Source organism: Tasmannia lanceolata, unplaced genomic scaffold (assembly GCF_043159265.1).
Source record: "Tasmannia lanceolata isolate RefF3 unplaced genomic scaffold, GAP_Taslan_0.1 ptg000005l, whole genome shotgun sequence".
Classification (NCBI taxonomy): Eukaryota; Viridiplantae; Streptophyta; class Magnoliopsida; order Canellales; family Winteraceae; genus Tasmannia; species Tasmannia lanceolata.
Genome location: NW_027518682.1, coordinates 11,146,156 through 11,218,244, shown reverse-complemented (window position 1 = coordinate 11,218,244; position 72,089 = coordinate 11,146,156). Strand labels below are relative to the sequence as shown.

The 72,089-nt window shown below is 38.1% G+C and overlaps 3 protein-coding genes across 4 annotated transcripts in view; all 3 read left to right on the top strand.

Moving 5' to 3' along the window:
- The window catches only part of LOC143877476 (protein TRANSPARENT TESTA 9-like), a 30,791-nt gene extending 12,594 nt beyond the window's left edge, over positions 1-18,197 (top strand). Inside the window, exons 11-20 of one of the 2 annotated variants that reach the window (XM_077379523.1) lie at positions 3,253-3,341; positions 3,429-3,502; positions 6,252-6,314; positions 6,479-6,619; positions 10,812-10,917; positions 11,018-11,092; positions 11,233-11,282; positions 11,993-12,149; positions 12,245-12,411; positions 17,808-18,197. In XM_077379523.1, coding sequence (XP_077235638.1) covers positions 3,253-3,341; positions 3,429-3,502; positions 6,252-6,314; positions 6,479-6,619; positions 10,812-10,917; positions 11,018-11,092; positions 11,233-11,282; positions 11,993-12,149; positions 12,245-12,411; positions 17,808-18,089 — 1,204 coding nt within the window. In that variant the 3' untranslated portion in view covers positions 18,090-18,197. The remainder of the gene's footprint in view (positions 1-3,252; positions 3,342-3,428; positions 3,503-6,251; positions 6,315-6,478; positions 6,620-10,811; positions 10,918-11,017; positions 11,093-11,232; positions 11,283-11,992; positions 12,150-12,244; positions 12,412-17,807) is intronic. The other variant, XM_077379525.1, reaches the window with a different exon arrangement.
- An 8,523-nt stretch (positions 18,198-26,720) lies between these two features.
- On the top strand, positions 26,721-30,339 carry LOC143876622 (Double Clp-N motif-containing P-loop nucleoside triphosphate hydrolases superfamily protein). The gene is made up of 3 exons (XM_077378314.1): positions 26,721-28,097; positions 28,593-28,827; positions 29,078-30,339. Exons 1-3 carry the CDS (start codon positions 26,893-26,895, stop codon positions 30,209-30,211), a joined length of 2,574 nt encoding a protein of 857 aa, XP_077234429.1. The 5' UTR covers positions 26,721-26,892; the 3' UTR covers positions 30,212-30,339.
- Positions 30,340-54,651: 24,312 nt separating this feature from the next.
- On the top strand, positions 54,652-55,215 carry LOC143876352 (uncharacterized). The gene has a single exon (XM_077378068.1). It carries the CDS (start codon positions 54,652-54,654, stop codon positions 55,213-55,215), a length of 564 nt encoding a protein of 187 aa, XP_077234183.1.
- Positions 55,216-72,089: the final 16,874 nt, after the last annotated feature.

The following is a 72,089-nucleotide window of genomic DNA, read 5'->3' as shown; positions in this document are numbered from 1 at the left end:
ATCATCCTAACCCATCCAAAAGTGGAGTTGAAAATGGATAGACATTGTTTGTCGACAAATCTGCCCATTTTTGTCCTCCACTTTTGGAGGGGTTAGGATGATCCTATGGACCTGATTTTTGGTACACCCTATCTATGACGGGGCCTTGCAAATGAATGGTTTGGATCACCAAAGAAAATGTGGGACCCATGTGTTTGGGCACTCAAGCTCATATAAGCTTATATGAGCTTAAGCTCACGAACAATTTTCCCATATATATAATATGAGGCCTATGTATAGGCAATTGAAAAGCTAATAATCTCTAATACATGAGGCCTATATATATATATATATATATATATATTTATATGAGGCATATATATTGGCAATTGAAATAAAATTCCATGGGAAATAAATAAATGCCCTAACTATAAATAACATGGAAAATAAAGGCCCTAAAACTAAATATCATGGAAATAAAAATCCTAAAAACTAAATAATACGGAAATAAATCCCCATAAATCCTAATTGACAAATATGCCTCTTGTTGGGCCTACAATCTGCATCAGAATGTGGAAAAGGGGAAAGGGGAAGGTGAAATGGAATGTGGAAAATGGTAGGGGTTGAGGGGGAAAGGTAATAGGCGAAGGGAGCAGCCAGCAAGAGCGTTCATGGGTTGCAGTTTTTATACCAAAGAAGAAAAAAGAAAGTAGAGGGAGAAGTAATGTAAAGTGGATACTTTTTTTTTTCAAATGGTAACGTAAAGAGGATACTAACCTAGAATCACTCCAGACTTTCCAAGCATCACACTTGGGAGCAAGAAGGCATCACACCAACTCAAAGGAAAAAAACAAAGCCAATTTTATTCATCTTCCATTATGAGAAATAAGGTCATAGGCCATACATATGTGTATAATACACACACACAACTAAGCCTTTCTCCCAAACTATATATATATATATATATATATATATATATATATATATATATATATATATATATAGTTTGGGAGCGACAAGGTCCTCACGAAATTCAAGATTAGGGTAGAATTAGGAATCCTAAAACTCACCCAAATCAAATAGTAAATCTTAATTTCTATCCTACCTAGGACTCCTATGAACTTAAGACTCCTTCCATGGACCTTCCTTCTTAAAATAGACCTCCTAAACCTACTAAACTCACAAACAACAGAAGACTCCTAAATAAATAAATAAACTAACCTAGTTCAAGTCTCACAAACACAAGGACTCGTATATTGTAATGTGGGCCATAGTAAATCACTTAAGTGACATGATGTTTTTTTGAATGATCACTTAAGTGACATGATGTCACCTTGTGTCATGTGAGGCCTTGATGGGGACATCAATGAAGGAGGAGTATTTAAAGTTTACAAGCGAAGAAAGAATCGTGGGAAGGAGAATGACTGATTTTTGCATGAGAGATGGACGTTCACACATGCTACATGGCGTCCACTCTTTGTTGACATTTTTTCTTTTAGTTGTTTTTTTATTATTTACTTTCTATTTTCGTCATTTTATTTGCAATATTTTTTTAGGGCATCAAATCTTGTTCTTTTGGGCTGATTTTGGCATTTTTACAAAGGTTTTTTGATTACCTATCTAAAGAGCCCAAGGTTACGCGATTTGGCTAAGTTATAGGCAGTTTTAGAATATGGTAAGGGTATATTACGGGATTTACTATTTTAGGTAAGTTTTAGTCAAGGTTTTATTTATGTTATTTTAGATGGACGTCTATGATTTGTTGCTTGGGTATTAAGTTAGTTTTTAGGATTTCTTTTCTTATAAATATATGTTATGTAAGCATTGTAATGAACTTTTGACTATTGAATAAGGAATTAAAGTTTTTTGCAAAAGAAGCTATTGAAGCTTGGAACTTTTTCTCTTCTCTCTTCTTGGTGGCTTGGAGCTATTCTTCTCAATCCCCTCTCATCTTCTCACTTTTATTCTCCTCTCAAATCATCCATAAACAAGTAAGTCATTAGTTCTTCAATTTTTGTGTGTTCTTAAACCCTAAAATACAAAAACTCAAAACCCAAATATCTCCTACATCATTTAAGATCTCATCTTGAAACTTTGAAGGACTTATTTTGGGATTAAACCTTCGCCTTAGCCATAGCAATCAAAATTCATAGTTTTACAACCCCTTTCGAGGCCAATCAAATTTTCACACCTTTCAAGCCCCAAAACTTGCTTTTGGAGATTGAAAGCGTAATCGGCCAATGTAGCAGCCCCCTCAACCTGAAAATCTGATTTCTTTCATTATTTAAACCTATTATCTTTCAACTCACAGCAGTTTACTCAGAATTTCCGGATCTGTCCAAATTACCAAAATACCCTTTTGGCCTTAATTGGACCGATTTGACCCTGTTTTGTTGCTGCAGAAATTTTTTACTGTTTTTTCATTGGATTATTGCTGATTTCTCATCAAAATAAGGTTTAATTCATAGTTTTTGTTACTGTTTTAATTATTCTACTTGGTCGCACGTTTAAAACCCCGTTTTAGCCTAATTTTGCCCTTAACTAGTTACCCGAAGGACCCTTTAACCGTTGACTAATTTGTTTAAGGTTTATTTCATGCTAATTGTGTTCTTTCTCATTATTTAATGCAAATTTAAGCCTTAATATTGCTGCTGTTCATTCTGCCTTAAATCAACCCTAGTTAACCAGTAGGTGTCTTTAGCCTCTTAAGAGTTAGCCTTAAACTTTCCTAGAACCCATTATCCCATTAGAAGTGTAGGATTTTCCCTCGTTTAGGTATTGTCCTGCATCAGGCTTTGTGGTCACTTAAAACTTTAGTGAAATAACAAGATGAATTGACTTAGTGCCTTCTTTTCTTGAATGGCAACTGAAGTGCCCTTGTCACTTAATATTATTCTAATACACTTGTGGGCCCATTATTTAATCATGCTATTGGCAGTCTGATTTTACTCTTCTCAGAACAGATAAAGGAAAAACTTCAGCTCTTTTTTTTTGAATGATACTATGATAGGAAAAACTTCATCTTAACTCTGTGGTTGAAATCCTTCGCCTTGTCACTACTTCATGAAATAATCCAAGACTAGACTCCCATTTGGAGCCCATTATTTTACCACATTGAAAGAGACCAGCATTTCCGAATGCATTTTAATGATAAGATAGAATGCAACATTAAATTGATATGTTCTTCTGCATTCTAAATTTTGTTGTTGATAAGATAAATGGTAAGAAGTACTATTTGTTTATTTTCTTAGGGAAGGCTCCCTTATTGTGCAGTGATGGAATACTTGCATTGATTCTCTCTGGAAACCACACGCTATTGCTTGCATTTTTGATGTTCTTGCTTGTTCTATCAGAAAGTAAAGGTATTTTTTATGCAAATTTACTTCCATGACCTTCCATGTAGACTTGCTTGTTCTTTATTTCCTTCTTTCTTGCTTGTATATTCACAGATCTTGAAGATTCACTATCTTTAATGATGGGAATTGCTCAAAATAAAATTGGGGAGGACAAGGTTATGGAACAGGTTTGTTATGCATTTATTCTCCAACTGCCATATTATATTATTTATTATTTTCAGTATCTTTTAAGCACCAGTGATTTTATATTACATTTATTCATTCAAAATATTAGTTCTTCCTCCATACGCTAATCCCACCGTTGCAAGCAAACTAGGCACATAATCAAGTCATGATAGGTCATCAGGATGTGAAGGATACTTCCTATGCATTCTTTCATCATCTGAATTTGTTGTTGATAAAAATGTCTGTTTATTTGTCCACAAGTATTTTAGGTTGCTCGTTGTTAAGAAAAATGACTGTTTATTTGTCCAGAAGTATTTTAGGCTGTCCAAATATTTATTTCCCATCTTCTGTTTCAGTTTTCTTTTGAGTTCTACTTCCTATGACTATAATATCATTATCTTGTAAAAGTATAACAACCATACCTAAATCAACATTTTCCAAGCCGGGGACCATCCACTTGATCGTGAATGAATGTTTCTAGTATCATTGGCTTGAAGAAACTACGAAACTATGCACGTGGTTGTTTCCAACTGCTGATGGTCTTTTATCAAAGAATTCATGTTGTGTTCTACGAATCTTTTGTCTATGACCTTGAGGATGCTCAGTTTGCTCTTTCAAGTTTTCAACTCCACATGTAAGGAGACATTCTTCATATCCATTCGATTAAGATAGCAACTTTCGAAGGATAAAACTGTACCATCTGCTGCCATTTTACAACCTTGAGGCTGTTCTATGCCTGATCAACTGTTGGACATCTTTACATGTTTGCAACCCTATGCCTCTAGTCTTCCCTTGTATCCATGTATTTTGCTATCTATGTCACCTTATAGATTCATTTACGCTCAACAATATTTTTGTCCATCTTTGTGTTCTACTTGATATTCTTAATTCGTTTTAGGAGACTACTTCCTCATCCATTACTCATATCCCCATTTTTGCACACACACCTTGGTCAAGCATCTCACGTGTGAATCCTGAGATGGAGAGTTTCATAGGGACATATCAAACTTTGGTCTGCCTTTACAATATAAGTGAACTACTAGGGATCTACCAATAGAAGAAACCTTGCTAGAGAATTGAACAGTCACACAAGCTCATGAATAGAATTGTGCAAAAAAGAACTATACTGAAGAATCACACAAGCACATGAATATAATTGTGCTTAAAAAATAGAACGATAAAACAACAATGCATTTGATTATAACATGATCACATTAGTTTGTAAATCTGATTTGCTTGATTGATTTATATTGAGATCTGTTTTCCTTGCTTAGTTGATTTCCTTTTGATTGGAACACATTGTTGGAACATTTACTTGGACAAATTGAATTTTATTGATGAATTTAAAGCCTTGGATTTTTATGAATTTTTTTTTAACCGGAAGAAAAATTTGGTTTTGATTAGTATGAAAAATGTGATTTTTCTGAAATTTCTAGCTTCCTTGACTATCATGTGCTGTTTATGTCGAATTTGGGATTGTAAGTTGCTATTAATTTGAATTACAAACCATTCTTATGCCTATGTTTTCACCAAAATTTCAGCCCTTATATCATCGACCTAAATAAATTTTAATTTCTACTTTAGAGCAGCCCAAAGAAAGATATAAAGTATATTCCATGTTGCTGCCCAGGAATACCCAGAAAACCAATTGTTAAAACCATAAAAGATAAGGTTCTTACAGGGGGCTACTTGCTGAATGATCCAAATCATTTATTTCCTAGGCCTTGCTGGGAATGGGCCATGGAGCAAAATCCACCTCCATTGGACGATTCTAACTCTCCAATTTTTGGCCACTAAATGGATGGTAAGAAAATTAAAAAAATCAATGGTCTGTATTCATCAAGAAAACCTCTTCAAATTGTAGGGTTAGAATCGTCAAATGGGGATGGATATTGCTCAATGGCCCATCCATAGGAAGGCTAAGGAAATAAACAGGTTGAAGCATTGAACAAGTGGCCTTCACTAATTCATCATATAAGATTTTGAGAAGATAATAGTTCTAAAATTGGACTTCCTGCGTGCTAAATTTAATTAAGGACTCCTTCCTCTATTACAAGTTATTCTCAGCCCAAAAGTACAGCTTTTTCAACTTGAAACTTCAAATTGGAAAGCTTCCAAGTTTTGACCTAAAAATACTATTTTGTTTTTCCTTTCACAGGGCCCTCAAAAGACTACTTAAGTCAAATAAAAATGAGTAAAAATCATCATAAAGCATAGGACCCAGCTTTCCAGTTGTCGTGATAATCAGGGCTTTATCTGACCCACTACTGACGTTAGCATGATGTTGTGGTCTCTTTGGAGCCTTCTTTTGCCTCTTCCTCTGAATCATCTTTGCTGAATTATGCACTTGTTCAGGAATGTTGCTCACATTACAAGGATATCTAATGTATACATGATATTGAGCTCAAAGTGGTAGTGTACTGATAAGGAGAAATATCTCTGATTACAGCTTGTCTGTTTATGGTGTCTGCAAAGCTAGGCATGTTTGAAGAGTTGTCTTTATGGGTTTACCCTGTACTCGAGTCTCACATGTTTGAAGAACCTTGTTTGACATTTATCTTCTTTTTCCTGTCATTTAGCAATTAAATTATTTTCAAATTGAAAAATATGATGTTAACTTCACATATTTCTAGTTTTGAAGTGTTTTAGTTGTTGGTTCCTTTTATGTGCCTGAATATATGGTGGGCTTCCTAAAATTTTTAACCTGTCAGAATATTGCGTTTTTTCTTGAATTGACAGCATTTTCTGCAGGCTTCTCACATTCCACCTTCACATGCAGTGGGTGCAAGTATCTTCGCGAGACACATGCCTCAGGTATATGCAAACTTTTTAGTGTGTCCTATATTATCTTATGAAGTCTTTCTCTTTCTGTCGATTGCTCTGCTGGTGTTGGAGCTATTAACACAGTACTAGGATTTCAAGTCTGCCATCTATACTATAAGTTTAACTTTGTATACTCTTTCTGTTTCATTTGGCAGATCTTAACTGCATTGTTAAAGATTTTAGTGAGCCAACCACAACTTTCGATACTAACACTATGGAATACTGGTTGGATTCTACGAAAATTACTAGTTTTCCAAGAAAAGAAGCTCACTGATCAAGATTTTGATCTCTTGAATGTAAGAACTCAGTTGGTTTGGCTTATTATTCCTGATTCACGTTCCATACTTTGAAATTTGAATGGACTGTTTCAATTTTATCAGTTCACATGCTTTTCATCCTAATATTTATGAGAATCTTTTCTTTAAAAGACCTTCATGCCCCCCTCACCCTGCCAAAAAAGGCCTTGTTTTTCATAATTTCTGATTGATACAATAAGCTGTACATCAGTAATATTGATGTTGGTCTTGCCTAAAAAAAGAGTAGAGAATTGCTAGCATCCATCGATAAAGGCATTTCGCGGCTGGTCTGTCCCATGTCAGACCAGACACCTCGTGAATGGAGACAAAAGCTGTTGTCTTCATTCACGAGGTGGTTGGCCTGACATGCGACAGACCATCTGCGAAATGCCTTTTGCGATTGACCGTAGCAAATCCCAAAAGAGTACAATATTTGTCCCCAACATGGCGAAGATTCACTGAACTCATTTGGAAGAAGTATACTTTAATAGGGATGGACTTTCAATGATGATGAATTTTTGAAGGTGAGGAAGATCCAATGATAATGAATTTTGAAATGAGACACATGGTCAGCACTCAGCAACATGGGTGTCATAAAGGCTATGCCCTTGTACTGTTTTTTCATTGCAATAAATGTAGAAAAATAAGCTTTCTATATCATTTATATAGACCATTAAGTGGTGGATATAACCCATAGAGTAGGGCCTCTTTTTCTTTTTTTCTACTTATATATGCGTAGATGTATACAATTTGTTAGTTGGATTGTCTTTTATGCCCTTGGCTCATGTACACTGTGTAGGGGCTTCAATGTAAATAGATTTTAACTGCGCTCCTTTATTATAGAAAGGAGAGGAGACAAGTCGTGAAGTGTATTTGAAGTCCTCGTTCCCTCCAATTTGTGAATTAGGTTTTACCCTATTTTCTCCTCTCTCTCTTTTGCACTCCTCAAGTAAGCTAAGTTCAACATTGTATCAGAGCAAGTTTAATCAAGATTCAGAAGAGGCACTGTGGTGCGGGCCATAAAGGATGCTTATATGGAGGAACATGGCCTTCATAAACAACCTTGGAGGAGCAAGAGGCTGCAAGGACATTTTTTTACATTGAGGGTCCTACAACGCACAAAACTATTTTGGCCATAACTTTCGATCCGATTGTCGGATCATTGGATATCTTATATTGATTTGGGGTTACTCGAGAGGACACATCCAGCCATTACCACGTTGCCGTCATGCGTACTTGCTTGTAATCTGATTTAGGAAACTTTTTGATATTTTGGTTATGAAGTATTTGTGGACCATTAGCCCACGGCTTATGGATTTCTCGTTTTGTTTTCTTTGGCTTCTCGTAACCCTTAATCGATTATAGATCGTTTTGACCGTCCATAGTCAGATTCTTCCATACTCAACACTATTTTGCGATCTATCGTGCATCAGATTGGTAACAGAGCGAAGATTGCGGCCTCAAGCTATTGCTGCCTCAAGCACACTATGTCACTTAGAAGGAGGGTTCATACAACTATGGTGGAAGAACTGGGTCAGAAGGAAGAAGTAGCAGAACATCATCAACAAATTGAAGCCCTATTTAAGCAGTTAGTCGTTTTGGAAAATCTGATTCATGAAGTGACGACGATTTCGATGAATATTTTTAGAATCCATTCCATGAAGGAGGTGCCAAGATGACCAACACGAGAAAGATCAACTGAGAGATTCTAGGTAATCGGAGAACAAGATTGAGTTCCCAGAGTTTTTTTGCGGTTTATCGGTAGAAGTTTTTTTTTCGATTAGATCTACATGGTGGAAGAAACACTGAATTTTATGGAAATGCTGGATTGAATTAAAGTGTGTTTGGTAAGAGCTTCTTTGAGTGAAAGTGGTGGCCCTATGGAAACAGATCAAGGTTACGCGAGAAAGGAATGAAAAGGGAAAATAGTTGATTGGGTGACGATGAATGACAAATTTCTTCCCCACAACTATGGCTTCTTGTTGTTCCAATGATTGCGAAATCTCTAACAACGGAAGCATAATGTTGATGCCTATACATAGCAGCTTTATCAGTTGGCAACAATTTGTTAGAGATCGACAAGCAGTTGGTGGCAGGCTACGTGGGTGGCCTATGACCGAAAATACAGGATGTCGTTAACTTGTTCAATGTATTTTCTATGTCAGGAGCACTCACACCAGCGAACCCTAACCTTAGAGAAACACCATTCAAAGAGACAAGCCACTAGCCAGGATTCTAAGATGGGATGGCGAGGATGCCCTACTTCCAAGCCTATCCCTACGCAAGCTAGTGGCATATTATTGGATACAATGCCGATTCAGACACAACATTCGAAGAGGGGAGCGATTGGACCCAAGTGTTACAAGTTTGGGGACTCAGGGCATAGGTCTGCATATTGCAAGAAAAATTTCAGCCAGTTCGGGAAGCAGGTGTTCGAGGAGGAAGAATGTGATAATTCCGGCAAGGTTGACCTTCATGATAGACCCATTTTTTATAGTTTTGAGAGAGTGTTTCGTATCCGAGGAAATCGAGGGAGACGCATGGCTTCAAAACGTGTTTCAGAAGTCCTGCATGATTTGGCAGAAGGTATGACAAGTGATGATCAATTTAGGGAGTTGCAAAAACGTAGAAAAGTTATCAATGTTGATGCCATCATTATCTTAGGAGATGATTTGGTAGGCATTGATCAATTTGAAATTCTTTCTTCAGTCTACATTCAGGATGAAAGACTTGGGGCCATTAATGTACTTCCTTGAATTAGAGATTTTGTGCTTGGGTAGAGGTATATTAGTCAGTTTGACTAAGTATACCAAAGATTTGATCTCCCTTGTACATCTTATTATAGATGACAATACAATCACTCCACTTAAGCTCAATGTGAAGTAACAACAGTCTGATGGTACAGCTCTTGATGATCTGACTATATATCAACAACTTTTGGGGATTGATTTGATGATGATGAGATTTGACATTCCTTTTTCTGTTCAGATCATTAGTTAGTTTGTTTCTGGTCATACGTCTCATCTCACAACGATACGTTATATAATCAATAGTTTCAAAACTCTCCCACGTCATGGTTGTCTCACCCGAGTCAACAATATAATTATGTACTTACGAAGGACTGTAGCTCCATTTTCCATGACCATCATCTTCTTCATTTGATTTGGTTTCGTATGCTTCCGACACTCATTGATGCATACTGAATGGTGTATGTTCTTAGGAGATTCTTTGATATCATGGAAGTGCGATAAACAAGACATAGTTTCTAAGTTGTCAGCACAAGGCAGAAGCAGAAAATCGATCTATGTCCGCAACATGCAATGAAATTGTCTGGGTTCATGCAATCCTTTTAGAATTGGTATTCCCATTTCTTCGTCCAAACCACTTTATGGAGATAACACGTGTTATCTAGATTTCCACTGGTCCCATCTCCCATGAGATGACAAAGCATATTGAGGTGGACTGTCATTACATACGTTAGTGTTACTCAAGAAGGTGGAGCTCACTACCATGTGTACTCTTCGCATTAGTTAGCTGACTTCTTCATAAAGGCCATGACATAAGATCAATATGATTTTTTGGTTTGCAAATTAATGCTTCATGGCTTCGTGCATCAATTTGAGGGGGAGTGTGCAAAAAGAAGCTTGTATATCACTTATATACATCATTAAATGGTGTATGTAAGTTGTGGAGTAGCACCTTTTTATATATGCTTTTATATAAATATGTGAGTTTTTAGTTGGATTTTCCATTTATGCCCTTCGGTTCATGTACAATACTCAGGGGCCTTTATTTAAATTGATTTGACTTTATTTAAAGGAGAGGAGATAGGGACCTGAACTCCGTATTCTTCCAAATAAAGTCTAATCAATTGACAATCCTTAACACGCTGCGGAACTCTGGTTGCAGTGGTCTACCTTGAAATAGTAACATAAGAAAATGCAAAGGCAAATGTAGACAACTCTGCAATTTATCCTTTTGATCAACTGTGCATTTGTAGAAACTAGAACAAAGTACACATAATTCCAACATAATCTTGTCATTGAAAGTATTGAAAATTAAGCCTACAGACCTCAAGCAAACGCATGCATATTCCCGACATGATCCTGTCATTATAAGCATATAAAAAAAATTAAGCATACTGTCCTTAAGCTGTTTTAGATTTTATCCTTACCTAATTTTAAATTGACAGCTGTCATGCAAGGACTCTTGCGACATGCTTCTTAAAGAGGTTAATAGGAGCTGGTTTGATTATATCCCAGTTACTTTGAAGAGTGAATGGGAAAACTGTAAGACAGGTATTCAATATTTTTCTTTAGACTTTCTTGTTACAAAGCAATACAATATCAGATGTTGTTTATGATACTGATGATGTTTGTTTGGGTGCAATTTTGTAAGCTCTTGAGGAATCATCACAATCCAAAGATCCTTTCTTTTTCCTTGAACCTGCTTTAGACAGACACATACCTGATGGTAAGCAAAGCTTCTTTTCCAACATTTGGTTTCGTCTGGTGTTTCTTTGACTCATTTCTATGCCCACATTTTTCTTTGGGAATAACATATGCGACCCCATTCTTCTTAGAAGACTAAATTATTTCATTCAAATACTGCAGGTGATATCCCTTCTTCTCTTGCTTGGAAAAGGATGGTCGGTGTGGTTAAGGTTGGTTTAATTTGTTTGTGTTGGACAGTGTCTGATTTGCATTTTGCATTCCTGCCTTGAATTCTGATTAGGATAATGAAAATGGCTCAATGTGGTCCTTCTTGGTCTATCTCTAGGGTGGGTCTTGATTGCAATAGCTTTTTCTGCATTATCTGTACACTATCACATGCTGTCTGACTTTTTTTTTTTGTGCTGGTAAAAGTTTAGAAGTTCATTATATGTTTTTTTTTCTCTCCTAGAAACATTAGGCAGTGTTTGTAAACAATTTTTCGGAGTGATTCCTCACTTCTATTGCTCGAGAGAATGGAAAGCGGCAGAGAATGGAATTTGGTGTTTTAGTTTTATCATTCAAAATAGGAGAATGACATTTGGTAAATATACGAGGCCCTGAAATTCCGTTCCTTGATCAAGTTTTTAGGCGGAATATTGCGAAGCGACAAAGAGTTGTGTCCGCGATTCCTGCTCAACCTTCTTTCTATCGTATTGAGAATGGTTTCCAAATGCGACCTTAGCTTCCATCTTCTTGAGAATTCGTTCTTTCTTTTCATATTTTTTCCTCTTTTGAGTGGTTTCTTGAGAGTGATACACATATTCATCTGGTTCAGTGATGTATTCTGTTGACTATTTGGGAATAACTTGCACTTTTGACATTAAGAAGATATTGGTTTATTGTGATTTAGGACACCTTCTCATAATCATTAAATTTTCAGGCTTTTGTTCTCCATCATCTGGTTAAGGATTTTATTTTAAAAGGAGATTTCCCGGAAAACCCATTGTTACACTTGAGAACCAGTTCTATGAAGAGTTCAGGAAGAACACCCAGGGTGGATGTTGTTTCTGCAAATTTTGGAACCGAGTTGAGCTTAGGTTGGATATGTTTTTCTTTTGAGGTTTAATTAGTTGTTAGTACTTTAACCAAGCTGAAGTTGCAATTCCCTTTCACTCTTTCAAAAATTTCTCAGGCCAAGGACTTCCTTGCAAAATTGCAATTTCCAAAAGCAAGGAGAGGGATATTTACTTGATACCAGTGGCAAAGGGAATCTCAGGCAAGTTGCTTCTTACAGAAAAACTTCCCTTCCATACGCATCGGGGAGTTGTAATTGCTGTTGCCCCACTAGCTGGGTTAAATGTAAGTCCATATTCGAGCACCTAATCTCTTATCTATGTATATGAAATTGTTGTGAGAAATATGAAACTTTCTGAAAAATGTATTGAAAATGGCATCAGTAGTTGGGTATATTGTTTCAAGAACAAAGAATTTACATATAATTTCAGTTCTGGGCCTCTGGCCTTTATTTTTTTTGGTTTCAAAAAGATGTTTTTAGTTTTGTGGAAGTAGAAGTTCCTTACTATTGCATTTGAGTTGAATATCATTCATGAGCATACAGTTCATGTAATAATTAATAAAAAACTGCATTTATTGAACACACAGTACTGTGATTTTGTATAGTAAAAATGAAAACCAGTTGCTATGAATATCCCCAAAGCTTCAAAAATTATTTCCGTCGTATTCTTGCACATAAATGGATGCATCGAAATTCTATAGGATCCAATGTATTAGAATACTTGTTTGATTTCATTGTAAATAATAGTTGTAATTCTTCTATGTATATTGAGGAGGAATGATAGAATGAAGGGCGTTTTGCAGAAACCAGCTTCAAGGGCACCCCCATTGGTCAATTTCAGCAAAGTGCGTTTATGATGGCACTGAAAAAAGTGGATGGCGCTGATAAAAGTGGAAACGGCTTTGACTTTGCTGAAATTGACCAATGGGGGCGCCCTTGAAGCTGTTTTTTGCAAGGGTGCCCTTCATTCTATCATTGCTCGTATATTTAGTTACATGATTGCAAAGGCATACATAAACTATGATGCCCTTATGATGCAATTTAAAAAAATAAACGTTGCCTAGTCTCCTGGTTGTGTTGAGTCAGAGAAATGAGTTTTTAATCGGCCAATCCTGGTTTTCAAATTTGAAGGAAGTTCTTTTGGTAATCCGGGCCCAGCTGGTTTTAGATGTGTTTTCAAATCATTAAATCATTTACTGGTCCAATCAGAAGAGTAGATTATAGCGAAGTGGAATTGTGGGTTCTTCTCACCGGATTGCCCATTTTTGACCAAGGTTTTAAATTTCGATTTCAGTTTTGGTTTCGGTCGCCACATAAATGGAAATATTTCGGGTTTGATTGAAAATTTCGGTGGAAATCCTGTAAAATCATGGAAACATTTGGAGACATGCAAATGATAGAATTTTAAGATGAAACTTTGGTAAATGTTGGAATTAGCACAAATACACAATTAGGAACCATCACTTAAGCAAGATAGTCATCCATAATGGTCTAATAACATCGAACGCCCAGTGACATGTACTGTCTCGCATGTCTGATAATTCGGTACATGTACATTTCACATGTAATTTATATAAATATTTATAAATAATACATATACTACATTTCACATGCAATTCATATAAATGTAATTATGTAACACATGCTGTGATATAGTATAACATATGCTACATTTTCTAGCGGAACTACTAGAAAATTGGGAATTGACTCTGTGGAAGGGAAAATGAAAGCTTCTATGGAAGGTAGCATTTCTTGCTACTTTATGGGTTTTATGGAAGGAGAGAAATGGACGGGTTTTCAAAGGAGTATCAAAGAGACCACTCTTCCTATTCAATAAGATGATTGCAATCACAATATCTTGGGTGGGAACTATCCATAGCTTTGCATTTGTGTCTGCATATGATCTATGGTATGGTTGGAGAGTGATTTGGAATGGAGCTAGGGAAGAGCCCAAAGTAGATCAAGTGTGGGAGCCACCCGCCCAAGGACTATTGAAACTTAATTTTGATGGCTCCAGTGTGGAAAATCCGGGTCTATCCGGAATAGGGAGAGTATTTAGAGATGACCAAGGAAATGTCATTTGGGTCTATACGGGCCCAATAGGTATCTCAGATGCAAATGAGGCGGAAGTGCGCGTCATACACCATGGAATTAAACTTCTAAGCAATGTTGAATTGGAAAAGGTGGAGATAGAAGGAGACTCAAAGAATGTAATTAGGTGGTTTAATACTTTAATGGACCTCACTCATTTCCTTGGAGATTTGCAGCTCTTTTTGATGAAATTCAAGATAATATTGGAGGTTCACAAATAGTCGCTTATCATGTCAACCGAAGCGCAAATGGGGTAGCGGATAAGCTAGCTAAAGATGGGGTATCTAGAGAAAGATTGGAGCAATTTGATTATCTCCCCCCTTGATATTTTCTTTTGTTCCTTATTCGATCTTGTATTATCTGTATTGACCATCTCGGTCTACTTTTGCTATTATTAATACTATTATCATTAATGCGCTTACAATTTTGATTTCTCTATGCATTGCGATTTCGGTATGCGTTTCGGTGAGGATTGAAACGAAAACATTTCGGTTGTTTCATTTATGCTTCTGTGGAAATTTAAAACCATGATTTTGGTGAGCTTTGGTAGATTGATTGTTGAAGGGGGATTTAAGATATGTGATTGCTTTGGATTTGACATTGTCGCTCGGTTTGTTGTGATTAGCGAGGATTGTAATGGAAGTTTGGGATTTTTTCGCACTCAATGTATGTCTTTCTCCGATTAAGCATGTTATGAGCAGTTTTGTTCTCATTTCTACTTGTTCACGAGATATCTCAACGGTCATGTAATCGCCGTTTTCTACCACCTCGATTTTTCCATCCTCAAGCCATACCGGGCATGTAACATCCACCGACCGGTATGTGCTCTAGTTCTTGCCCTTGACGTAGCCGTTTTTTGTTTCTTGAAGCATCTCCTACATTCAATCCTTCTTTTGAAGTTGTTGTAGTCACATCCGTTGCAGATCCAGTCTCTTGGAAGAACCAGCGCTTTGTTTCTCGCCCTTATGAGTCTCCCGATCTCCGAATCCATTTTCTCGCCTCATTCTCCCAATCTCCAGCTTTTCCCGACACCCCGAATTGAACCCTGAAAACACATCCAGATGATTGCCGCCTATGAATGTCAAAACACCAATCATGGGAAACATTTACGAACGCACTGGAAACACTGAAAAGAGCATCCTCTGTGCAAGCTTTTATGTTGCATAAAAACACAAGTCCAACATTATTTTCATTATTTCTTCTATATTTAAAGGATTCTTGAGGGATTTTGGTTCCTATGAAGTACATCGACCAAAATCTACAAGAATCTACCATGAAAAACACAAATTTGAAGTCTGAATCGATGGATCAAAGTCGAGTTAAAAAAATTAGGGTAGTTTTTTGTACAAGAGAAAATCCCCATTTTTTCTCATTTTCTTTTGATGGATTTACTTATAATGCGTAAAAAGCGTGCATGATTCATTGAATATGCATTTTTACTGGATTTGAGGAGAGTTGGATGGTATTTATGTGGTTTTCCCTTTTCTAGTGTTTTTGCAATATTGCTTTTTCTTTTTAAATTTTATACTTGGTTGTTTAATTCATTGTTTGATGTTTTTGTACACCTATTAGGTTGATCTACCAAGTTATGCATGTATTTAGTTTTTTTTCCTTCATTTGAATATTTTTGAGTGGCAGATTTGAATTATTTTCAAATCATTTGAGTTATTTTCTTTTTTGTAATTTTAAATTTCCATTTACTTAGCGTTTGCCTTTTTTTTACAGCTAGATCTATATGCTTTGAGGTAAATAACTAATGTCTATATTATACAATAGTCCTTTGAAATTTAAATCTGCATGTTCAATTCATGTATTACCATATACAGTAAAGATTCTACTATTATTGCTATGTCACTTGTGTTGTGTTCTTGTAGGGGTGGCCAACCGGTTCGGTTCTCAGTCCTTGGTTACTTTTTTTTTTTCGGTTCTCGGTTCCCGGTTCCCGGTTCCATGAACCGTAAGAACCGAACCGAACCGTAGTACATAGTAGGACCGAACCGAACCGGACCGAACATAATCGGTTCGGTCTGGTCCGGTCCGGTTCTCCGGTTCTAATGGCTAATTACTAATTACTAATTATAATTTATAAAAACTTTTAATTAAAGTTATAATATAAGTTACTTTCTTATTACAAGAATAGTATTAACTATTACTTATTAATATTATAAGTAATTTATATTAATAAGTATATGTATAATAGAAATATAAAAAATATTATATATATTCAAAAGTTCAGTTCTTCGGTTCCAGAACCGAACCAAGAACATTAGACCCGGAACCGAACCGAATAAGTTTGGTTCTTCATCAGTGGAACCGAACCAGACCCAAAGTATTTTTAAACAGTTCGGGTCCGGTTCGGTTCTTCGGGTCTGGTTCGGTTCTGGCCACCCCTATGTTCTTGTACGCGCTGGGACTTGTAAGTACTTAAATTATTTTTGCAGTCATGGTAGTTGCAATTTTGTGTTTTTCGGCCTACACCCTTTATCTCAAGTTTGGATCTAATGAATCCATTGACACAAATAGTGCATGGGTGAAAATCGAGTTATTTGGGTATCTTGTAGTGTTTTTTCGATCATTTCTTTTAGTTAAAATGCTTGTTTCTACACTTTTGCATTAAGTAGGAACAAAAATTGACATACATGCAACTGCCTCTCCAACTGATCTCCAATTCTTCTCACTGGATGAAAGAAAGAGGTTTCATTTTATGTTCCAGCTCGATGGGAGCGTAGAGAGTAGGTAACATAACTGGTGCACATATTCTATAGAATTAGTTTAGTCTATATTTACTATTTACTTTCTATTTTACTATTGGTGAGTAGCAGACTCATTTTTATCTATTATTGCTAATGAAAAGTGTGTGAGGGATTTATGGTAAGAAACTGTCTGTGTCTCCTTCTATTCCCTTTTTCTTTTCTTCTGTCTCTCCAAAACCCAAATGAACACAACTCTTTGCATACCATAAAGGCTCTTACGGTCCCTTTGAATTACCTAGCATTATGTATAAAAAAGAATAATTCTGTTTGAATTAAAATAGGCATTTGTATGTTACCTCGTATTTTATTTTTTATAGGATTTTTTTTGCTACCATTGTGCATGTAACATATTTTCTTGATGCATAATGGTGCTTATTTTTCTCCTACTGCATTCTAGACCTCAGGTTGTCTTGGTCTATATTCACAGAATCTTTGATGCAGTTATACCCATGATGTTGTCATTTGCAAGTCATCCATATTCAGATATGCTGATCATTTTCTTCAATATTTAGAAATGGGAAATGATATCAGCACAACCATGCTTTAATAATTGCACAACTGCTACCTGTCTTTTCCTTTTTAATTGGTTTGTAAGAGCATTTTAGGAACTGTAATAACTCTTCGCTGCTCTTTAAATTATAGAAGACAAGATGATTTAGTGCAATTATCAAAACATGGTTGTGCTGATATCATTTCCATTATAAATTTATATAAATTTTAATCAGTGCATCAAAGAGGAAACGTCAGTGTAGTGATATGCTGCTAACTGTTCTCTTTGACCCATAAATCTAGTAAGAGCCATGGTTTAGTTAACCCATTTGTGCTACTTGGAACAGCCGATGATAGACGAAAACCATCCAACATGGTTGCATCTGCGAGTGAGAGAGTATGATCCAATGCTCGAAGTGAATAAAACTGGTAGGTATCAGTCTGTTGATAAGGATCGTACGGTCGACCGAAAATGGACACTTGGTTTCCCGAATGATGGGGCATGTGAAGCTGCCCGATCATTGATTTTGAAGGAAATAAGTATGCAGAGATTGTCCGTGGAAAGCTTATTAGCGCCTCTGCTTCACAGCTCTGCCAAAAGTTCATCTCCAGATTGCCGTGGTGAGTGAAGTGTTGCTTGTGAATGGTTTCAATAGTTTCCTGTATTTTGCAGTTTATAGTAAATGTCAAGAAGATTCTTGGTGCATGAGATAAATATAATCATGGAAGTTACTATTTTTCGTTCTTTTGTGCCCTGTTCGATTTACATTTTGAGTCCAAAACTGATTATTCGATTAAAAAAAATGCAACTCTGGGTCCAATAATCAGTTTTGGACTCAAAATCGATTCTCAAAATCTAAATTGAACAGGACTTTAGTCGACCTGGTTTTGGGACCTGGTTTTGGGCCTTGAATTACAAAAATGCTGGTATTGAATTAGAAAATAACTCTAGTGTCCCAACATTTTTCAAATGTGAATCTCCAGTTTGTCATGAGATAGAAAATATCAGAAGCTTTGAGGATGACTGTAGTCCCCACAAAAAATATTGGGAAAGTATGCTTTTGGTTTGAACTTTAAAGATACGAAACCTGATTTTCCTAATGAAAATGCTTTGAGAAGCTTCCAGCTACAGCTACTTTGTATATGTTGCAACTTTGTGTTCACACGTTGGGTCCATGGACTATTCACACAAAGAAAATGGCCATATTCATTTAAATAAAGTTGACCACTCATAATGAGCTGCTGTTAACCTTTCGGCACCCCACTGATCAAAGGATATTATTCTTTTTTCTGATGGGGCTGTTTGGTAAGTCTAAATCTTACATTAATTGACTTTTTTTTGACCTTTTTATGTAGCCAAGATGTCATCAATTAATATGCATTATCTTGGTAGTAGAACTATGAGATCCCGCTCAATCTGCATCTGTATGATTTTCACATTCGTATACTCGTTCTCCAGATACAAATTTCTACTTCGGATGCAAAACCTGATTTACCTAATGAAAATGCATTGAGCATGAAGCTGACTAGTGAAAAACCACTAAAAGCTCAATTGTAGGGATGGATGAGTTGTCTAAGTTGAAGGTGGCATAAGAGGGTCTCAAGCCTCCATGACTCCGGAATGGTGTTTCACTATGGTTGAAGAGTTTAATAGATTTAGGGAAATGATATTCCCCCCTCCCCCCTCGTTATCTCGGTTCAATCCTACATGAGGAAGGAGAGATTGACGAGGATGTTAACTACAGAATAAGAGCAGGTTGGTTGAAGTGGAAGCATGCTTAAGGAGTTTTGTACGATTATAAAATAATTACCAAGTTGAAGGGAAAGTAATATGACAGTTGTGAGGCTAGCCATGCTATACAGCTCAGAATGTTGGGCCACCAAGAAGCAGCATGTGCGTAAGATGTGTAGCAAATATACGAATGCTTAGATGGATGTGTGGCCCCGCATAAGGTTAGATCGAATTAAAAATGAAGACATCTGTAAAAAGGTGGGGGTGGCACCAATTGAGGAGAAGATGAGAGAGCACCACTTAAGATGGTTTGAGCATATCCAACGTAGGCCTTTGGATGCTCCAGTTAGAAGAAGTGACACGTGCCAAGTTGATGGAGTAAAAAGAGGTAGCGGGAAAATAACTTGGGTATAAATAATGAGTAAACACTTGAGGGCGAGGAACATAACAGAGAACATGACCTTGGTTAGGATAGAATGAAAGAAAATGATCCATGTAGACGAACCCAACCAGTGTCAGGAGTAGATTTAGTCAATTTTGAGCGGATAGATCCTTTCACCTTTTTCATGAAAATTTTCTAAAGGATTCATTAGCCGACTCCAACTAGTTTGGGACACAGGCTTAGTTGAGTTATATTCCCCTAGATTTATTAGAAACATCATGTGGCAGGTCGTTCCGTTTAATTCACAAAAAAATTGGTTGGATGTAAATGGGTCTTCTAGGTAAAGCAACAAGTTAATGTCGTCATTCAACGGTATGAAGGCCGTCCAGTTGCAAAGGGTTTCACCAAGAAAGAGGTGCTCAATTATAAGGAAACTTTTAGTCCTGTCGTGAAACTAACACAATCGGAATTGTATTCTCCATAGCTCTCTCGCAATGATAGCCCATTCTTTGGCAATTTCTATGAATGCCCTTTAGCTTTGTAGGGTCACGTACATGCACCTATGTTTTCATCTATAGGAAACTAGGAGTGGTGATCCTATTCTTTAGTCAACAATGATTATACATCACAAACAATCAGGTTGTTTTGTCAAAATCTACTTGATCGTTTATGTAGTGAAAATGCTTCCTTGGTAGTGAGGTTCACCCTGTTCCTGATTGACTCTTGCTTTCACAATGCATGAATATTGTTGAGATCTTCACGCGCAAATATGGATCGGGCAAAACCTTGTTTCACGCCAGTAGCTTACACACTCGTTATCTCATATCTCAAGGAGTATTACAGTACCGTTGGGGCCATACAGTACCTGTGACTCATGCTAACTAATTGTTACTTTGTAATGAACTAAGTATGTCAATTTCTACATCACCCAGTACTTATCATTGCACGGCTTTCAAACATGTCTTAAACTACTTGAAAGGTGCAATTACATTGAGTATTCTTCTTCAACGGTCATATAACCTTGCCAATCTGCCTATTTTGATGCATATTACGCCAGTGTGTTCTGAACTTCTGATGATAAAAAATAATCTACTAGTGGGTATCACATTTTTCTTTGCCTTAAATATAGTCTTGTGGAGTTCAAGAAAGCAACCCACAATTGTGCGATCAAATACTGAGTCTGAATACAAAGGCCTCATCAACACTGCAACCAAAACCGCATGGATACAAGTCCTTCGCAACTTCTGGTACTTGGGATGGTCCCTAGCAAATCCCCTGGTACTTTGGTTCAATAACATTGGCGTCATCTATATGACTCTCACTGCAAATCCAATCTTTTTTTTTTTTGATGGGTAAGCTGGGGTTTAACGGGACCCCTACCGATTTATTAGATAAAGAAAAAGATAGAATAGTAAGATCACAAACTAGCCCTAACTCGGAACAAGCGAGAAGGGGGAGCCAAGGCTCTACAAATAAGAGCGACAAGCACTAAGCCTAAGGCTCTGTTTGGTTGCAAAAAGTAGGGAAGACGGCTGAGCATTTTCTAGGAAAATGAAATACCAAATGTTGTTTGGTTGTCATTTTTTAGCTCAAATCCCATTGGACTACTAGACATGGAAGAGACATCATTATTAGCTTTTTCCTTAGGTGGCGCCTATGTGGCGGGATTGTCCCCTCCCCTACTTTTCCAATGCCAAACCTTGTTTTTGGTAAATTTTAGAGGGGAGAAGAGTAGAATATGATATGCCATGTTTAATCATTACTTTTCTCTCTCTTTCTCTCTCTTCTACTATTTATTTTGTTAATGACACCCTCCATTCTCCCACATGCTTTGAAATCTAACCAAACACACTACCAAAATTCCCTCTAATCTTCTCTAGACAAGTCTACACATATCCCACCCTTGTCACCTCCTTGTTGACTACTACTTCCAATAAAATCTCATCTAACCAAAGAGAACAAAATGATCAATACTTTTGAATTACATAATCATCTAATTTTGAGGGGGTGAGATGGGCTCTTTGTGAGCGCTTTGGCCAGGTTCTCTTGGGAACTTCCTGCCAATTTGATTGTCCAAGTTCCGGATCTCCTCTTCACCGTTACCCTCATGTTCGGCTTGAATTAGGTGAACTTCATTGAGTTCTTCCGCCCAGGATACATTCTTTTTTGGAGAGACTCCAGGGCTTTTTATGCTTGTTTGAAGTGAGGGAGTCTCTTCAGGTTCCTCTGATCCAGAGTCGTCTTCACACTCTTCTTCTTCCGACTCTTCATCTTCACACTCTTCTTCTTCCGTCTCTTCGCCTTCACCCTCTTCGTCTGAACTAGGGTATTCGTTAAAGCTTTTGGGTTGGCCCTCTTCTTCTTCATGCTCTTCTAGCAAGTTGAAACTATTGTGGGTCTGAATGCTATTCTTTGTAATCCCTTTTGCTTTGACTGCTCCTTTTAATGATGAAGAAGATTCTCCCACAAGGACAATCTCTAGACAAGGGGCCAATACTGGTTCTTCATTCAAGTCTTTTTCATCAGAATTCTTCACGGCTCAATGGGCTTTTTTTTCCATTCCTGTTTTGGTTTTTTTTATAGCTGAGAGTTACTTTTTGGACAGTTTGCATTTGTATGGCTGAAATCTCTACAGCACAAACAAGCTGAAGGGGAATCCAATCTTTTATGTTCGTACTAAACACGTTAAAATGGACTTTCACTTTATATGTGACAAAGTATCTTACAAGGACCATGATGCCCAATTCCTTTGGAGCTGAGATCAGTCTCACTAAATCATTGAGCCCGGACCACTTCATTCTAGTAAGGGACAAGCTCGTGATGGGGTCTTAATTAGCCGTCTGCCTTAGTAAGGATAAACTTGACACCAAGTCAAACACAATCATAGATTGTAACCCAATCCACACAACTACGTGCATATTTTCATTGAGCATGGAGCACTTCTCACCGTTAGAATATTGCTCGGGTTATAGATTAGGTAGTTTGTTTAGATTAGGTACCTTGATTAGATTAGGATATTTTGAACAGATTAGGATTATCTCGTCCTAATCTTTTCTCCATCATTTTCATTATTTATCCCTTTTGAGTGTTGATCTATATAATCAATTAAGATTAGTAAATTCTCTTCCTTTACAAGGAAGATTACCGAAATCAGATAACTGTTCCTTTTACAAACAGTATACTTAGGTGGATGTTGTATTATTTATAGCTTAATTATATGACACAAAAAATCCATTTCAGCGGGCCAGCACTCTTTATCAGGCCCTAACACTATTTGTACCTTACAAACATGAATCATTCACAAGATCTAAGGGCCTCAGTCAAACTAGGAACAGTGACGAGCTTGACCCAAATCCGTATTTGTAATTACATGGCTCTTTATTCTCGATTCAAATATGAATAATTTACCATGTATCATCGGTTTTCACCACCTTGTCATCTTTCTTTCCTGTGTTCCTTTTCTAAACATATATAAATAGAAGAAAGAAAAATTTGTTTATGAAAAAAAGTTACAAGCTTTTAGAGAAAGGAGTGCGTCGTACGTAATTCCATCAACTTTACATTAACAAGGCTGTCATTTTAAAGTTAGGGCTTTTGTTTAAAGTTAAGATAGCCAAACACAAGTAGAGTATTCTCCTGATGTTGTTGTCAAGGATATTGCTTTAGCCCACATGGCCACGCAATAAAAACACAAAGATGCTTATTGAAGCTAGCATTAAATGAGGCTCACTTTCGAGCAGATAATGCCATATTTTACTTTTAATGTTTGCTTTATGAGTGCTTTGCTTTAAAAGAGATGAGGCTTGTCATTTGGATCTATGCAAAGTTGCCCATGAAATGAAAGGCATAATAGACAAAATATAAATGTGTGAGAAAGAGGGCATTAGAATTTTCACTTTAACACGCATTCTATGGTACTCCAAAGTTCCAAATAGTATGTAACTGCTAGAGCTGAGAAAAGGGTAAGAGGGGTTTTGCACTGTGTAACTGTATTTCTTCAGTCAACCACTTTCTTCATTCAAGCTCTCCTTTTCTAGCATTGCAGTGAACTTTTCCTTTCAAATTATTTGGTGTCCTCTGGCTTTTAGACCAATGGAGATCTAAGCTTTTGACTGAGACTATGACTCAGAAAGAAACACCTAGAGTTTTGCACCATATTCGTTAGTGGCTAGCACAAACTTACACACAGAAGCACAAACTTGGAAAAGAACACTGATGTTTTGAACCATTTCTCATTGGTAAAAGGTTGTTAATAGCATGAATAGTCGGATTGATGGGCATGAATACCAAGGGATGTATGCTGATTATCAGCTCCCAAACAATATAATTAAAATTGCTTCTACTGATATGAAATGTTGTGTACAGAAAGAGGGTCCACGATTCACAAAATGGAAGACAAAATCTTTATCCATATTGACGTTTGAATGGACTTTCTAAATGATGGGATTGAAAACATTCTCATGTATGACAAACCCTAGGTCACGTCATGACAAGGGAATATCTCCTTGGGTCATCATGTACCATCTCTATTGTTCTCTGGATAGTTAAATTAGAACCTCTTCTTCCAAGGAAAACCCATGAAGTGTTTCTTATTTTTGTCTTAATTTATTAGAACCTCTCCTTGAGTTTCATATCTCTAAGGTTTATTTTTAAAAAAGATTTTTCTTTGTGGGGCATTGAGAAAGAGAATACTTGGGAGTGCAATACTATTTGTCGTGGGGACTGGTGACATGAAACTGTAAATAACAAGTCGAAGATGATTGAGGAATGAAGAGGAAATCTCTCGTGAGTTGTGTAAGGAATTGTATTGGGCTTTTCACCACCAGGGTGGTGGAGCTCTCCTTTCTATGCAAAGGCACGCTAAGGAGGACTAGTCACGAACATGGACCCTAGCAAATTACTGCCGAGAGAAAAAATATTTTAACCCGAAAGAAGAAAAAGCACTCGTAAACTGACCAAAACTAGATAAACCTTTTTAAAGTTTCATTTGATTTCTAGTTTTAAGTGAAAGCTTGTTTATTTCATAATCTCTTTTTCTTTATACTGAATTTAATTAATGTACACTTGCATTTTATTACATGAATAATATTACAAGAGGAATGCTAAACTGAAGGGTGCCCTTGAGAAAACCCTGCCGCAAGGGGCGCCCATTGGATCCACATCACTCAACCACATATATAACCCCTTCAATGTTGCATTTTTTAGTGCCATTATAAATGCAGTTGTGTGACATGGGTCTAATGGGGTGGCCTTCCAGCTGGGCCCTTCACTTTATCATTCATCGCATTACAATTAATTAATTTGTATGATAAAAAATTTATTTCATATCATAAGAGAAAGGAAATAATTCTGAGACAACAGAGGTCCAATTCAAGAAGGGTTTCCTTGGCCAAACATAAATGTGGCGGTGGTCGGGAGTAATTTTTTGAGGGGCACCGATAGTTTTGTCCATATCCCTTCTAGTCCACATGATCAGATGATCCAAATCCCTTCATCACAAGGCATTGCTCACTAGCCGTGGTTTTGGGGCTTCCAAGGAAAAAAAAAAAAAAAGTTTTCCCTTTAAATTTCATTTTGAAGCTTTGATCAGCAAGGGGCAATCTCCGCCTAGCATCGGGCCCGCCAAGATCCATGTTGCTACATCCTGGTGGCCTAATGGACCAATAACCTTGATCTTGATCGATGAATGTTGTCAAGGCTTTGGTGAAGGCTCATCAGGCCTACATATTGTAATAGTAAGGAGGCCTCAAAATATACGTGAGATAGACTCGGCAACGTACACATAACATGTGTAGTGTGGGAAGAGTAGCCCCAAAAGATCAAAGACCATTGTGGGCCCCGTAGTAAAAATCAGATAAAAACTTATAAACTTTGTCTTACTAGCATGATGCCCATTTATTTTGATCATATGCTCAATGTGACACCTCTTGGATGGGCTTTCACATTTATCTTAATCATCCCATCAACCACTTGCATTTGGACAGTCTTTAAAAGTTAAGGGCAGCCCACAAAAATCTCCATCAATTAGACATTTAGCTTGATTCGTTTGTTGAAATTTTGGGATATGGCCCATTCACTGAATCTTTGGGACTAAGGGGATATATGCAGATCGAAAGCTTCGGTCTCTCTCTCTCTCTCCCCTATTTAGATAGAATTTATTTTTTCACTTCCTGTCACATTGGAAGCTACTTAAGTTTATTCTGTCATTTGGTATTTAATTTTTTTATGTTATTTGGTAAAAGTACGTAGTGTTAAAAGGCTAACTTTATGAAAATAAGAGAGAGGGAGAGAGGGAGAGAGATCCTTAATATAATACAGTCTACGCTTTATTCCTTATGTTTGAGTCGAGAAGAGAACGTACACAGTTCCCGATTCTTTCACAGACCGCGCCTCTTTTCAGGTCCTCGAATTACATGAGGGAGGGATGCTCTCTCTCTCTCTCTAAGTTTGGGTTTATTTTATCTCCTGAGACCGATAAATACATGTATAGGTAGGGGTTGCATGGCAAAAGAACTTAGATTATGCGAATGAAAGGTTCTCTGTATTACTTTATGTACAGTTGTACACAATATATATCTGTGACTGTGTGTACGAAATTGCATTAACACCCGCAGATTTAGGTATTCTGTACAAATCAATTTTTTATTTTATTTGCTTTTACTTTTTTACATAAAGGACGAGCAGACATGGGTGTCATTCCCAATTCTAAGTGTGTCTATACCAGCCCCATATATTATATTATGAGAAATTAGTGTAGTAGCAGTAGTACACATCCAGGATAAAGTCTATGCTTGTATTCTTAATAATTACTATTTACTAGTTGCCATAAAAAGGATGAGAGAGAGAGAGAGAGTATTCTTAATACTTACTATTTACTAGTTGCCATAAAAAGGATGAGAGAGAGAGAGAGAGAGAGAGAGAGAGAGAGAGAGAGAGAGAGCTTAGCTGCCTTCGATCCTGCTGCATTTGCCACATGCATTCCACTTTCCACTACAAAATCATCTTTTAGACCCCAATTTACCCTCCTCTGCAAGAAAAGCATGAAATTTTCACTGCCCCACAAAGAAACTAAAAAAGCAGATAACAACTTTCATACACATACATAACTATCCATAGATTGAGAACTCTACCTTCATAGATCTCAATAAAAAAACTCCCTCACTTTCACATCCCCCCTCTCTCCCTCTCAACTCAACCCTTTTCTCTCCACCTTTTCTCCTCCAATTCAAATGAAAACCAAAACCCACTCCTGATCTTGTTTCTTCTAAAACCTCTAGTATTACAAAGTAGAGAATATACAACCAACAAGACGGAGAAAATGAGAGCAGGTGGTTATACAGTCCAACAAGCTCTAACTGTAGAGGCAGCAACCATAGTAAAGCAAGCTGTAAGTCTAGCTAGGCGCCGGGGCCACGCCCAAGTGACCCCTCTCCATGTAGCCAACACCATGTTATCTTCCTCCACATGCCTTCTAAGAACAGCTTGCCTTCAATCTCACTCCCACCCTCTTCAATGCAAAGCCCTAGAACTCTGCTTCAACGTTGCGCTAAACCGTCTACCAGCCTCCACTTCAAGCCCCATGTTAGGAGGTGGGCCTCACCACCCTTCCCTCTCCAACGCCCTTGTGGCCGCTTTCAAGCGGGCCCAAGCCCACCAGCGCCGCGGCTCCATTGAAAACCAACAACAACCCCTCTTAGCAGTTAAAGTAGAGATAGAACAACTCATCATTTCAATCCTAGATGACCCAAGTGTGAGTAGAGTTATGAGGGAGGCTGGTTTCTCAAGTACCCAAGTCAAAAACAATGTTGAACAAGCTGTTTCTTTGGAAATATGTGCACCAAATCCTAGTAAACAAAAGGAGGTAGGTAATCTTTTGGTGCTTGGGAGTAATAATCGTTCTCCCTCTCCTTCTTCTTCTCATTTGGGTCTTTTTGGAGTCAATATTAGTAAAGTTAAGCCTTTGGATCAAGTTAGGAGTGAGGATGTGATGAGTGTTGTGGAGAATTTGATGAATAGGAGGAGGAGGAGTAGTGTGATTGTAGGAGAGTGCTTGGCTAGTACTGAAGGTGTGGTTAGAGGGGTCATGGATAAGGTGGACAAGGGGGAAGTTCCTGAGCCCTTGAGAAATGTTCAGTTTATAAGCCTTCCTCTATTCTCATTTGGGCATCTCTCTAAGGAGCAGGTTGAGCAGAAGTTAGGGGAGATTAGGTGTCTTGTGAAGAGCTGTGTGGGGAGAGGGGCTGTTTTGTATTTGGGAGATCTCAAGTGGACTGCTGAGTTTAGGGGTAGTTTTAGTGACCAAGGGAGGACTAGTTACTACTGCCCAGTGGAGCATATGATCATGGAACTTGGAAGGTTAGTGTGTGGAATTGGAGAGAGTGGGAGGTTGTGGCTATTGGGAATTGCCACATATCAGACATACATGAAGTGTAGAATAGGCCATCCTTCATTGGAAACAGTTTGGGGTCTCCATCCACTTACAATACCTGCAGGCAGCTTGGGTTTGAGTCTCAGTCCTGACAGGTAAAAATTTATTTTCATTACTGTGCTTCTCTCTATCCTTTATCAAGTTCAATCTATTTGTTTTTCTTCTTTTCCTGAACCAATGGAATAAAAGTTGGAATTTAAAAAAAAGTAGGATTTCTAGGTGTTTAATGCTGGTGTGTATCTTGCTCAATCACTTAGACCAAATCAGAATCCATGGCTTTATAAGAAGCTTTATTATGACTTTTTTTTTGTTGCTGAATGAATCACTTTGAAAAAGTTAAGGTAAATTTTCAATTTGGGTCATGTGTTGAACCCCAAATACAAGTTGGAATTCAGATTGTTTATTCAGAAGAGCTTGAATTCCAGTTGTTTGCGCGCAAATGTCTTTATCAGATAGCTTAGACAAAAATGAAATTCAAATTAGTTACATTTGATTAGTTTGCCAAGAGAAATTAATTGGATTCAGAGTGGCTTACAGTGTAACTGTTTGGTCACTATTCTTATTGTTTTGTTTTTTTAATTTTTGTTTAGTTATTTGCAAGGCCAATTAAGAAGCAAGAAAAGTGGAGATGGATCTGGGTGGCTTCTGCTTCAAGATGGAGTAGAGAAGCAACTCACTTGCTGTGCTGATTGCATGACGAAGTTTGAGAAGGAAGCTCAAGGCCTAAGAAACAATAACCATGAAGCCACCACCATCACCTCAAGCCTGCCCTCATGGCTCCAGCAGTACAAGGAAGAAAACAAAAGACTGAACACTAATGACCAGGTAGATATTTTATGTGACCCTTTTATTTTTTTCTGAATGGTATAGAATTGGATTAATAAAAATGCAAAAGTACGAGATAAAGCTCATAAGGAGGGAGAAAATCAAACACTTCCAATGCCACTCGGGTGGCTCCCTCCTCCACTAGCCTTCTTATCTGACCTTGTTGCAAGTTGCACAACTAAAACAAAGAGTTCAACATCTTAAATGTTTATTCTTATTCTAATTTTCTTTGTTTTTCATTTCCTGACAGGAATATCTCAATGTCAGAGATCTATGCAAGAAATGGAATTCCATATGCAATTCAGTCCACAAAGAGCACCACCCAACTGAGAAAACCCTAGACTTCTCTTGTATTTCTTCACCTTCTGCTTCCATTTCTTCATACAATCAACACTGCCCCAATACCCACCAGACCCACAAAGCTTGGCCAGTTGTCCTAAATGCCAAACACCCATGGAGGGAACATCATTTCTGGATCTCCGACGATGAAGGCTTTGAACCCAATTTGGGAATGACCTTTCCAGAGCACAGGGAGCCTAAACGAGCGCTCTTAGCCAAATTAAACCCTAACCCTTACCCAAATTCAGTTTCTTCTAGTGATACAATGGAAATGGAATATGTTCATAGGTTCAAGGAGCTCAATGCCGAGAACCTAAAGACACTGTGCAACGCATTGGAGCTAAAGGTTTCATGGCAAAAGCACATAATTCCAGAAATTGCAAGCACTATCCTTCAGTGTAGGTCTGGGATGATAAGAAGAAAATCAGAGTTGAAATCCAGTGAGACCAAAGAAGACACTTGGTTGTTCTTCCAAGGTGGTGATACTGAAGGCAAAGAGAAAGTTGCCATGGAATTAGCTAGTCTTATTTTTTGCTCTGAAAGCAACGTTGTTACAGTGGGATTGAGCTGCTACTCATCAACAAAGTCTGATTCCACTGAAGATTTCAGAAACAAGCGGTCGAGAGCTGAATCGAGTTGCAGTTATCTCGAAAGATTCGCCGATGAGGTGGGCAACAATCCGCACCGAGTCTTTTTTATGGAAGACATAGAGCAGGTGGAATATTATTCTCAATTGGGTATCAAAAGCACAATTGAAAAAGGAAGGATAAGAAATTCGAATGGCGATGAGGTACTTCTAAGTGATGCCATTATCATTTTGAGTTGCGAAAGCTTCGACTCGAGATCAAGAGCTTCTTCTCCCATTAAACAGAAATTGGACACTGAAGAAGGAAAAGGCGTGGACTGTGAGATGGAAACTAGTCCATGTGTTTCTTTGGATTTGAATCTCTCTTTTGAAGACAATGACGATCCATCCTTCGATGACGTAGGGCTTCTCGAAGCAGTGGATAGAAGATTCATTTTCAAATCGCAAGAAGACTTGTAAAATGAGTAGCCAAATCATCTTTGTTGTTTGTCTTAGGTAGTTTTCTTTTCTTTTTACAGATATTTGTTTCTTGGTTTGCCATGGTGATTCTTGGTTATTTCCTGGATTAGAGGGCTGGTTCTTCTCAACCATGTTGTAAGGATAATGTAATGCGGGTTATAGCCAAGGTTTTAAATTTCGGTTTCGGACCCAATTTCGGTCTGGGCCGAAATCCGAAATTTCGGGCCGAAATCCCGTAATAATTAAAAATATATTATTTAATTCATTTCGAGATTTTGGACCGAAATTCCGAAATTTTGGAATCTTTCTTTTTTTTTAAAGAAAAAAAATACATTTTCTCGCCAAATTTCGGTTTCGGTCTCCACCGAAATTTAAAACCATGGTTATGGCAAATGATTATATATGGAGGATTGTTGATGCAAAATAAAATTCGGAGGATCCCGTTCTGCAGCAGCTGAGGCAAATAGATAAACTAAACAATAAAAGGGGTCCTTTTCCATCACCATCGTAGCAATAGAATACTTCGATCACCGTCAAAGGAGATGAGATTCAAGTTGATCCTGGTGAAGTTGAGTTTCTGATAGTGAAACTAGAAAATACTCAAAAGTTCTCAAAGAACTCAAAAGCCTAAAGGCAAATTTCATTCAATAATTCAAAGAAGTCCATTAAAATACTTTGATAATATCTATTTATGAGAATAAGAAATCCTAAAAGCTAACTTATGACCTAAGCAACTAATTTGAATCATCCATCTAAAGTAACTTAAATAAAAGTTAAAAACTTGACTAAAATAACCCTAGAATAGAAATCCAATAATAAACATGTAATACATCAGTAAATCTCTTATAACTTCCTCAAATTACGTACCAAAATTGTGTGGTCTAGCGCTCGTAGGATATGTAATTGAAAAATCTTTCTAATGACACCAAAATCAATCCAACTGAACAAGATGCCTAAAAAGTAGACTACATTAAAATGACAAACATACAACTTGAATAAAATGAGACTTGTTCAACGCTTTGCAGTCACAGACAAGCCATTTGTTCTTGATGGTTTTCGCCTCCATTAATTGTGACCTTCAAAAACAATATCGGAGGAGCAAGAGATTGCAAGGATAACTCCGCGTATTTTAAGTGCCTACACATACATATAGAAATATTTGTGTGGCCATAGGATGAATATTAATAAATTTGGGGCTACTAGAGATGAGATATCTATCCATTAAAATAATGCTATTCTCCCTGCAGGAGAGAACAATCACCTCATAGTATATTTTATCTGATTCGTTTGAAATGGCTTTCCTCGATTGCACAGCAAACCCCTTATTAGTAATAGTATTAATGTTGTTGGTGTTGTTATCTCACTAGTCCAACTCTATGTGGGCTCTTCCTCCTTTGTACTCCGATGCCATTGCTCCTTGTTTCAAAAACTTTAAACAAGTCTTTTCTCACATATATTTGGAGCATTATATTGGTCATGTTACCTAAGTAAGGATGTAAAAATTAACAAAGATGGCTACATATGTATTAAACTTTATGCATCAACTTTTCTGTTGCTTAGAGGGAATAAAACTTTATTAAAAAAATAGATAAAGTTTGGTTTTGAGTCTTTGTATATATGTTTGCAGATCATCTTTTTTAACTATTAAATAATGGGTTGTTTTATTTATAAAGAAGTAATTGGATTCCTTCTCAATATACAATCATTCTTTCAGTTCATATGAATATATAGGAATAAAAATGTGTTTTATGGTCTATGATTTATTTCCCAGATGCATATAAAAACAGAAGGGGATACAGGAAAACATGTACACTTTCATGATGTTTTGGCGGAGTAGATTGATAATCATCCTCTTTTTTATTTCAGCTCCTATAAGAACACTAATTTGTTGTAGACACCTCATTTTCTTTACTTTTAATGTGATGATACGCCTTTACTTACCCAAAATAATAAAAGCAGTACAGCTAAAAGGATCACTATGCTTACGTGAGGGAGCCTAATCACTTAAATCAATTATATTATGTATTAATAGACAACCCATCAAAACGCGTTTTCTTCTCGGGCTGCTTAGGTTTTCTTGGAAGAAGGGCTTACTTGATGACCAAACGTGCATCTAAGTAAGAGACAGAAGGATTGCCATTGATGACACAGTTGTACTTTCATTGGATCCATGAAAGGAATTCACACGTTAATGATTGCCCTATGAATAATGAGAACTTTAAAAGTGAATAGTATCATAAGTTTCAAAGTATCTAAATACATATTCAACCAATGATATGAGGATTGCCATTGATGACACAGTTGTACTTCCATTGGATCCATGAAAGGAATTCACACGTTAAGGATTGCCCTATGATTAATGAGAACTTTAAAAGTGGATGGTAACGTAAGTTTGAAAGTATCTAAATACATATTCAACCAATGATATGAGATTGTTGTGAACATGTGTTCACCACTGACTCTCAAGAGTCCTTATTTGTTTTTGTTTTTGCAAATAGCTATTAGGAAGTTTTTTTAAAATTATCTATAGCTGCAAAAAGATTAGATGGAAGAGTTCGGTTGGTAGTCTAGTGGAGTGCTTATTTAGGACTTCTTTTAGATAAGATTAAAAGAGTTTTTGTTTATCTTTTAACTTGGCTGTAGTTATCAGAGTCAAGTATACTTCTTTCATGTACATATGCAATATTTTTATGTGAAAAAAGAATAGAGTGTCATTCACGTTCTTTTGCAGAGAGAGAGCTTTAACGTCTTTTTTTTTTAGGCTGTTTGCAAGGCTTTATATTTCAAGGCTTATTCATCTCTCTTATTAAAATCCAATAGTGTATTTCTTCTTAGAATACCAAAGAAAGTTCACAATTGGAACCATTTCTTGTAAGCCCATCTGTGAGAAGGCGTTACTTAATCTTTTATAACACAAAATATCACAGTGATTATCTCAAACCCTTGCAACTTACTAGGGAAGGAAGCCCCATAATGTTGTATAATAGAAGTTTTAAAGGTAAAGAAATGTAAGGAAATGCAGAAAGTAAGATTAAGTATGATTCATAACGTAAGAGGTGTGCAAAGGAGAGATCACTTTAGAAAGGAAAAGCAAAATCTTCCTTAAGAAATAGCAAAAGGGCTCTACTTTTCATGCCTGGTGATGCGTTTTGAAAAAGAATCACTTTTCCTTCTTTTGATTTCATAACCCACCATTCTCATCCTTTGGAAAGTAGTGGGTGGTAAAAAGATTAATACAAAATATAGATAGGGCATCTTGTCTTTAAACCTTAAAGATGTTTGCTTTAGAATCAGAAAAATATATCCTTAAGGCTTACAACACTTCAAATTTAAACCCCTTGGTGTAAGTAGGGAATTTGTCGTTTTTTGGGGTTTGAAAGGACTTAGGGTTTCTCGAAATTTAATGCGTATTGGAGGCACAAAGGGATGGGTTATCTGTCACATGCCTATCCTTTCTTTCAACCTCCCAAAGTTATTAATTTATTCTCCCTCACTTTTGGGTTTACCTCTTTCATCCCTTTTTTCCATTCTCAAAAGGGAGAAGCCTCTCATCTAGACTGCTTTACTCTTTTTCTTTTTTCTTTTTTTTTTCTTCCTTTGAATAAATGAAGATGCTCTCTCTCTCTCTCTCTCTCTCTCTCTCTCTCTCTCTCTCTCTCTCTCTCATCACGTGGAAGAGACAGTGCTTGTTTCATGAGCTGCATACTTGCATGCCAAAGTAGAAGTGAAATAACGAATGTAAGATGACAAAAAGGATGCCACGTTGGTTCATGCATGCAAAATTTAATTTATAGGTTTCTGGCTTTAAAGAAAACTAATTAATATTAGGAGAAGGGGTTACTATAAGAATAGCATGAAAAGCCTAAGCCCCATCTACATGACGTAAGCATGATCGTAATCATTCATCTGGCTGGGGCCCATTATGAAGTTGATATATCTTGGAGATCACTCCCTTTCAATTTTCTTTCTCGTTCAATTTGAGGACTTTTTTTTTTTTTGTTAAAGATAAAGAATTGGATTAACGTGAAGAAAGAAGCGGGGGATTAACACGGGGATCGAGATGATCAATCTGCAAACCCGAATAATAACAACAAAAACAAAAAAGTACGACACATCACATATCAAGGGGGAAGGAAATCAAACATTTTCAATGCCGCCCTCGATGTTCCTTCCCTCTCTAGCCCATCCACCTCACTTTTTGCCGATCTTCTTACGTGATGGAAAAAAGGAATAAAGGTTCCCTCTACTCAATCTAGACTCTCACCAATTGTAAAAATTCTGTAATTTTCTATTAATCTCATATGTGTTACAATAAACTCCTAAACCGTGCTTATATAAAGCACTTAGGGGATAAGAAGGAGACATAAAGATAAGGATAAGGATAAGATTTTCCTAAGCCAAGCTATCTAATCTTAACTAACCTAATCTATCAAATCAAGCTAACTAACCTCACGGCAAGATCTTATCACAAATGATCCCACAAATCTTAACATGCCCCCTCAAACATATATTGATTGAAAATCTATATACGTTTGATTACACTAAAAATATCCCCAATTAATTACAATAAAAGGTCCCCAGCACACTTAGCGATCTTCAAATCTTCTGGCTGATGATGAAGCTCCAATGAAATTAATTGATGTTTCTTGCCAATTGCCAAATGTCCTCTGGTGTCGGTTGCCGAAAGGAAATCGCTTGCAAGATGAGCATCGAAGAGAGACTCAAGGCCTTGATTGGTGAGCCTACATGAATTGGGTCATAATGGACCAGTGCCTTAATCGGCAAAAATGAGGCTCGATGGGCAAGACATCATGGATCGACTATTGATACCAATCCAAATGAAATGAAATACTCTCTCAAACACGCACTTCAAGGGTTCGATGGACCGAAGCACCTCAACCGAGTGGAGTAAATATGTCTATTTCAGGCATGCACCTCAACAGAGGCACCTAAATTAAAATAGATTAGAAAAAGAAAGATTTGAAAGAAAAATAAGATAGAGACGAACGATAAGTACCAGCTTAAGGATAACAATTATTAGCAAACATCAAAAGTCATGCAAAACCTTTTAAAAAAAATTGAGCAGTGTGTGCCCAAAGAGGGTGTTTTCAAAACATGACTGTGGGGATATCATTTCCCTATTTTTATGCCACATAAATGTTTTCCCACTTTTATAATATTTTATGGAGTTGGAGATCAAGGATGTTGTGATTAAGTGCACAATCCCCGGGGTGGGAATGAAAAGGATAAAAGTATGGTTTCTTTAATGAAATGTGAGAATGTTTGGGAATCTCATTTTATCTCTCAAAAGCCGTAAGATAGATGGGGCTGTGAATTGATAGTTGATACTAGATATGTATAAATTATTTAAATGAGGAAAGTGGGTGTTACTTTATACAAACCTTCTCATCCTCTTTTCGTGCTTCCTTTTGACTGATTAACTCCACCCTCTGCCGGCCATCCGAAAGTTTATCTCTTGATGTTGCTACTAACTTTTTAATTATTTTTATATGCTAATGAATATTGCATCTTATTTATTTTATATGCTAATGAATATTTGCATCTCTCTCTCTCTCTCTCTCTCACACACACACACACACACACACACATCCACATCTATACCAGCATTCGTGACCCATGCTATGAGTGTAAAATGTCTTCTTCGCCCAGGCTATGGGTTCAAAAATTGTGGGCCCCATCTTATGCATGGATTGGGTGCAGATGGAGGACCTTACCCATATGTGTAAAATGGTGGGCCCCACACCATCAAACCATAAGGTGTAGAAAATTAGGCCCCATTTTATGCAATGGTTAGGGTGGAGATGGTGGGCCTAGCCCATCAAAACATGAGGTGTAAAATGTTGGGCCTCACCCATGTTTTGCATGCGGTGAAAAAAGCTTCTATGGCAAATAATATTCAATGGAAAAAGTTCAAGGTCTAGAAGATTTGCAATTTTCCTTGAAAATAGGAATAATTTTCGATTTTGGTAAATTTTTTGCATAGAAAATGAACTTAAATTTTTGAAAAAAAATATTTTCTACTTAAAGAAATTTCCATTAAAAATTTTCTTGGAAAAAATATAAAAAAAATTTGTGTAAAAACTTTCCAATAAAAATTCTCCACGGAAAGATTTTCTATAAAAATTTTAGGTGGAGAAGAAACAAACTACACATTTAGGCCCTTATTTATTTTGGATTTTGAGAATCGATTGTGAGTTCAAAATTGATTATTGGACTCAAAATTAAACATAAATTTGAATTCAACAACGTTTTGGACTCACAATTCTCAAAATCCAAAATACATGGGGCCTTAACTATATATTATAGGTAGGAAAGTGTACGACTTAAGTCATTTCCTTTTTCATAACAGCCCAATATCAAATTGGTTAGATGGGCCTAAGGCCCATATCTATATGATCTATGGGCTTTTACCCAACAAGCAGACCGGAACAACTGTTTACTTTCTAATTCTGAGTGTCTCTTTGCTTTCCTCAAAGCCCGTCAATTTGATACTTGGATTTGTCTGGTTGATGAATACTTTCAATCACATACATATTCCAAATGTAGTAGATTAAAGTGCCTAACATTAAAAAAGGGAAACAAAAGTTATTAAAATTGGCCACACACACATATATGACTCATATAATTATATTCGCACTACCATATTTTGATAATGGAACTATTTACTTTATTATACACTTTTCTGAATAGTTTTTGATAGTGTCTTCATTATTTTAACATCATTGAAAAGCTAATTAAAAAGGTTTAAAATATAGTGAGTACATAGGGCTTACCTTGCCAAAACAGATTGATTTGGGTTTATTTTTATGGGCGTCTTCATTCCTTGAAATAAGAACATACTATCCTGACTGGTAAGAATTCAATTCAATTAGTCGCCACCTAAGTAAGGGCCTTAGGAACTAATGTGATTCTGTGAGCACTCACTTATCTGCTAGGCACGGTCCCAAATAAGGGTGTCAATTTTGGCTCGGGCTCGGAAGCTCGCTTGAGCTCGGCTCGAATCCTTAACAAGCCGAGCTGAGTCGGCTCGCCAGGCTCGTTAAGCTTAATGAGCCGAGCCCGATTTAGGCCAGGCTCGGCTCGGCTCGGCTCGTTAAGAATTTAATATATATATATATATATATATATATATATATATATATACACACTAAAAGGGTTGTCCATGGAGTGAAAGGGGGAGGCAAAATATGTCACTTCATTTTTGGAACCCCATTTGTTACTTGGACCACCCCTCATAGTGTAAAAAAAGTAGTCAAATTACACTAGATAGGGCTGTCCAGGGAAGATGAGGGGTGTGAACTTCATATAACCCGAGCTCGGTAAGGCTTGCGAGCCTGGCCGAGCTTGACCGAGCCGAGCCCGAGCCTGGTTCGAGCCCGAGCCGAGCCTGGCCAAGCTCTGCTCGGCTCAGCTCGTTTACACTCCTAGTGCCAAAGTAGCTTCGTAGTGAGGTAATGAGACCGACAGGTGCTAGGCACGGTCCCTTCCTATTAATAAAATGGTCTCTACTAGGATAGGTTTGGCTTCTAGGTTTAAGATAATATTGAGGATGACTAAACCATTATGAAAGTTGTAAGAAGCATAAGATTAGAAAAATGCATATCCAACTGTTAGAAAACGACACAAACCGCTCTCAGGCCTGTTGTGATCTCACTATCTAGTGCGATCAAATAAGGCTGATTGGCCCGCGACCGCATAATGTTGTGATCACGAAGTCCCAAGGATTTGCGACTAATTCCTCTCGTAAGTTCAGTTTTTTGTCTCATTTAAGCTCGATTAATTTGTTGGACTTTGGGAAAACTTAGCCTGGACACCGAGGGGTCTTTCCCAAGCAGAGGATCACCCATTAATTGAGGAAAGGTGACAAAAAGGAGGAAATGGAAAGAAAGAGCAGCAATATTATTCTACTACGCTTCAGTAGATATTTTGGGATGAAGTTTCTTAGGGTCAAGGCCATGATTTTCTGGTTTGTACCCGGGGATCTCATAGCCCAAATTAAGAATGATTACGTCCAAAAAATGAAAGGGAAATGATAAATGAGCCCCTTTAATTTACTAGGGACAGCCAGCTGCAGTGTACGTGGCAATCAGATGCATTGAATCCTTTGCTGTAAAGTACATCAGCGGCTATTCAATCCTTGATTCACTGCAGCCAGCTGTCCCTAGTAAAAAAAGGGGCAGATATATCACTTCCCAAAATGAAATGCTATACTTTTATAGAGCTTGAGATAAATCACAAGGAAAATGGAAAGAATGACTCTTTTCCCACTGAAAAAGCTTCCAAAGGAATTAAAATGTTCCTTGAAACTTGTTCTAACTCACAAATCATAAGGAGTCGAAATTAAATTATCTAATCTCTATAACTGATTCCTTAAATGTATGGTTCTAGGAAGCACGTGGAGGGAATGTCAATCTCATTTCATCATGTAAAAGATCGGCCAATATGTCATAAAAAAAATGTAAGAAAATCAGCCAATAGCGTGCCAGCAGGCTAGCAAGGGAGGGTGCATCTAGAGCGGGGTTGTAAGTTTTTGATTTCCTCACCCTTAATGTGTTGTTGGTTTATGTTGCCAGGGGCGGAGGCACATATAGCATGAGGGGGGCCATTCACCCCCCCACCCACCCAATGACTTGCAAAATCCATTTTATATTTGCATAGATTTACCTGCCTGCTTAGCTGGGTTAGTGGTCATGCCCACCCCCCCCCCCCCCCCCCCCCCCCCCCGCACGCAAGCATAAATTCCTGGCTCCGCCCCTGTATGTTGCCTTATTCTTTCTTGTTTTTTGTTTTGCCTTGATCATCTCGCAAGGGTTTTCTTGTTCTTCCTTTCATTATTAATCTAATTCAATACCTTTAAAAAATCAGTATAATTTAAGCCTATATGTATAATTTGGATAAATGATCACCATGCACAAGTGTATCATGTGTGCGATAGTATTGCATAGGACTATTGTTACATTTGGATTGTCGAAATTAGGAATTGGAATTGGCATCCTATTCTGATTCTTATCCCGATTCCCCTCGGAATTGAATTCCCTGGAAACCGAATGAAAAAATAAAATAAAACATTTAATTCCAAAAAATTATAATAAAAATTTCATTCCATGTTTCCAACCAAGGCGGAATCAGAATAACACCTCATGATGCCAGAAACAGATTCTAGCACCAAGTATGCCCTACGTTTTGGTGGAAATCAAAGGACCCTCTCCAAAAGATAGTTGGAACCCACCTTTGATTTCTTGTGGGTCCCATCAAATTTTAAGCCAATGGAAAGGATGCAAGTAACCCAAGGATAGAAAAAAAAAAAAAAAGGACCTCGAAGATATGAAAGAGATAGGTTTGGCTTTCATATTAGTCTTGATCATAATATTATCTGACTTCTTTTTTTCGTTAGATTATAAAAATTTGGAGGAAAAGGAGTAGTGGGTGGAGCCGTTTGTGGCATGAAGACAAGGCCTCGAGCATTGCACAAGAGATAAAGAGAGACGTCACCAAAGTGGAAGTGGTCGTTAAAAACTTGTATGATATTAAAAGGTAGAATGGGGCAAGAGACATACTCATTAGACCCAACATCCCCTAACTTTGCAACAGCCAATCACCTCCATCTCGAATTTTCTCCTTTTCAATCTTTTGATTTTCCCTTACTTTAGAATGAGAAGAAACTATTAGAAAGCAAATGAAAGGGCTTTTGCAACTCAATCATATCTATACATATATCTTTCCCTAGAGGGTGTTTTTCCTATGAGATATAATTGTGCTTCTTGCTACTAGTACTTGCCTTTATCCCTTTCTAATGAAAAGTGCCTTCTTTTTACAACCTCAAGACAAATGCCTTTGCCAAAGATCACCAGATTAGGCAAACTCTCGTATTACGTAATGAACAATGCTGGCCCATTTCTACATTAGGTAAAAAAAAGAAAATAAAATCATTTTCTTAACGTTCTTTGGTGGCGTGATCCAATGGCCCTTGCAGCTGGGTTTTATAAGGGCACCCTTTACCTTAGCATTCCTTTAATCATACTTAGATTCCTTCAATATAATTGTTTTGAGGCATTTAACAGCTATAAGGAAATTTACATTTCTTATGTTTGGGTTCCATACGAAAGTAAAGATCCCACATTGGAAAAGTGAATGGATGTGGAAGGGCTTATAAGGACATGGGCACCCTCCCCTTAATGGCTAGCTTTTATTAGTGAGTTCTACCCGGGTCCTTACAAGTGGTATCAGAGTTGAGGTGTGATAACTCTGTGTGCCCTTGAGGATGGAGAAAATCTTATAGTTGCCACGTAGCCTCTGCAGGGAGGGGGTGATTGTTGGGGTTCCACACGAAATCAAAGATCCCACATCAGAAAATTGAAACAGAAGTGGATGGGCTTATAAGGATGTGGGCACCCTCCCCTTAACAACTAACTTTTAAGGGTGAGTTCTACATGGGATCCCAAAATTGGTATCATAGTTGGGCATGGTAATCCCGTTGTACCATCGAGGATAGAAAAAATCCCTTGGGGAAGATCTCCATAACCCCGGTGTACCGTCGGGGTTGGAGAGATTCCCTCTTGGATCTTGTAGTTTTCACGTTGTTTCTGTTTGGAGGAGGAGATTTTTGGGGGTTCCACATGAAGCAAAGATCCTACATCGAAAAAGTGAATGGAACAACGATGAAGGGCTTATAAGGACTTGGGCACCCCGTGCCCTTAACAGCTAGCTTTTAAAGGTGATTTCTAACCGGATCCTAACAAGTGGTATCAGAGCTAGGGCGTTGTATCTCCATTGTGCCCTTGGGGATGATCTAATATTTCCCACGTATCTTCCGCATGGAGGGGGAGATTGTTAGGGTTCTACATGAAATCAAAGATCCCACGTTGGAAAAGTGAAAGATATGTGGGCTTATGAAGACCTGGGCACCCTCCCCTTCACAACTAGCTTTTAACGGTGAATTGTACCCGGCCGAATCCAAATACTACATTCATGAAATACTTAATAGATGTAAAAGTATTTACATTGTAAAGTATTTAATACCTAAAGGGAAGTTTTTGTTTGTAAGGTTTTGCGTAATTATCAAGAATATAAACTGTGTATATTATTCAGCATATGTTTGATCATAATCCGAGTGTTACATTTAGGGTGTCAAGTCCACATATGGATATAATTAATCTATGGTTTCATCAAGGAGAAGCTAGTATCGAAACCCAATAAATTAGACATAAAACCAATATGTCAAAAACTAGCAGCGAATCAAATAGTTCAATTCACTCATAATGAAATTGGTGAGTTGGCTATTCTTTCATTCAAAGACAATACAAATAACTTGCCTTGCCATGAAATACCCATCTAAAACAAGACAAGCTTCCATGCCCCGAGCTTTTGCAAGCCTCAAAAAGGACTTGCTGGCATCTGCAAAAGATACATAGGCATGGAGACAAAGTTTCCACTGCTTGAGCTTTTGCAGACTTTAAGAAAAGGGAATTTGAAATGGTTCTTTCTATATGATCACCATCTTAGTCTTTATTCTTTTCCTTTTTTCTCCTGATGAAAGAATTTTGCATGAAAGTAAGGGAAATCTCGGATCGAAAACTCAGTAATCAAATGTCTAGAATTTATTATTGATGTATGGATTCATCATCTGAAAGTGATGATTGCGGGATCCAAGGAGAGGTATCTTTGTATGATTTGATTCAGTTGTGGGCGGAAGGGTACGACCTTTGAGCAGTGATTTTCCAAGTTCTATAAGAAGACCGGTCAAAAGAAGGGTACCGTGATTCATGAAAGTGAGGATTTGGGTGGGGGAATTTGGGAAATGATGATGCTTTTGGTGATTGTTTGGTCGTTGTCTTAAAGCATTTCGAAGAGGGGAACAGTGGCTTTTTCTATCATGTGTGTATGATTAAGTGTATTGTAGCACGCTGGTTTATAGGGTTGTCTGTCTATCCTCTTTTTCAAAAATGACCAATCCTCAATTCCAGCTTACATACCACAAAAAAATTTCAAAAAAATAAAAAAGAAAGAGCTAACCCTATGGCTATGGGTCGAGCCCCATGTCATGGTGGTTAAGACTTAAGACAGAAGGGCCTGTTCACTATGGGATAGAAATTCTTGGCTATAAAAGATTTCTTGGAATTCATTATCTTGTGCGGATAAGTATGGGGAAATGATATCCCCCCCTCCCCACTCTCTGACGGATAAAATCACCACCTTTAACGTTATTCATTAAGTTTTTAAAAAGGCATAGAAAAACGTTACAGGGTGTGTGTGTGGTGGCATCTCTCTAACTTTGTCTTGAAATTATCTTCTAGTTATTCATCAATTTTGAAAACGAAGCACCTTTGAGGTCAGGGTTGATAGGCTTGGCTAGAAGATATCATAATGAGTAATGGGAACTGCCATGGTGCACCGTACAAGTGGGACACTTATTCAATTCGGTGATTAATTAGGATTGTTGATCTGATGAGCTATCACTTGGGCAACCCAATGTGTGCAAGTCCCATGTGGAATGGAGATCCTATCCATAAGATCAGGCACATACACAATCAATGGCTTAGAAGAACCCCAAATGTTGCCTTCTATTTTGAGGGATCCCTCATATTGATGATTCCAGGCTTCCCGGACTCGTCACAGACGGCTAGGAACAAGAAGAGGGTCAGTAGTCTCTGCCGTTGCACTCAGACACAAGGAAGGAAAGAAGATCGAACTCAAGCTACTCTATCCGTTACGTTCGTTCAGGGATTGACCCTTCACTTCACTCGGCATTGACTAGCACTTATTCAATTCATTGCTGACTTTCTGACTTGCCTTACTTACTTGCTTTACTTGTCACCCTTGATCAAGGAATTAGGAACAAATGCTGTTGGTGGATCAAGAGAATCGAAGGCAAGGAGCTAGGCATGAACTTCGGCCTAAGTTTTGAGTCCAAGCTTCTAACTTTAGGTCCGGCCCAATAGATCAGTGCCAAGTGGACCCAACAAAGCCCAATTCTAATTAGGAAGTGTTTGGCTGGACATACAGATCATGTGAGCTAGGCATGGGCTTTTTTAAGGCCCAATTAATATGGCCCATGTGAACCACAACTCGATATGTGCCAATGGGATAGGAATGGAGAGAAAAGAATGAGGGGCAGCCAAGGCCACTAATGGGCTGGAATTCTAAATTGGATTTTTGGCGTTGCATTGCAAGGCCAAGCCCATAAGCAACATTTGAGTTCAAGATAATGAGCTGGACATAGTTTAAGTCTTTAGGCCCAGCTGGCACTTTTGAAAGGAGAAACGGCAAAGGGATGATCCCCTATTGGCTTACTATGATTTATGCTTGAACAGAATTCAAATTGGTTTACTTGGACTGGGCTGGGCTCGTAAGGCCCCATTCGTCTTGGATTTTAAGAATTGATTTTCAATTAAAACTGAATAACGTACTCAAAGTTACTTTTAATTTTGAGCCCAGAACTGTATTAGGATTCAAAATTAAGGCCCTGTTTAAGACTCAAAATTAAGTCCCTGCTTGTTTTTTATTTTGCAAACCGATTGGTGTAGGTTCACAACATGTATGACAAGGGTATTGAGTGGGTTTATCAAATATCTAGGGTATTTTAGGGGTTTTCTGTAGAAATTTGTACAGTGTTTGCGTATAGCCCTAGGGATTTTTAAAATAAAAAGAAGGGGATTGGTCTGTTTATAGACCAGAACAAGTAACTTTGAGGGCACTCCTGGGATCCGCTTTTAGTCTCTGTATTGTCCTAAAATAAGGGCATTATAGTCATTTGCATGATTAAACCATGACCATTGATTAAAGAAAATAGGGAAATGTTATCAGCACAACCATATTTTGATATTTTCACTAACCCATCTTGTCTTTTTGTATTTAAAGAGCAACATTTCCCAAAAAGCTCTCGTAAACCCATTAAAGAAGAAAAGACAGCTGGGTTTGTGCAAATATCAAAATATGGTTGTGCTGATAACATTTTCCAAAAAAATATTATTAATGTTATGATTCAACCCATGATTCAAGTGCGTTTTCATCAGTTTGCTCACATCGTTGCATTTTTAAAATAAAAAGATATGCAAACTTGGGCCATTTTTGAAAATCCATGTGCGTTTAAATGTGATGGGCCCAATTTTAGGGTATTTAAGTTATTTCAAATCAACCAACGACCCCATTCTTTGATTGAAGAATGATAAATAATGGCATATTGGTAGGCTTGGGAAGTCCATTTCAAGTGCATTAAATGGCATTGAGATATAGCAAGGACTTTTTAAAAATAGTGAGGGCATTTTTGCAAATTTATTTATAGTTTTCTGATTTTAAGTTGGAAAATGATGACACTTTATGAGTATTGGAGATAGGTCATGTGGTGATCTGGTGCTGGCATCGGCCATTGATTTCATCCAAATTTTATTTAGTTGGAGAAATGGTTTTACATTTTGAAGCTTCTAAAACAACTGTCCTACTAAGTGGGGGTGCACTTTACTAACTATGGGTGCAACATGGGTCAGGTTGGCATTTTCTCAGGTTGGGTTAGCAAAAGCCAACCCGATTTAACTTCGGGTTGGGTTAGGGTTGAGGCCTTGGGCAACCCGACTTGACCCGGATCTAACTCCGTCCTTGAATTTTATCGTGATTTCTTAGAATTATGTTGTTTATTATTATTATTATTTTTCTGTTTGACCCTAGGTTAACCCGACCCAATTAACCCAACTCAACCCAACCCGACTTGGAAAAAAACAGGTTAGACGAGTTGGGTTAGGGTTGAGGGAATGCTATCTTGGTGTGGCCTCAACAGATGCTACCTGAGTGGCACCCCTACCACTAAGGCCCCGCTGGTTTTGGCTTTGGAGAATAGAAACTGATTATAGAACACAAAATCATTTCTCAAAATCCAAAATGAACGGGGCCTAAAGGAAATCAAAGGCAAGGAGCTAGGCATGGACTTGGGCCTAAGTTTTGAGTGCAAGTTCTAAATTAAGGCCCAGTCCAATGCATCAGTACCAAGTTGACACAACATCAGTGCCAAGTGGACACAACAAAGCCCAATCCTATTCAGTGCCAAGTGAGTTAGGCATGGGCTTTTTTAAGGCTCGATTAATATGACCCATGTGAATATAAAAGAATGAGGGGCAGACAAGATTACTAATGGGCTGGACTTCTAAATTGGGCATTTGCGTTGTATTGTAAGGCCAGCCCATAAGCAAGGCTCGAGCCCAAGAAAAAGACTATCAAATTAATGAGCTGGGGGTATGGTTAAAATCTTTAGGCCCAGCGGTATCTTCCAAGGTATGGGCTTGCTTTGAATCGTGCTTGAAGGGAACTTAAATAGGTTTTCTTGGGTGGGGCTGGGTTCAAGCTAGTAAGGCCTGATTCGGTTTGGATTTTCAGAATTGATTTTGAATCCAAAATGAATAATGGACTCAAAATTAAGTTTAATTTTGACTCCAAAATTTATTACAGGGGTCAAAATTAAGGCCCTGTGTATTGGATTTTGACAACGATTGTTAGTCCAAAAGTAATTATTGGACTCAAAATTATGGGATGTTCTCCCCTTTGTATTGACCATCTTGTTTTTTTTTTTTTTTTTTTTTTTTCTTTCTGCTTTTATTTATGAAATTCCATTACCATACAAAAAAAAAAATTTATGGGCATGTTCAGTAACCATGAAAAAAATCCATTAAATATTTTGTTGGGAAAGTTACCTTATTTCCCACCACTCTGTGGGAAGGCAGAAACAGAGAATAGGAAAAAGCCTATTTCGGTTCTTTAGAAAACACGGCAAGAGTGGTGACTTGTGTGTGGGGTTTTCTCTTGTGGTGTGTCGGCTGCCACAAGGGAAGAGAGAAAGAGAGAGAAGAAAAAGAGAGAGAAGGGAAGAGAGAGAGAGGAAGAAGAAAGAGTTTTCTTTGGGTTTTCTCTTGGGTACTGTATCTTGGGTTTTTTCTCAGGTTACTCTTGGATACGGTCTTGGGTTTGGGAAGTAAGGAAAGGGTTGCGGCTTTTGGGTTTTGGGTTAAATCCATTGTAATCTTTGTATATTGCGTTTCTCATAGTGGAAGATCGTGTTTCTCGCCCATGGAGTAGGCTTTGCCGAACCACGTAAAATCTTGATGTTCATCTTGTGGCTTGCTTGATTTATTACTTTTCTTTTCCGTTTAATTTGTGCGCGATCAGATTGTTTTACCCGGCAAATTTTCTCAACAAGTGGTATAAGAGCTCAGGCGGAGCAATCGTCGAGGCCGGGTGGAGTGATCGTGGGTGTTGTGGTTAGATCGCGGTTAGAGCGATTTTTGGGGGTGGAAAGATTGTCAAAGAATATTCTTGTTCGAGGTGGAGTGCTACATCGAGAAGTGGGAAGTAATTTGAGACGGCGGTAAAATCGAGTTCTACCCAGTTCAACATCGATAGATTTGACAGAAAGGGCAGTTTCACCCTATGGCAGATGAGGGTGAAGGACATCCTAGTTCAACAAGGCTTGGCAGACGCGTTGAAAGGAAAGGATGGTAAGCCAGAGAAGATGATAGGTGCCGAGTGGGAAGATATCGAGTCGAAGGCGGTCAGCACGATTCGACTATGTCTGGCAGATAGCGTTATGTTTAACGTTATAGAAGAGGAGGACGCTCATAAATTATGGGAGAAGTTGGAAAATCTTTATATGTCAAAAAGCTTAGCCAACCGGTTGTATCTGAAGCGGCAATTGTACGGGCTGAAGATGCAGGAAGGCGGAGATCTTCTGGAATACATCACGGTGTTCAACGGGCTTGTGGATCAACTCCACAAGGTTGACGAAAAGTTGAAGGAAGAAGACAAGGCCCTTTTGCTTCTTACTTCTCTTCTTGATTCGTATGACAACTAGGTGACAACATTATTGTATGGTAAAGATACAATAAAGTTAGAGGAAGTCTTGGCATCGCTCTTATCGAATGAGATGCGGAAGAAACCTGTTCTTGGGGTAAATGAAGAACAAGGGTTGGTTGTTCATGATGGGAATAAAAGAGGAAGGTCGTCTGACAGGGGATCAGGAAAAGGCAGGTCAAGATCCAGGGTCGGCGGAAAGGGTGTGCAATGTTACCATTGCAAGGAATATGGCCACATTAAGCGGGATTGTCCGAAGCGAGCTGACTAGATGAACAATGGTGCTACGAATAATGTGTAATGGCGGTAACGGATGAACAGAGAGAAGAGTTTGGAGACGTTCTCACAGTCTTCACAGGTAATCACACTTCCTTCTCCTCATGATGAGTCAATTTTAGATTCAGGGTGCTCTGTTCATGTATGCTCCATGAGGGAATATTTTGATACGTTCCAAGAGACAAGAGCTGGTGTAGTGTATTTGGGTGACAGGTCTATTTGTGACGTCACGGGAGTTGGGATGGTGAAGATCAAGATGTTCGATGGAGTAGTTCGTACTTTGGGTGGTATGGCGTATGTCCCAAAGATACGAAGGAATCTAGTATCTCTTGGTCGGTTAGACTCCAGGGGTTGCAGGTTTTCAGTTGCAGGTGGAGCCATGAAAATCACACGTGGTTGTATGGTTCTGATGAAAGAAGAGAAGTGTGGCCGATTGTATCGTCTGGTCGGGGACACGGGGCCGAGTATTCCGAAGATCTCGGTGGGTTGTTGGAAACAGGGTAATGGTGTGCGTACACGTAGGGTCTCTTTCCATTTGGTGCAGAGACAGGCTTCTATGTTGCAGACGATGGTAAGATGATGATAGTACCTGCGTTGGGGAGGATGGATCGAGGTCCCTCTCCAAGGTTGATTGGGTGAGTCAACGGGTTGGCAGCTACACATGTGCATTGGCCGTGTTGATCGAATCGGGAGGAGTCAGAACCAAGGTGATTCGAGAGTGTGTAGCTGGTACTTCAGAAGGCCAATGGCGGTTTGCGGTAATAGCGGACCGGTGGCGACATCAACGAAAAATCTTCAGGTGGCTGTGAAATATGCCAAGGTGGAGATTGTTGGGAAAGTTGCCTTATTTCCCACCACTCGGTGGGAAGGCAGAAACCGAGAATAGGAAAGAGCCTATTTCGGTTATTTAGAAAACACGGCAAGAGTGGTGACTTGTGTGTGGGGTTTTCTCTTGTGGTGTGTCGGCTGCCACAAGGGAAGAGAGAAAGAAAGAGAGAGCAAGCGGAAGAGAGAGAGAGAGAGAGGAAGAGAGAGAGAGAGAGGAAGAAGAAAGAGTTTTCTTTGGGTTTTCTCTTGGGTACTTTCTCTTGGGCTTTCTCTTTGGTTTTTTCTCAGGTTACTCTTGGATACGGTCTTGGGTTTGGGAAGCAAGGAAAGGGTTGTAGTTTTTGGGTTTTGGGTTAAATCCATTGTAATCCTTGTATATTGTGTTTCTCATAGTGGAAGATCGTGTTTTTCGCCCGTGGAGTAGGCTTTGCGGAACCACGTTAAATTTTGGTATTCATCTTGTGGCTTGCTTGATTTATTACTTTTCATTTCTGTTTAATTTGTGCGCGATCGGATTGTTTTACTGGCAGATTTTCTCAACATATTTATCTGCTCAAGTTAATAAAAGCGTAGATGAGGCAGGTGAGTGAGAGATTTGAGAGGGTCGTTAGTGAGAAGAGCATGTGATGGGGCTGGTAAACAATGTAAAAATATTCGCTATTTAAAATAGGATTCTTGTTTTCTTTGATTTCCTCTCCTAGCCACCACCCATCAAATCTCTGTTTTTTCAGGTCACTTTGCTCTCTCTTGCAGTGGCTAAACAGGTATTCCATGAATGTTTTTTCATGGTTGCCAAACATGCTCTTAACCTAATTCTGAGTCTAATAATCAGATTTGGACTTGCAATCAATTCCCAAAATCCAAAACAAACACGGCCTAATTTAATTTTGCGTCCAAAATTGATTATTAGGCTCGAACTTTTGTTTAATTTTGAGTCCAAAATAGATTACCGGACTCAAAACTAAGTTTAATTTTGAGACCCTACTTATTTTTGATTCTGAGAACCAACTTTTACTCCAGAGCTGATTAATGCTGATTAATGGACTCAATTCATGTTTAATTTTGAGTCCAATAATCGGTTTTGAACTCCCATCAGTTTTCAAAATCCAAAACAAATAGAGCCAGCCAGCCAGGTATTTGACTCAGAATCAATTTTCAAGAGGGGGATGATATTTTCACCCCCTCTGCAGTAGGCATTCGCCCCCTTATAACATGAACCCGTGGGCAATTTTATCACTTTTTGACGTCAAAAAACTTTAAAAGGGGTGGAATGCGTACTGCAGCGGGGGTGAAAATATCATCGCCCTTCTCAAAATCCAAAACCTAGAAGGGCTAAACGGGGGGCATAAAAACGATAGTTTCCCGGGTCAGGCTTAATCAAACCCAGGCCCAGCCTTGTTCGTATCTCTACACAACAGATAAAGATACCCCAACTTCATTTAATTGAGGTTTTGTACGACGTGTGGCCTTACGGTCCAATATTTTTTAAAAAGTATTGTATGTCCCACTTCATAGGATGATCCAAACCGTTCAATTGTAGGGTCACAACGTAAATAGGTTGTGCTCCAAAAAATCATTTACACAGATGATTCAAACCCTCCGATTCACGTAAGGGTGGGCAGGGCTAGAATATGACACACCACACCTTTGGTTACTATGGATTAATCTTTGTGTCAAGGGCCAGGCCCGATTTGGGGAATCTCCATGTGACAGGTATAAATCTGACCTACTTGGGTCAGCAGTTAGTCTTGCTCTCATGAGGTAATGGTCATTGGTTCAGATCCAACGGTAGGTACACCATGCATCCGTCACGCACAAATTCATGCATAGCCATTTGATCCTAAGTAAGGGCTGATGGTACCATGATAGATATTCTATTATAAATCCAATGGAGCCCTTTTGATGGGCTGATTTCTCCGGTTAGAAGCCCTAATCTTTAGCTTGCCTCTCTAGAAATGATTTTTGGAAACCTATGCAGATAGGGGGGTTAGGATCATCCTATATAAATGATTTTTGGGACAAGAACTATTTCATTGTGGGTCATACAGTACTGTTTGAAAAATACTAGACTAAACGGCCTCACACCATATAAAATCTTCTTTTATTAACATATAAGAGCTGTTATTTGGTGCTACTTTTTTATGCCGATTGGCCAATATGGGTGACAGGAATGCTTCAGTAGTGTCCCACCTATGAATGATTTGAACCGTCCATCTGACAGTCCTTACTTCATGTTGGGGTAAGATCGGTATATTCGGTACCAACCCTAAGTCTCTCCCCAAATTCAGAACACAACCACACTGTGCCTATGTCCTACACCATCGGCACCAACCTGCAAGGAAATAAGACGCTACTGCAGAATTCCTACAAATGAGCGAGGAATCCGGATGACCATTATAAGAGCCCCCCGCCCCCCCCCCCCCCCCCCTCCGAAAAGTCAGAAAAGAGGAATCGAAGGCGCCCGCCAAGACCACGATCCCAATATCTCCGATTGGTTATTCACATGATCATGGCCGCCACGATTGTAACCGCCATCCAATCCGTGACATGTGGGAAGAATTAAGGGCATGATGAGCGTTGTGGGCATTACGGGTCTCCTCTCCTATAAAAGAGCATCTACACATTGAATCCATCTTTGACTTGAGTGTCGAAGTGGCCACCTGGAGCCACAACTAGACCTGGCAAACGCGACCCGTGCCCGCGGGTCGACCCGACCCACGCGCAAATTTGCGGGCACGGGTTTGAGTTTTAGTGACCCGTCAAAAATAACCCGCGGGTGACCCAACTCGCAAAAACACGGGTCGGATCGGGTCAACCCGCGGGCACCCCCGGGTCACTTGGCTTTTTTAAGGGTGGTGATTTTGTTATGCTAATCTAGTTAAATAGCTTTTTTTCTAATGCAAAGGACGGTAATTTTGTCATGCTAATCTATTTTTTAAGGGTTTGATGCCTGAATAGGTTATGGCTAGCACCATAGGTTGATCCCAACCCTCCGATTTGAATGTTAGAGGGTTGATCACTTGATCCTAACCCTCTATAGATCGGAGGGTTAGGATCAACCTATTGAAATGATTTTTGGGGCAACACCTATTTAGCCTGTGGGCCATCTAATGGACGGTTTGGATCATCCCACGGTGCCGGCCATATAGCCCTCATCAAAATCCAGTGATAACATTTCCCAAAATAAACAACTGTTTGAATTTGCGGATGACCGGCGGGTTGACCCGGCCCACCCGTGGGCCGCACTGGGCCGCGCGGGTCACCTAAATTCCGACCTGCAAAAATGCGGGTCATTTCCTGACCCGACCCGTGTGACACGCACCCGCATCACCCGCGTGTTGACCCGGCCTGACCCACCTGTTTGCCAGGTCTAGCCACAACTCCGGGCCCACTAACGTTTTCTCTGTGATTGCAGGGTCACAGGCTCTACCAGGCTAAACCGAGTAGTCGGATTTCGGGCACCATCACTTCGGATCTCCTATGGCCCAAAAATCTAAAATATTGTGCAGATCTAATATCCAGTAATATGTGACCGTCCATATCCAGCAATCAAAATGCACAATAATATGTAGTTTTAGTCCTTGAATGTGAATCAATGGATATATATAAATTTTGACCGTCCATATTCAACAACTAAAATGCACATTATTTGAAGTTATAATTTTGACAATTCATTTGATTTTTTGGGTAATGGGAGATCCAAAGCAAGGGCTTTCAGATGGGTGTTTCAGATCACTCATAGATGGGACCCACTATGTGTTAACGGGCGCACCGCATTGAATTACAATGAGCCCGTACTGTAATGAGCCATCTATAATTGGATTAACAGACAGCTTGATTTTGGACTCAAAATCCAAACCAATCATGGAAAATGTACTTTGCAACATTTGGTAATTTTCCATGAAAATTTATTTCCCAAAATAATTTTCCCTTTTTCAGGAAAATTACGAACTTGCTAGACACTGGAATTCCTGTATTCATGGCCCTCCAAAAACTTACATTTTCCACGTTCTTTTGTAGTAAAGTGATGCAACCGGTTTAGAGTGTCGGTGAGCCTGAGTTGAGGGTGTTTATTATATGATGAGGCAGTCTAGCTAGACAATTTGAAAATAGAGTCATCACTATTGAGTAGATTTTGAAAATCAGGTCGTGCCATCAATGCGACATATAAAAAGACCAAAATGTCCTTATATGTGAAAAGACAATTTATTTTGATCAAAATACCCGTAACGCTCAATAATATGTTTTGATTGGGTCGGTCCCACCCTTAGTTAGCAAAACACGTCTTTTTTTTTTTTCATGATAATTTCACCCCCTACAGTACGCATTCACCCCTGTTATTGTGATTTCACTGATTTGATGTTACAAAGCGTTAAAGTTACCCGCTGTTCACGTTATAAGGGGGTGAATGCGTACTGCAGAGGGGGTGAAAATATCATCTCCAAAAAAAAGCCTGTTTTATTGGTTGGAACTTTGAATACTCCGTTTAAAACTTTTATGATAAAAAACATTGGAAAGTGATATTTACGCCCCTTTTGATCACCAGGACACCCAGGGTCAGTGTTTCAATGGCAAAAGGGAGGCTAATGTACTGTATCTCAGAAAAATCTAGTGGTTTGGATTGCAAAGTGCACTGGCAAATGGGTGTCCCTGGTGATGAGCGTAAATATCATTTCACATAATATTTTGTGTTACTTTTTTCTTTTTTTCTTTTTTCTTTGAGGAAAACATTTTAAATGTGTTAAACACATTTTTTGGCCAACTTTCCAACTTTACCCCCACTATATGTTGTAAAAGACAAAATTTTAAAAGTATTTTTTGTGTTTCTATTGCTTTTACTATTTTTTTTTGAACCAATACAGTTTTAAACTCGATTTTTTCCCAACTCTTTTTTTTTTTTTTTGCCGAAACACGTTTTGCTAACTATGGTCGCACCAACTCAAATCAAAATCATAATCCGGTGGGTCCACCTTTTGTCCTCATATAGGGTGGGGCCCACCATTTTACATTATTACACCTCATGTTTAATGGGGAGGGCCCATTTTTCACACTCATGCATAGCATGGACCAAGGATGCTACTATGTATAAAATGACATTCCCACACCCTTATCCAAAACATACATTGACTATCATGGGTATTTTGGTCTTTTTACAAGATAATTGTCTGTCTTTTCACATGTAAGGACATTTTGGTCTTTTTATGAGTCATATTGGGGGCATGATCTGGTTTGCAAAATTCACTTAAATGTGACTACGGTAGTTGCAAATTGTCAGTCTTTTCACATGTAAGGACATTTTGGTCTTTTTATGAGTCATATTGGGGGCATGATCTGGTTTGCAAAATTCACTTAAATGTGACTACGGTAGTTGCAAATTGTCAAGAGCCAGAAGTCTTCTTGGAAATAAAGCAAAGTAGAAGACTTCTTTTGCAATATGCATTGTTGCTAGCATATGCAGTGCACGCATGAATTGGCCCACTCTCACTTTCTTTTTTTTTTTCTTTTTTTTGGATGACCTAGGGTGTCCCCATCCCACTTTTTAGAGCGGGACTAATTCCCTGCAATCGCCCGTAAACCACGCGCATAGGGTAAGCTCAGGGGGATTCGACCCACTCTCACGTTGGGCATAATAAAAAGGGATTTTTGCGGACTAGTCCCTCTCAAACAAAATAAATGCTAAAATGTCCTTAAGAATTACATATTATCCAAACAGTCATGCTTTTAGAGAATAATGGTGAAAAGTCTCTAAAATTTGATGTGTTAAAATTTACAAAATGACAAAGCCACCTAATTTCTCATCGTTTTAAACTTTTAATTACTTTCACCGGAGTTGCAACAGTGATTGGCAGTGCAACGAAAGGCAAAGGCGGAGATGAAAAAACAAAAAAAAAATAGAGGAAAAGAAGAGGGTAAAAGTATGGCAGTCCACCAAGGTGCAAAGAGCTTAAGCTACCAACAAACCTTAATTTCCGTTCTAAATGCATTCTTATTTTACCCTTATTTTTTTATTTACGCTCCGTTTCTTTCAACGTAAAAATGGACGTAAAGTTTGTTTTATGTTGTAAAAATGAACATAAAACAAAATTTACGTCCATTTTTCATATTTTATTGAAATATTTTCCTCACCACTTGCAATATATTTTTATTAAATATTTTCTTCATCACTTGCATATATGATAAAGAACCACTTTCTGTCCACGTCATCATTGATATATCCGTCCCACTTTCTTCACTGGCCACCCCCTAGTATTATAAAAAGAGTAACCATTTAAAGAAAAGGGGCAAATATATCACTTCCCTAATGTTAATAACGTGTACACGCTGTCATCCCCCTAGTCCACGTCATCATTAATATCCAACTACCCAGAGAGACTAACTCACTTTATACCAAAAACGGAGAGCGAGAGGAAGAGTATTTTTGTTCTCTCTTTATTTTTATCTAGAGAAGAAAAAGATAGTGTTGAGTTTTGATTCTTTTGAAAGCTATGACAGGTTTCAGCAATCTTGGAATCGGACTCACAACCCTTTTCACCTTCATCACTCTAGCTCTCATCGCCGAGCTCTGTTACGTTCTCTGCTGGCGGAAAAAATCCCGGCGAGAAAGTGCCGGAACAGATGAACTTTCCGGTGAGTCTTACAACAACCCTTCTAAAGAGCTACTCTATTTCTTCTGCTGGAAAACCCAGTCCCAAGTAAAGCCCGCCGGAGCTCCGGCAATCGCCGACACCGAACAGAGTCTACCGCTTGAACCGAAATGGCACGATTTGTGTGGCCCAACTAGGGTTTTGTTCACGATCAAAGAGGAGAGAGAAGAATCGGATTCGGAAGAGGGGAAATCCTCAAAGTTTGAGGGAAAATATCCAAATGAGAGTTTTGGGGATTTGGAGAAAGAGATTTCGTTTTTCACTCCTTGTTCTTCTCCTCCATTTTACACGCCTACGTCTTCTCCTTCCCGTACAGATGAGATCAACATCGCCGGAGTTCTGATGGGTTCGCCGGAAAAGAGTTCAGATAGTTTTTCCTTTTGTGTTTCTGTCGCCGGAGACTGAAAGGCATAGCCGGAAAGTCATAGGTAAAATCTTTGGTAAATGATGTATTTGCCTCTCTTTCTTACTTGGGGCAGCCCTATCTAGTGTTAAAGAGTAGTAATATATACACTAGAGTGGGCTGTACTAGGTAAAAAAGGGGGGGAGTGTATTAGTTCAAAATCTTTTGGTTAATTTTGTAGCCGTTAAAGTCATGTCCACGTCTGACACGTGTCATTAGCTTTGTAATGTGATTTTGCCCATACGGAATGGGCTACTTATTGGTGGTTCTACTTCTACCAGCCTTTCCTTTAGCATGTTCTGCTAAAATGGGCGTTGGGGGTGATGTAATTACATTGATTGAAAGTGTCTAAATAGTAAATACATCCCTTCTTTTTACTTTTGTCATTTTCATGGAGAGAAAGCCAAAAATTAAGGAAGAGATTGATTGCTAATGTGTTAAGAGGCTATTTGTTTGGTTCTACTATCGGTCCCCAACTGGGTTACCATATCATTTTTCATTCAGAAATGTTCCCAATGAGAAGGGGGTTTAGATTAAATTTTGAAAGGACAAGTACTTTAAACTTAGTATTGGGGTAATGCATGTGGTTTTCCAATTTAAGCCACATATGTATACTATACTAGAATGACTATGGAATATGGGGCATATGGGGGCACTTCTGTGAGATCAAGACCGTTGATCTTGCAGAACATCATGAGGCGATCCCATTTAGAACAGATATCTCATGCATAGGATAGAAGGACTACAAAAATCAATGATTTAGCTTGTCTTGATAAAACCCTAAATAAGGCTTGATGAACTGTAGAATTATCTAATCAGGGTGATATCAATGTTGGCCAGTGTTATGATTGATGTTCGGTGGTTCACGCAAGCAAGGAAGAACTAGGACCAATAAAGTGTCTTGCAGGAACCAGTCTAATAGTGGTTTTTATTGGATTTTGAGAACTGATTGTGAGTCGAAAACTGATTATTGGACTCAAATTTAGTCCAATAATCAGTCTTTGACTCATAATCAGATCTCAAAATCCAACACAAACAGGGCCAAAGAGTTTACTACTCAAGGTTATAATAGAAAGAATCCACCTGGTCCCACTAGACATTTGCGTTGATTTGATGGACCTATGAGGCAAACTACAATTAATTGGATGAACTACAATGGGATGAATTGTGGTCCGATTATTTACACGTGGCAAACCTGGTGCCTAGAGCTACCTTTCTTTCTTTGTATTTTGTTCAGTGAGAGAGGAACCCAAGGCCGTGGTCTAGAGAGTCTAGACCTTGACTCTAGTCAGATTTTTTATTTTTCTCATTATGTAGATATTTTTTTGGATATTTTGTTGCCCCATGTAGATTATTTCCATATAAATAAATCATATTATAATATCGTACATAATAATGCATGGATTTGTTTAACTTAAACTAGGGGTTACGCGGGTATTAATTATAAATTAATTAATAACGTACATAATAATGCATGGGTCTTAATCTCCTTATTCCTTCGCCAAATTCTGTTCACGAAAGCCACCCCCATTGGGCAAAGGTTCGCCATTCAAAAGGTCGCATCAATATATCTACCAAAGGTTTGAAATTGCGGGAATTCAGTCCAAGTAATATCATTATGTCAATAACTCCACATCCAAGTAGTCATTGAGGCCAATCTACAAGTGCTCTTCCCATGGTAGTGAAAATTTGACCATCCTATATTATATAAGTAATGCGGAATCCTCTAAGCCGTGGTGCTGCCCCTCTTCTATCCCGCAATTTTAAAAAGAAAGCCCTCTTTATTACGTTTTGACGGCAAATCTTCTATTATATTGAAGAAAGCTATTAAATCTCCTATTATATCTCTATCTCTCCCTCACGTACCCAATACGTTTAAAAAGTAGAAATTCGGAAAGTCTTTCTAGCTGCTTCTTCTTCTCAACTTCTCAAACGCGTATCCCTTCTCCTCCTAAAAAGACGTTTCCAAAAAAAAAAAAAAAAAAAAGGTTTACTTTATTCGTTAAATTGGTTTCACCTCCACGTTTCTATTAAATAGGCTGTAATATCCCTCTTTATTACGTTAATTATCTCTTGCCGTTTTAAACTTTTCTCTGTCAACTTCGCTACCACTACTAAAGCCTGTTTCGTCCTAAATAATTATGTTTTGCCCTAATTTGGCAACTAATCCGATTTTGCCTATAATCTCGCTCAATTGATATTTCTGCTAATATTTACATTCTGAACACTAATTTTAAATGAGAGAACATTTCCTACACACTTGTGTAGGTAAGTTACCTACACACTAGCTTAAAATACAGTGGGGGCCCACATTGTTTGGGTGATCCAAACAATTCATTTGAATGGTCCTCATATAGATAGGGTGTCCACAAAAAATCAGATCCATAGGATCATCCCAACCCTACGATTTGTGGAGGTAAAATGGACGTGTATAAACCTTCACAAATTAGTCTATTTTTTGCCTCCATAGTTTGAATGGTTAGGATGATCCTATGGATCTGATTTTTTGTGGACACCCTATCTATGTGAGGATCATTCAAATGAATTGTTTGGATCATCCAAATAATGTGGGCCCTCACTGTATTTTAAGCTAGTGTGTAGGTAACTTACCTACACAAGTGTGTAGGAAATGTTCTGTCATTTTAAATTCCCCCTACTAAATAAATTAATAATTCAGATCATGGGTGTAAAATGATCACTATATTATAGGCCCACGCAAGATTTCCCCTCAACTTACGTTTTAATTCCAAAACATTTTTCTCAAGCATGGCACTATCCGGCTTTATGTGGCATAAGTGGCATTATCTTTAAATTTGCAGAGAGGTTTCAGAACTTGCAAGTGGCACCAAACTCTTTCAGATGAACAAGAGGGAACCAACAACGGTATCTTCTACATTGAAGCAAAAGTTTTATGATAAAATCGGTGTGGTTGTGTTTGGCACCGTAGAGGAGAATTTCTACATGACAGATTTGATCATGAGCATCAAAGATAATGGCGCGGTGGCAAACAAGAAATGGCATGTAGGGCTCCAATTCCCGGAATAATTCTGATTTTGTATTGGCCCAATAGGTATTTTATCCAATTTTAAAAGTATTATTTGCAAAAGAACTATATTTGAAGTTGTGTTCATTAAGTAGCATTACCTTCTTTTAGACCTACTGTTATTTTGGTTAGGTCAAATCTCTGAAGGTTCCCCTAAATGCTGTTGCGACCTATTACCTGCAACAGGACTGTTACAACCAGCTAAGCAAGGTGCTTTGGTTTTAGGTGTGTCCCTTCTGTTGTATGGCTGGGATACTCATCTTTGTACCTGTTTGAAAATAGAACCAAGTGGTCCTTCATTAGGGTTGTCTATGTTTCATATGTTACTGAAGTTCATGTGTGCCAAAGATGAATGTAAGAAGTTTCTATACTTCTCATCAATGGTATTGGGAAAATATATCTTAAATAAAGGATAATGAATGCTGAACCATTTGGATTAGGTTTCTTATGTTATTGAAGTTCATGTGTGCCAAAGATGAATGTAAGAAGTTTCTATAATTTCCCTCAAAGGCATTGAGAAAATATATCTTAAATAAAGGATAATGAATGCTGAACCATTTGGATTTCTGTTGAGCCACTGTTGTACACATCATGTTTTTTATGGAATGGGGCCTGCCTTACAACTCAGGTCTCGAAACTTCAAAAGGAAGAAAAATGGTTTGCTAACGTCTTCCCAAAAAAAAAAACACCCATTTCTGCAGTAATAATGATTAATGAGCTATAATGAATGCAATTCCATTGCGTCACGAGGCATTCCATTTTTAAAAGTGAAAAAAGGTATTTATAAAAAAGAATAAGAAATAAGGGTTTTTCTTTTTCTTGATTGGGATTTTTTATTTGGAATTCTGTGTTTGTTCAAACTAGGTCAAGCATTTCGATCGTTAGTATCGTGCGAAGAAAAGAATTAAGCAGTTTTGGATTTCGACGAATTGCGGAGAGGACCGATATCACTTCCGCAGCCTTACACTTTCAAGCGCCAATTCCGGCAATTTCTAATTTTAGTCCTTCCGCTATGTGGTAATTTTGCATTTGTGGTGGCAATGTTGTTGAAATGTGGAACTATAGACTTCAAGCCAAACATTTTCCTTTATCATATATCACAAATTGGTTCATTAATTATCATATCCAATGGTTCTTTTCTTTTATGGGCATAACTTATCATGTGAATGTTTTTCTACAAATTATATTCTACAACTCACTCACAGTGTGGTTTGTAGTACAGGTTTCCCTTTTATCTGAGTTTGAATTCCAAACAATGTCTTTATATGCTTTTTGGGTTTTCAAATTTCTGGATTTATGCATTTCTATGCTCTTTTGTGTCTGCTCTGAGATGTTTTGGTTTCACGTTGATTTGTTTCTGTTACTACATTTACTGATTTTGTGACCTTACTGATTGGATTTCAAGCATACCAACATGTGTGACTGGTATTGCAAATTTCATTGTGTAAAGCACTAACGGCTCAAAATATACGAATTAGTAAATGATTCAAGTACAATAATCCGATCCTAAGTGTATTTTCTTAACTTATTCATGGATGTTCCTTTAATAGCATTCTCAATTTCCTGCTTTTGCATATTCGGCTTTTTGGGGTTCCAAGTGGAGTTGAGATTGCTTCATGCTGTAAATTTCTTTTCCTTAGTATTAGATTATATACTAGATAAGTGTCCTGCGTATAAAGACTCTCTTGCGTTTTAATTTTCTTGATTTTCCGTAATTGATTATTGGACTCAAATTTTACCAGTAATTTGATTCCAATAATCAGTTTTACGTTCGCACGGGTCTGCAACTAGTCTCAAAATATGGCAGCACAAAAATATTCAACCATGGATTAATGATTTTTTGTGAAAAGAGTATACCATAGAAGCACGGGTCGATTTGATGTAGAATGGTTATATCAACTTTGGGAGATTTTATGTGCTCTCTGTGCGTGAAGTCTGGTATATCTCAAAACGTACAGTGGGCCCCACTTCACAGGACGTTCCAAATCTTTTATTTGTTGGCCGGGCCACAAAGTAATAAGGACGTACCTAGTAAATCATCTCCACACAGGATGATCCTAACGCTCTGATCTGTAGTGGTACTGCACATTATAGAAATCTATATAGATCGGAGGGTTAGGATCATCCTTTGGAGATCATTTACTTGGTACAACATTTTTACGTTGTGGTCCAACAAATGAACGGTTTGGAACATCCTATGAAGTGGGCTCCGCTGTACTCTTTGAAAAGTACTTGATTTCACGTCCACAGAGGATACATGCCTTCCAAACCGAGCTGGTTTTATGCAAGGTCTGACGGAGTAGATGAGTTATCTACTAGATCAAGTAGATACACTTTTCTCAAATAAACGAATTGACAGATATTACAATCCATGCCGTTATATTGGTCTATTAGGGTGTGTTTGGCGAATCGTTTGAAATAGCGTTTAAAACGCCGTTTTGCAAAACGGTGTTTTGGTTCAAAACGGTGTTTTGCCAAACGGTGTTTTCATGTTTGGTTGGCCAGATCAAAACGGCATATTAAACGGCAAACGGAGGTATTGTGTGTTTGGTTGCAAATGCCACAAAACAGAGTTTTAGTGGTAAAATGACCAAAAAGGGCATTGTTTGGTTGGCCTCAATGTAACTCAACTACTCTCTCATTAGGCCAATTATTAAAAGGTCATTAGGATCTCATTCAAACACTACTAAAATTAAACATCATTGCCAAAAAAATACAAAACAAAAGGTATAGGGTATGCTAAAGAGGAGGTGGGAAATCATTTTCAATTCAGGAAAAAACAGACAAGTTTCTCACATGGTGATGGGTAGGGTAGTGGACTAGTGGGTCCCACTATCATATCTTAAAAAAGTGGGACCCACCTTTTGACTCATAAATACACGATATCCTCATAATTTTGCAGGTGGCCCCACTATCTTTCACATCCAGATTATTTGTCGGTGGTTCGGCCGATAAACTCTGGTTCCGCCCACTGCCTATCTTCTACGGAGCCATTACGAGACGTGTAATCCAGTAAAAGAGAGGTCTTTTTTCAAAGAATTGTGCATGTATAGAAGGCCCCTATGGTCATATTTGTATGGCAAGAATTTTGTGGAAAAGTTAGGGAAGGAAAAATATTTCTAAAATTTCTTACTTTTTTTAGGCTTGAAAAAAAGATAATCGGAACAAACCCAATTCAAATTTTGTTTAGAGAGACTTACAATTTATGATAATATCCTTCCAAATTAATCATAATCAGAGATTTTGTACGGTGTAATGTAAGCTCTTCCAAAAAAACAAAGGTGTAAAAATGGGTTTGGTGAGGGTAAACATGTAAAAACCCAAAACCCAAAACTCCGTTCAAAACGGCGTTTTGCAAACGGACCTCTCCCCCTCCGTTTGCAAAACACCGTTTTGAGGGTTCAAAACGGTGTTTCAAACGGCGTTTCAAACGGAGGTTGCGCACCCAAACACTCACAAACGGCCGTTTGGCCCCAAAACGGTGTTTCAAACGCCAAACGGCGTTTTAAACGGTACGCCAAACACGCACTTAGTATGTTTGTGATCTAAATTTCTTTTTCTTCTTCTTATTTTTTTAGAGTATAACTTGTCCTGGTTCTATTTGTGTGAGCAGGAAAGGTTCTCTTTGTTGATTTTCATGGCAGTGCATAATCCTCGGCATTTCTCTTTCATTAGTGAACTTTTAGTTTATTCTTGTTCGATTGAGTAGAGAAAAAATTACTAAACAGAGGAAGAAAAATTCAAGAAGGAATTTTCCTTTCTTTTTCTGGGTAAGCTAGGATTGGACTTATGACCTCAATGTTTGATGCAGAACGCATGTAAGGCTGGCAATTTCACCCGGAAAAGCGGGGATCCGCCCCGCCCCGCTTGGGGAGGGGATTCCCCGATTTGAGTGGGGAGGGGGAAGGGAAAGGGGATTTAAAAAATTCCCCGGTGCGGGGAAGGGGAGGAGAAGGGGATGGAGTTCGCCCCGCCCCGCCCCGCATTAATGCCATTTTTTTCTTGTTTTTTTTAAGTGTTTTTTTTTTTTTTTTGGGAAAACTACTAGAAACCCCTTGGATCAAAACATATCTACAAGATTCCCCCAAAATTTTCATAATTTCCATTAGTACAGTTTTGTCCCTGAAATAGCTTTTTATGTTTTCTTTTACCCATAATCCATTGGGCATTGTCCCTCATTATATTAGTATATTACCCTTAGAAATTCCTAAAATCTCTCCATCGAACCATCACTGTAAGGCAACATTAAATTCTTTGAAAATCTCCCTCCCTCAAATAAAGGCAACATCTCTTTGATGAGTGATGAGATTTTATATGGTGTGCGCTCGTTTAGTCCATTATTTTTCAAAAAGTATTGTATGGACTACACCATATGATGATCCAAACCGTCCATTTGATAGGCTACAATTTAAAAGTACTTTACAAATCACACCATAGATCATCCAAACCGTCCATTTGATGGGCCACAACGTAAATAGATTAAGGCCCAAAAATCATTTCCATAGGATGATTGCAACCCTCCGCTCTATAGAAGGTACCATAATATGCAATTCCTCTATAGATCAGAGGGTTGGGATTATCCTATGGAAAGGATTTTTGGGCCACAACCTATTTATGTTGTGGCCCATCAAATGGATAGTTTGGATTATCCTACAATGTGCCCATCAAGTGGAAGGTTTGGATCATCCTATGCCTATGGTAGTATGGTGTGCCCATCAAATGGACGGTTTGGATCTTCCTATGGTGTGGCATGTACAGTACTTTTTGGCAAGTGGGATTGGGAATTAGGGATCTGCTAGGGACAATTGATCAATTAAATGAATATGAGAGCAACCACCTTTGTCCCCATGTTAATAAAATGAATAAGACAAAATCTAAGCCTATGTGGGTTGTGTGGCTACTCTCGCATGCAACAGCCAAGCCACAACATGCCTGAAGTGATTGTCTCTAGCAAATCTTTAGTTTTAAACCTAACATTTAACAAAGTAAAGTAATTGTCCCCGAAGGATGCGGGGCGGGGAAGGGGAGGGGATGGAGATTAGATATTTCCCGTGGGGAGGGGAGGGGGATTCCCCACCATCCCCGCAGTGGGGAGGGGAAAAATTCCCCGCAGAGGGGAAGGAGTAAGGGACCCCAACATCCGGCCCCGCCCCGTTGCCAGCCCTAAACGCATGGCGTTATCAAATCTTTTATTTTTTATTTCTTATTTTCGTCATTTTATTTGTGGTATTTTTTTAGGATGTCAAGCTTGTCTATTTAGCATGATTTTAGTGTTTTTAGAAAGTTTTTTCGATTACCTTTCTAAAGAGCTCAAGATTATGCTATTTGGACTTGATTTGGCTAACTTATCGGCAGTTTTAGGATATGGTAAGTGTCTAATACGGGATTACTATTTTAGGATTATCTTAGAGATATTTCTTCCGTTTATTTTTGTTGCTTTAGATAGAAGATGGAGAATAATTGGTAGGCAAGTATTTAAGGTTGATATTCTTAGATTTTAACTCTCTATATTATGTAATGGCACGAGGAAAGAAAGATAGAATTGAATAAAGCTTATTTTTGGGAGATCACTTGTGAAGAGAGCTTTGGCTCTTTTACGTGGGTGAAGGAGCTTCGCTCCTTTCACGTGTTATGTTGGAGTTTTTCTCCAAATCGTGGTATGGGTTTACAACCCCCCCACCGAGATTATTTTAGTTGCTTCTTGTGTTGATCTCTCTCTTGGTGTTGGCGCTATATGCTTCCTGCGTCAGTTGGTATAAGAGCACAAGGGATCTCCGACGAATGCCCGACGGGATGAAAAAGTCGTTGCACCTAACGTCGGCCAGCCTGATCCAGTCAACGGAGTACGAAGAACTCCAACAACGGGTGAAGCCTTTCTCACAGTTAGTGCTGCTCAAAGCCCGCATCCATGAGAAGAGGGCCATGGATCTGAGAGTCCTTTCGAGAGCCATTTTCATGGCTATGCTTCATGTAAGGGATCATTATTTTAAAAAAAGCCTTCCTGTAAGATATAAAAAAAAGATGAAAACAGAATGGAAGAATGAAAAGTTGGTGCAACGCCGAAACTCAGATTTGGAAGTCAATGGCCTAAAGTCGAGGTCATGCTTTTTTCAAGCGGGGTGAATGATGCAGAACGCATGGCTTTGATCAAATCTTTTATTTTTATTTTTTACTTTCGTCATTTTATTTGTGGTATTTTTTTGGGACGTCAAAACTTGTCTATTTAGCTTGATTTTGGTGTTTTTAGAAAGGTTTTTCGATTACCTTTCTAAAGAGCCCAAGATTACGCTATATGGACTTGATTTGACTGAGTTATAGGTAGTTTTAGGATATGGTAAGTGTCTAATACGGGATTACTATTTTAGGATTATCTTAGAGATATTTCTTCCTTTTATTTCTGTTGCTTTAGATAGAAGGTGGAGAATAATTAGTAGGCAAGTATTTATGGTTGTTATTCTTAGATTTTAACTCTCTATATTATGTAATGGTGTGAGGACAGAAAGATAGAATTGAATAAAGTTTATTTCTAAGAGATCACTTGTGAACAGAGCATTGGCTATTTCACGTGGGTGAAAGAGCTTCGCTCCTTTCACGTGTTGGAGTTTTTCTCCAAACCATGGCATGGGTTTACAAACCCTCACGAGATTATCTTAGTTGCTTCTTGTGTTGATCTCTCTCTTGGTATTGCCGCTCTACGCTGCATCAATGTTCCTGCACAAACCCTCGCCCAAAGTAGTTAGAGCTCAAAAAAAGTTGATTAATTTGTTAGGTTTTAAAATCTGCTTTGTGATAAATGGAAACTGTTCAATCCTATTTTAACTACCAAAAAAAGAAATAATGTAAAGTGCACCCAAAATAAATAAAAGAGAAGTTATATTTCCACTCTCTTTCCCAGAATTTCTACCCTACTTAGTCTTTTCCTGAAACTAAAGTTCAAAAGTAGGGGAATTGCAATCTACTTCCCAAAAAGACAAACAAAAGGGGTGGAAATATCACTCTCGGTGAATGAAAATGCATATTCATCTCGTTTTGATCCTCCTCACAATAACTGATGCCGATCAAGGGACTTCTTAAATTTAATCACGTGGTTGATTGTCGATGGGTATATCTCCTCTGCACTCCTAAAGATAATAGGTTAGAGAACATGTGGTAAATTATGTGCAAAACATGGTGTAAATAAAATCCATATAAACAAATATTCCATTGAAAATTTCGCATGGAAAGAAAAAGAATGAAAAGGAAAGAAACATGAGTACTATCTATTATAGATGCTAAAAAAACAATAGAAACAAAGATTCTATCTTACAGACATTTCTAATTTAAACATATCTAACAATAACTTAGAAGATTTCCCTTTTGATAGGGGTGCTCAAATAATAAAGATGCTAAGACTAGAAGAGAAAAATATGTCAATCTTACATACAATTCTAAATAGACCATATCTACCACTAATTGAGACTTCTTTCACTATCCTACCTAAATCTTCTCTATATATTCTTGACTATGGGGGCACATGGAGTATATTCTTCTCCTAAAACATTTTCTCATCTTTGCTATGGCTGAAGATCCAGCGACTGGACCTCCGGTGAACGAAACTCCGGCACCCAAAATGCCGGGGGGTGGGGATGAAGAATCATCAAACAAAACTCTCTACACCCGCATAGGCATTGGGGTCCTTATCTTTTTAGGTGTATCGGTAATCATTTACCTTATTTACTATCTAACAAGTCAGTCTATAGTCAAGAATGCTAGACCAGACTTATATGTTGAAGATGCAGTATTGCTAGAATCATTCGAAGTGGGCTACAACGATCTTTATCTTAACATCAGTTTTGGGTATGACAAACCAAGAAAGTTTGGAGTTGTAGCCCGTTCATTGCGTATGTATGCATTTGGGAAGTATATTGTGGTTGAACCCACCACATTAGGTGGCCTCTTTGTGCCTCCGAAAAGCACCATCAACTTAAACCCTATCGTCCATGGCAGGTTGTTTATAACTGATCAACCATTGGACTTTGTTGAAGTTCGCCTTCGATTTAAGGGTCGACTATTTTACATCAGTGGAGGAATAAAAATCGCTTTTTCCATGAGATTTAGAGCTCGCTGCCTTATCCATGTTTCATTTGGGTCTCCTTTCACTAGAACCAAATGCAAGACTAAGGTAAAACTTTGATCTTTCATGCTTAGAAATTGAGCCTTTTGGTAAACTATGATCTATAGATTAGGCCAATATATCTAATGTTTACAGATTTTTTTTTTTTTTTGCAAATATATACTAGCGATTAGATTGGGAGTGGTTCTTCATTGGATTATTATTATTATTATTATTATTAGGGAAATGATATCAACACAACCATGTTTTGTTTTTTACACGGCTCTAGCTTGTCGTTTAGTATCTAAAGAGCTCTTTAAAGGTTATTACAGTTACCAAAATGCTGTCACAAGCCAATTAAAAAAAAAAGACAAATCTAGGACTGTGCAAATAACAAAACATGGTTGTGCTGATATTATTATTATTATTATTATTATTATTTGGAGTATAACTTGTTCTTGTTCCAATTAGGGTCAGGAGTAATATAAAATGAGTTTTTACATGGTGTAAGCCCCTATAGTCTAATATTTTTCAAAATTACAGTACGGATTTCACCATAGGATGATCCAAACCGTCCATTTGCTGGGCCACAACTTAAATAGGTTGTGCCCCTAAAATCATTTCTATAGGAGAATCTCAACCCCCTGATCAATAGAGGTTACCACAATATACATTTCCTCTAAAAATCGAAGGGCTAGGATCATCCTATGGAATTTTTTTTTGGGCACAATATATTTACGTTGTGGCCCATCAAATGAACAGTTTCGATCATCCTGTGGCAAATTTTGAAAAATATTAGACTATACGAGTTAACACCATAAATTTAAGTTTTTACATGGTGGAAGCCCCAATAGTAGAGTATTTTTCTAAAAGTTGGATGATCCAAACCGTCCATTTGATTGGCCACAGGGTAAATAGGTTGTGCCTCCAAAATCATTTCTATAGGATGATTTCAATCCCCTGATCAATAGAGGTAACACAATATACATTTCCTCTATAAATCGATGGGCTAGAATTAAGTTCTCTTTGTTGTTTTTCACGACAGTGCAAAATCCTCAGGCATTTTTCTCTCAGTAGTGAACTTTAGTTTATTTTTATTGGACGGAGTAGCGAAAGAAATTATGAAACAAAAGAAAAATTCAGAAAGGATTTTTCTTTTTTTGGGATTGACATTATGACCTCATGGTTTCGGCACAAAGCCTAGCTGTGACGAGCTAGAGCTCAAAAAAAAAAAAAATTGGCTGATTTGTTAGGTTTTAAAATCTGATGTGTGAATGTGTGATTAATGTAAAGTGCACCCAAAATATAAATAAAAGAGAAATGTTATCCAGAATTTCCTCCCCGATGAGTTTGTCTTTTCCTGAAAATGAAGTTCAAAAATCGAAAGTAGAGGAATTGCATATACTTCCGAAAAAGACAAAAAAAGGGGGGGAATTATCATCTCCTATAATAATAAGCATAGTATGTCTTGAAATTTAGGAAATATATGACAAGAATAGGGAGATATGCCCATGGACAGGGGTGATGCCAGAAATTTTGCAAAAGGAGCGCAAAAATTATAGTAATTTTTTTTCTCCAAACAAATGAAAGTAATATTATAGTTTCCAAAAAAAAAACCTCTATATATTCCATCACCAGCGGCGTAAACATCACTTCGGCTAAAATGCCCTTGGCTATATATTTCAATCTTGTTCCGGAGAACAAAACATATTCAAGTGAGGAATGATAGAATGAAGTGTGGCATACAAAAACCAGCTACAAGGGCGCCTCCATTGGTCCAATGTTAAGAAAGTGAGAAAGTGGATCACTTTCTTAAGATTGGACCAATGGGGGCGCCCTTGGAGCTGGTTTTTGCAAGGGTGCCCTTTAGTCTATCATTCGTCAAAAAGTGGAATGTTAAATTCTCTTGCAAACCCCACTGGTGGAACGGGACCAAATTGCATTTATAACTTGTATAAGTCAAAGATCAATAAATGGATTCGATGGCATTCACCAATGGGGCGCCCTTTCATCTGTTTTCTGCATTTCGGTGGCATTAACCAATAAAGGTATATTTGTTCTTTCCCAAAAAATTAAGGGGGGCAATTGCCCCCCTTCCCTTACAAGTGCCGTCGCCCCTGCCCATGGACAATCAACCACAATACCACATGAAACATTAGGGCCCGTTTGGATACCTCATGTATTTGTATTTTGATTTGGATTTGAGTTTTGGATACAAAACACATCAATCATCTTCATGATCATGTTTTAGGAGAGAGAGAGAAAGAGAGAGAGCGAGGGAGCGAGGGATGCCTCGCTGCTTCCGGAGCAACGTCGAGGAACAACGATGGTGACGGAAGTTGCCACAAATGTTGATTTTCAAATAATGTCTCGCAGAAAAGATTTGAAAATCAGAATTTTTTGCACTGTTGTAGCTGATTTGGAAATTCTATGGATCTGATCTAGTTCAAACTATCAACTAAATCCAAATCTAAATCTTGTTGGTATCCAAATGTGATGAATTCGTGTACACAGTGCAAGAACTTTAAATTATAACCCATCAGTTTTAAAGGGAAGTGATCTACTCAACCCTTTTTTCTTCCAATGGCCTCCCCCTCTAGTGAAATATTATTTCCCTTTTCAAATTTAGGATGCGAAATAGGGAAATGAAAGCACTCTCCTTCGTTGATAATAGCACCTTCAATATGTTATGCTAGAATATGTCCGATCCATTTAGATCTGACAGTTGGATTGGATGTGTGGAGATTTGGTAGTTTGGATCGATCTGCAACAAAATAGATGTAGTAATTAAGTAGGATTTCTATCCTTATCACTGCCCATGTTTATGTAATATTTTCTATATTTATCCCTTTGAATGTTCTATATAAACATTCGTGAGGGCTAATTGTATGGTAACCAAGATTAAGAGAAATCTTCTTTCTTATCATGTTATACTTCTTTGTTTGGTTGTTGATTGCTTTTCCAGTCGAAATGATATGCATTCCCTTGTTTTAATAATGGCGTTCCTCTTCTCAATTTACTCTTCATTCTCTCTTAACAGTTGTTACAATTTTGAAAAAGCTTCATGTGGCAATAAGAAAAGTGCTTATAAGTGGGAAGTGCCACTTACGAGTTACGATATCATGCATTTCCGAATTTGTAAGTCTCAAAGTGCAAGGTGCAATTTGGGGCTGGTCAGTTGAGCTTTTGCTAAAATATGAATTGGAATCAACCCGAACCCTACTTTATTTTATGGTAAAATATCAATCCGACATCCCAAAAATTGAGTCGTGTTGTACGCTAAAGATAAAGAGCAATTCCAGGCACTCCTTATGAGACTGACAATACCCCTAACCTCTAACCGTATGTTTTTCTCATATACTTCGGCCAGGAAATCTGCTGGTTGTGGTAAGCACCGCCTCATTGCCAAATGTGTCCCTCTCTTCTACTTGTTGGGACCCGGGTAGAAATCACCCTTAAAAGCTAGCTATTATGGGGAGGGTGCCCATTCCTTTATAAACCATCCACATCCATTTGATTTTTCCAATGTGGGATAATTTGCTTTTGCGTGGAACCCCCAAACACTGCTCGCACCTCTGTGCACCCAAAGCCCAAATTGGTCATCCCGTCCTCTTCACTCAAACCTTCCCTTCACTGTGTGACCTGCCAAGCTCTACTCTATAATTTTCTCATCTCACTGACATTATGTACAATAATATTTTGTGTTGATTAGGTCAAAACCTCTCTCTCTCCCTCTCTCTCTCTCCCTCTCTAAGTAGGATGAATATATAAGAGACATCACATTGTTTCAATTATTATGTAAAACTCAATCTCTCTCTTTCTTATCCCCTTTAGGAAAATATAAGGGAGAGAAACCCATGTATGCGTGCAACATGACACAAATCTCAGTAGTCTTCAACTTTCCTTGTTTTCCAGCAAACTTGAAAATTTTTCGTTAGTGTGTTCATCTTTTTGCTGGCACCACAAATGTTTATTGGTCTTTTGCAACTACTAGCTATAAAAACCATCGAATAAACTCAATTTTGACTACCAAAATCAATAAAACTGGCTAATGAACATGTATATCTTGTCCTGAGTTAACTCATCTAGGCAACTTTGGAGAGGGACCTCGAGTGGCTATCAAATCCTCAACAACACCTGCAGCCTACTAACCCGTCTTCGCACCAATTTCCAAAGAGACTATGCATGTGCACACCACTTCATTTTTATTTATCTATTGGTACTAGAAATGCCACCAATCATTCTGATCCCTATGAAAACAATATAAAATGTTACTCTTCGATCTTTCCTTTCATTAGAACTAGATAATAGTGTGTGATTTTAATTGTTTCACCCGCAGTTGAAAACATGCGATCCTGGAGTCCAATCGACAAGAGATATTAGATTTTTCACATTTATAGAACACATGTCACACTACCCAAAGTGTGCATCACTCATCTAACATTTTGATCTTCAAGGTCCTAAATCTTCTGACATCACAATTCATCTTGCGACCAAACAACACAACTTCTACCCTCATTGGACTCAAAATTACAGTTTATAGGGCCTTAATGGTGAACTCATAATCCAAAACTAATAGGGCCTTAATGGTGGCATCCTATATCAATGGATTTTATCACCACAAAATTTGAGATTCAAGAAGGATTAGATTGTATTTTCAGAATGAAAAAACACAACATTGTCGTGTACCAATGGTGATTTTCGTAATTAACTTCTAAAAGAGAATTACTATGTACAAAGTCACTTATACATGATTTGATGGATCATGAGCTTAGATCATTTGATCAAGGCATTCTCAATGGTCTTTGGTCAGACATATAGTTTTGTATTCAAATCAACATTTCTGATTACTTAATATAGGATTATCCAAGCTGAAATTTAATTTTGATGGATCTAGTATGACTAACCCAGGGCTAGGCTTTCTTGGACCCAATCGGATTCACTACTTCAAATCAAGCTGAGGTTAAAGCATTATTGCAGGGCATAAAGATGGTATAAAGCTTTGTCCTGAATAGATTGATAGTAGATGGGGATTCCCAAAATGTTATTAGCTAGGCGGGAGGGAATCAGCGGCCACATGGAGGTTTGTACATATGTATAATGAGATCTTTGATAGAGTGGTATATCAGCACTAAAACGGTATGAAATGATGGAGAAAACCAGATACATCTGGGTGCCTTTTCCACTATAATTATGGAGAATTTTACAGGTAGTTTTTCATGAAACACATGAGAAACACGTTCTTAACTACCTAAATTACTTGTGTTTGAATTTCAAAATGGATAACTAAAAATAACTTCATAATCTGCCACTTCGATGATCCAACGGTCATATCTTTCCGGATCTGATCTAATACATTCTAACAAGCAGTACGTTGGGAGCTCGGCAAACTTCCTTAGGGAAGGGGATGTGGAAATGGGGTAGTCTCCCCATCTTCAATTTCTTCCCTTGAGAGTTGTATTTTTGTCTTCCTTTTGTCTTCCCCCTCTTATCGGCTCTTTCTTTGTTTCTCTGAGACCATCTCGGTTGCTTATCTTGCTTCTCTTTGATTCATTCGATTTGCTAGAGTCCATCGCAAAAGGCATTTCGTGGAACGTATGTTTCACGAGAGAGCAGCCACGTAGGCTCACTTTCCAACAGAATTTGTCATTATTCGTGAGGTGGATGCTCTCTCAAGCAACAGACATTCCCCAAAATGCCTCTTGCAATGCACCCTAGCAAATTCCAAATTATATATGTGC

What these genes read in the sequence shown, in the direction of transcription:
- LOC143876622 (XM_077378314.1), top strand. Translation starts at nt 26,893, where the DNA reads ATGAGAGCAGGTGGTTATACAGTCCAACAAGCTCTAACTGTAGAGGCA. An exon ending in TTGAGTCTCAGTCCTGACAG is followed by an intron (nt 28,098 to 28,592) that starts GTAAAAATTTAT and finishes ATTTTTGTTTAG; the next exon opens with TTATTTGCAAGGCCAATTAA. An exon ending in GACTGAACACTAATGACCAG is followed by an intron (nt 28,828 to 29,077) that starts GTAGATATTTTA and finishes ATTTCCTGACAG; the next exon opens with GAATATCTCAATGTCAGAGA.
- LOC143876352 (XM_077378068.1), top strand. Translation starts at nt 54,652, where the DNA reads ATGACAGGTTTCAGCAATCTTGGAATCGGACTCACAACCCTTTTCACC.